General features: G+C 38.2%; 2 protein-coding genes across 2 annotated transcripts in view; both read left to right on the forward strand.

The window, feature by feature from the left end:
• The first annotated feature begins 557 nt into the window (after positions 1-557).
• Positions 558-47717, forward strand: SOAT1 (sterol O-acyltransferase 1). Its single transcript, XM_079761033.1, has 16 exons — positions 558-768; positions 12702-12824; positions 23099-23157; positions 31678-31826; positions 33178-33237; positions 35165-35272; positions 36286-36568; positions 37180-37258; positions 37756-37837; positions 38072-38117; positions 38801-38930; positions 40606-40703; positions 41767-41865; positions 43288-43423; positions 44021-44166; positions 45207-47717. Exons 2-16 carry the CDS (start codon positions 12710-12712, stop codon positions 45261-45263), a joined length of 1647 nt encoding a protein of 548 aa, XP_079617159.1. The 5' UTR covers positions 558-768; positions 12702-12709; the 3' UTR covers positions 45264-47717.
• A 4632-nt stretch (positions 47718-52349) lies between these two features.
• Positions 52350-72089, forward strand: part of AXDND1 (axonemal dynein light chain domain containing 1) — a gene marked incomplete at its 3' end in the record, with an annotated part of 50121 nt that continues 30381 nt past the window's right edge. The window contains exons 1-10 of the mRNA XM_079762054.1: positions 52350-52731; positions 54008-54180; positions 54599-54702; positions 57735-57855; positions 58742-58827; positions 60400-60456; positions 62183-62285; positions 64336-64457; positions 70901-71041; positions 71758-71862. Of these exons, the coding sequence (XP_079618180.1) occupies positions 52656-52731; positions 54008-54180; positions 54599-54702; positions 57735-57855; positions 58742-58827; positions 60400-60456; positions 62183-62285; positions 64336-64457; positions 70901-71041; positions 71758-71862 (1088 nt within the window). The 5' untranslated portion in view covers positions 52350-52655. The remainder of the gene's footprint in view (positions 52732-54007; positions 54181-54598; positions 54703-57734; positions 57856-58741; positions 58828-60399; positions 60457-62182; positions 62286-64335; positions 64458-70900; positions 71042-71757; positions 71863-72089) is intronic.

Below are 72089 nucleotides of genomic sequence, written 5' to 3' on the forward strand. Positions count from 1 at the left end.
CTGCATCATTTTTCTCCTTTGGTTCGGAAGCCCCCCCTTTTAATGACACAATTGCCCATTATCTCACGTATCTTACTGTCTCCTTATCTAGTTCGCACGTGCTGAGGGCCGCATACAGTCCCGTATGGTTGACAAAGAAGCATCCCACGACAAACGCTTCTGACTAGCGCTTCTGTTTTGTTCCTAGAGGGTCAGTGCGAACGGCAAGGATCCTCAGTTTTAGAAGCGGCTTCCGCGAGTCTCCAGAAGAGGCACCCGTCTCGCCAGTCCCGTGCAGCCGTGCGGGGCGCCTCTTCGGACTCGCAGGAAGTTGTCTCGGTCCCATACCTGCCGCACATCGGATCGCTAGGGCAGAAATGGAAAGCAAGCTGCCGCCGCCGCCGGCGTCACGGCCCGCTGGAACCCAGCTCCCCGCGCACCGCTCCAGGGCCAGCAGGGGGGGGGGGGGGGCTCTCGCCAGGCCGACACGCGCGCGGAAAGGGGCGGGGCTGCCGTGGGCGGTGGGCGGAGCCTGTGGCTGCCGGGCCACCAATGAAATCCTGAGCCGGCGCGGGGCGTGCGCGTGACCCTGCTGAGCGGGCCGCGAGGCTGGGGGCGGAGGGGCCGGCAATCGGGCGCTTTATCTTAGTCTGCGGCCGGGCTTGCGGCGCTGCCGGCCTCGGACACCCTGAGAGCTGCGCGGAGCTGACCTGCCTGCCGGCCGCGCTCTGACGGCCTCCCGGCCCTGCCTTCCTTGCCGAGGTCCCCGCTGCCGGGCTCCGGCCCCAGGTAATGCCCTTGCTCCGGATCCGATCCTCACTTCCCGCCCGGGTCCACCCACCCCGGCCGAGAGGAAGGGGATGGAGGCGGTGGCTGCAGCTCCGGCCCCGCGGGCCGGGCCTGGTCCTGGGATGGGGGGCGGAGGAGGCGGCGGCTCCGCCTGGGCAGTTTGGGTGATGGAGAGGGCGGGAAAGTTACCATCGGGCCCCCGGTGGCGGGCAGCATTGGCGATGGCTTTGGTGTCCCACACTGGCTGTGGCATCTCTCAAGTCGGTAGTAAAGAAAGTTATAACGTAGAAGACATTTTACTCCTTAAACCAAAAATGCACTCTAGAAGTCAGCTTCTAATTGATTGAGGGGGGGAAAAAAAACACCCCAAAACAAAAAACATGTGCGAAGGGATGAATGACATTTCAATACATCTAAATGTGCTTGCCTTGGCACCAAAGCCTTCAATTAAGCTCATCATTTAGTCTTAAATATTATAATGTAATTAAGTTTCTGTGTCTCTTAATACTAACAGCCACGCAACTTAGGTGACATGTCTGTTTAGAAGTTATTTGTAAGGAAGAAACAACTAGAAACTCTATAGTCTGTATGTATATGTAGATTAAGTTTATTGGCCACTTCTTAATAATTAAGTGGCTGCCATCTGTTTAAACTGCTTTTTTATTTTTCAGAGTACTTGCCTTCCTCTTGACATAGAATTAAACTTGAAACCTTCCCCCCCCCCCCCCCTTGCTATAATTTAGACGGTTTGGATGAGTGACTTGTTAGGGAAATTTGTGTGTTGTCTAGACATGAGAATGGATTTTGGAAGGAGCTTTGAGACATTCAAGAGTAATCACCTAATAAAAAAAAGTAATCATTTAAAAATACATGTGTCTCAATGCATCACACTCGTCGAACTCTCAAAGATTTCCCATTTCTCATTAGCGTAAAGACCAAATTACGGCTGCCACCCTTCCTATCTCCAGTTGATTTGGGGCCACTTTTCCTTTGGCTCTCTGGGCTCAAGCCACACGGGTTTTATTTTTGTTCTAAGAAAGCCTCTTTCTCTTTAAGATCTCCACCTCTTAGGCACTCTTCTCTCCCTTCCTCCAACTCCTCCTATGCATCCTTCATTATCAGCCCAAATACCACTTCAGAGAACCAGTCCTGTCCTGGTGAAGTTCTCCCAGCACTCTGTTTTCCTTAGCTGCAGTTAATTATCCATTGTAGTTCGCTGCATTAGTTCCTTAGATGCTTTGTTTCCTCTACTAGCATGTACATTTCATGAACGCTAACTAGTCCATCTTATTTATGTCTGCATTCTCTAGAGTCTGGCCTAGCACCTGGCACAAAGAAAGAATGAATGAATTGGAGGACAGAGGAAGGAACTTTTGAATAGGAAATAATTAAATAGGGAAGAGTGCCTGTTTCCTTTGGGAAGGAAGTGGAAAATGCTTTTAATAAATTTATTTTTGGAATTTATCACATAAGATTAGTAAATATGGTGACCATACAGATGTTTGAGAACCTGTCTGTGTTCTTTAGTTTTGCTAATTGACTGAATGACCTAATTCTTTGATATGTAAATATTGTGGGGTTGTATTGGGCAAATCTATGTTTTGAAGGAAGAGGGAGAAATTTTATGTTTTGGATTGTAAATTTATCTGCGGTTGTTTCTCCCCTCCGCCCCACACCCCTTCCCCCACTGAACCCGGGTGTGATATAGCAAAGTTCTTCACTGAGAGTAGGTGCTCAATGTTTATTTGTTTTATAGATGTATGTAGGTTCTTTTGCAAGCTTTATTAATAGGAACATTATAGGCAGGCTAAAGTTGACACTTCTTTTAACTTGGTTCATTTGTTTCTCAAATCAGTTCTTTTTGTTTTGCTTTTGTTAAACAGAAAACCCCGGGTCCAGTATGGCAACATTTTTGCTGAAATCCCATGATCCCAAATCTAGATTTAATACCTGATCTGATTGCTGTTTTGATCTCTCCCAGAAACAATCTTAATCTACCTGATAAGACCCCTGCCTTCCCCTACGGGAAGGTGTCCTTGCCTGAAATAGTCCACTCTTAACTTCTTAGTACCACTTATCAGAGTACCCTTCTAGTTGCTAATGAGATGCTGTCCAATTGAATCGCTTAATAAAAACAATTAGATCTTCAGATTTACTCAGCTGAATTTTAATACTTTTTTTTCATTTTTAAAAAAAGACAATCAGAAATGAATACAATAACTGAAATGAAAAATACATTAAGTGGAATCAACAGCAGATTATTAACACTTTACTAAGCCAAGTTAGATGCTATTAAACTGAATATTACAAAACCAATGCATAGATTAGATTCTTAAGAAATAATTGTTTAATCAGTGTGTTGTATTTTAAAATAGTTATCTAATCAGCTTTATGTCATCTTGGGTATAAATGTTTCCACTGCTACTTACTTAAGGCTATGTGACTTTGAACAAGTTTCATAGCATTTCCAAATCTTTTGTGTCTTTTAAAATGGAAATGTTAAATGAGATATGTGATGTACTGAACCCGGTGTCAAGCACAGTAAGTGTTATTGACTTAGTAAAAATTAATGCCTGGTGTCTTCATTGCTGGATCTCTTGCAAGACTAGTCTTATGATTAGTGTTTTCACTTCCTCAGCTCATTTTGCAACCCAGTCCAATACATTTCTTTGTCCTTCCTGAAACTAACTGTAGAAGTAAATCACAGCTATTAATGTCCCCAAATTGTGAAATATTACCATCCTTTTTTTTCTCCATTTAAAATACTTATTGATTTTTTAAAAATATATTTTATTGATTTTTTACAGAGAGGAAGGGAGAGGGAGAGGGAGAGGTAGAGGGATAGAGAGCTAGAAACATTGATGAGAGAGAAACATCCATCAGCTGCCTCCTGCACACTCCCCACTGGGGATGTGCCCGCAACCAAGGTACATGCTTTTGATCGGAATCGAACCTGGGACCCTTCAGTCCGCAGGCCAACGCTTTATCTACTGAGCCAAACCAGATAGGGCTAAAATATTTATTGATTTTAGAGAGAGGATAGAAGGGAAGGAGGGAAGGAGGGAGGGAGGGAGGGAGGGAGGGAGGGAGGGAGGGAGAGAGAGAGAGAGAGAGAGAGAGAGAGAGAGACTTGGATTTGTTGTTCCACATATTTATGCATTTATTAGTTGCTTCTTGTATGTGCTCTGAGAGAGAGAGAGAGAGAGAGAGAGAGAGAGAGAGAGAGAGAGAGAGAGAGACTTGGATTTGTTGTTCCACATATTTATGCATTTATTAGTTGCTTCTTGTATGTGCTCTGACCAGAGATTGAACCCGTAACCTTAGAGTATCGGGACGATGCTGTAACCAAATGAGTTACCCGGTTGGGGCCTCCATTTTTTGGTCCTTCTTAAATTTTCCTTGATACTGACCATAGAGTACATCTTGAATCGTCTAACTTCATTTCGAACATTCCTTGCTTCTAGTTCTCCTAAGCCTTGCTTTTTAAGGGTTCTTTAATTCCCTTATGATATTGGGGGAATTACTCAACCACCTGTAAAATGGGATATTAGTACCTGCCTACCTGCACAGGTGGTTGTGAGAACTAAATGAACCATAGTGTAAAATTAATATTAGTTTTATTATTTCCTAGGTGACTTCTTGACTTATGGTCTCCCTGGGAGACCTCCTTCCTGTGCCTTGGCCTCAGCTGCTGCCTGTATATACTGATGAATCCCAGATTTCCATCTTCATTCTGAACTTGTGTGTTCATCTGCCTGTTGGTCATCATCACTTGGCTGACCCACACCCACATCATGTTAAATTTGTCTATTCCTTTCTCCTCTAAAGTTGCTGAGTTAGAAAACTCACTTGGGATCTGTATTTACAACTGCCTTCTGGATATAGCCATCTGAATATCTCATAGATGCCTCAGATTAATGTTTGTAAATTTATCTCCCTTATCTCTTCTTTCTTCATTTGTTCACTTAGTAAACTCATGTCATTTGATCCTTACTTCAGACCTTTATCATTTTTTGTGTGAGCTCTGTTCTCCCTGTCAATATCTCCTTTCATAGCACAGCTGTCATATTGTCACCTGAGTTATCTTACTAAACGACAAATGTCAAGTCACCCTGTTATTTAAAAAACGATCAGCTCCTTGTTTGTGTGCTAAGTTCCAGACTCCTTGGAATGGCCTCGTAAAGGCCTCTGGCTTTTATTTTTGCCCTTCTGCTTGCTCTGTGCTCAGCTTTATTCCTTCTCTTCCTTTAAGATTTAAACTAAATTGTACTTTCTTCAGGAAACCTTTTCTAATTGCCCCTAAGATCAATTGGCCACCAGGCTGAACTGCCTTCATACTATATGATATCTCAACGACTGTTCTGTAATGCCATGAGGTGTTATAATTACATTTTAATGACTTTTGCCCACTGGATTTTCACTTCTGGAGGGTACAGACTATTGTGGTAATCTGTGTATCCTAGGGCTTGGCACACACCTCAATAAAATGTTTGAAATAATGTTTGAAAAACATTTTTAGGCAAATTGCCTTACCTTCTGTATTTAAACTATCACAGCCTTTTAAAGATTGTCAAGGTCATTAAAAACATGAACACAGTCTGTACTTGTTCATTTTTTTTCTATAGTGTGCTCTCTTTCCATCCTGTTTTGATGCCTGGCAAACTTCTATTTCTTCTTTTGAACTCTGGCTCTAATGCTACTTCCTCCATGAGGACTTGTTTGACTTCCCTAAGTAGTTATCCCTTCTCTTGACACATTGTGTTGTGTGTGTGTGTGTGTGTGTACAATGTAATGGGGTAGACCTCTGTTACTACAACATGTTCATCTAACATCATTGTAGAAAGAGGTGCTTAATATACATGAATTTTATTTTCAGATAATTGATTGGCACATATCTTTTAAGTGTCAGAACTTAAGAAAGATTTTTAGTCTAAATTGCCTTGCCTTCTATTTTTAAACTACCATAGCCTTTTAAAGATGGGCCAAGGTCACTAAAGCATGAACTTCAGCTAAGGTCTGCCTTGATACAATGATGTATGAGGGGACGCATAAGAAACAACTCCTTTGATCACACTAAAAACAAAACATAAAACTTCTACTTGTTCTCTCTTCTTTTAATGTTGAGTCATACTTTTAAAGTTTTCTTTCTTTACTGACATTTACAACTATGTTTCTGGCAGTCACTACTTTTTTTTTTTTTTTTTCTGTTTGAAAATGGGGACAGGATTTACCCCAACTATGGTTATTGTTAACAGTAAAGGAGATAATGTACACAAAGTTCTTATCAGAGAGTAGAAAATAGTAAGTACCCATTAAGAGAACTTACTAACAATTCTGATCATGTTTATTCTAATTATTTGAATTGTTTCAGGAGAACAGTCGCTCAAGTTTGAGAGATTTCCAATGGAGTAAAGGGTATGGCATTTGCCAGCAAATTGTTTTTCAGAGTCTCTTAGGTAACCTAAGGTTAGAATTGGGTCCTGAATGGCAAATGTTGATGAATAGTCTTAAGTTCTAGAACAGATCATTTTTATGTATATACTTACAACTTAAATCCCAAACTAGGTAAATATCCTTATTGACCTAGTTATATAACATCATTATATTTATCATTTAATATTAATGGGTAAAGTTAGAAAGAAAAGGGAACATCAATTCCAGCTGTTATACTAGCCTATTAATGATTGTTTCATGGACATGTGAAGCACAATTGTTTTATTTTTTTAATGTATGTGAGAATGCTTGGTACCCATTTATTAATTCATTCAACAAATGAGTAGATATATTCCAGTTATAGTTCTAGATACTTGGGTAAAATGGTGAACTAGACAAAATTCTACTTTTCATGGGGATTATAGTCTTGTGGGGTAGATAGATAATAAGTGCTATAATGTATTGGGTAGTAAGTGTTTTTAAGAAAAAGCAAGGTAACGAATAAGAGTAACAGGGCGTGAGATTGTTTATTTTAGTTGAGCAGAGAACTTGAATGAAGTGAAGGAGAAAGCCTCGAGGATAAGCTGTGGGAATGAGCTTGGCTTGCTCAAGAAATAGCAAAAGGCCAAAGTAACTAGAGTAGAGCAAGTGAGAGAATTGTAGTAGGAGGCTGAGGGTGCTGGAGGGAGAGGGTAGGTGGTGAGTGGCAGATCACGGAGGAGTTACTAGACAATGATGAGGACTTAAAACAACATCCAATGTTTGAAGGATTTGGAGCAGGGGAGTGACTTGCTCTGACATCTTTAAAAAGGATTACCCTGGGTGTTACGTTAAAAAATAGTGCAGAAGGGAGGAATTGAAGAGAGTCCAGTAGGAGGCTACTATAGTGAGAGGTGGCAGTGGCTTAGACTGTGGTGAAGGTGGTAGATATGCCGAGAAAAGATTAGAATTGGGTATATATTTTGAAGGCAGAGTAAATTGGACTTGCTGTTGGATTGGATAAGGGAGATGAAAGAATCAAGGATCACTTTCTAGTTTTGTTTTTTTTAATCCAGGCAATGATGGACTGTTAGTCCCATTGACTGAGATGGGGAAGGCAGTAAGAAGAATGGAATTGGAGGGAACCTCAATAATTCAGTTTTGATCATGTTGTGCGATGCCTATGAGACATCTACTTGAAGTAGGCCTTTGGATATGAGCCTGGAGCTCAGAGAAATGTGGGCTGGTGTGCGGAGAAGGGAATTAAAGAATTTGTGTGGTGGTATCAGAGTAAGTGAACTGGTGGTGTTCAGAGGGTTAGATGCTGGAAATCAGAATTATGGACATGGAGCAGTTATTGGTGACAGCAAGTTCTAGGGGAAGGTGTAATAGACATAGGAACAGCTTGCTAGAGACAAGAAGTCGAGATTGAAAGACAGGGTATTGGATGGATCTGTGTACATGGGTGATGAAGTGTGGAAGAATTAGTGAGGGGATGGGGCGTGAGTGAGGTGGTGTTCATCTCCTCCGTGAATGAGGGGAGTGATCAGGAAGATAGCACATACTTGCAACAGGAGAGGTATCAGTTGAGATAATCTGGCTGACCTGGGGAGGAGAGAGGTGACCTGGAGATAATAGGACACAAGGAGGAGAACTCCCCTTCCAGGTGCTGTGTTAATGGGAGGGCAAGAAAACACTATGGTACACCTCACATAGGATCAGTGTTCCATGTTAGCACTTAGAAACCATGTAGCATTAATTACAGTTTGAATTTTTGACTTTGCAACAGCTCAAGTTGTTTGCCTAGCTACTCTCTAGATTGGTTTACTCTGGGTGTTATGTTAAAAAATAGTACAGAAGGGAGAAATTGTCATTTCGTTCAGTTCTATTTTAGATGAGTGGTCAAAAGGTCTTCTCTCTTTCCTCCCTCACCTGGGTGAGTGCAGTGTCTGCTCACTGGCCCTTTGCTTGCACTCTTGACCTCATTGTGGTCTGCTCTCCATACAGAGGTCAAAATGATCCATCTGTCTAGAGAAGGAACAATTGAGCTGAGCATTACTATAATTTGCCTCTATTTTTGTTGCTGTAACAGCTATACACTGTTAGCTGACATGCATGGCAGGAGGAACTCAATTTAGACATCATCTCATAATTTTACCATCTACGTGATCTAAGGATTTGGTCAGAATTGAGGTGAGCCATTTTAAGTAATAGTTATCCTTCCTAACATTGTATGTATGACAATAATAAAATGTTAATATTACCTTGAAAACCACATGATGTTTGAGCTGCACTTGAGGAAGTATGTAACTATAGCACTTTATTTACCCTTATTTAGTACATCATAAAGCAAACAAGTAGAATTTGAGGAATGACATGGCTTAATGTTTGACTGTGTCATTTAGCATACAGGAGGTACGTGTGTAGATATCAGATCACTTAATTCTTTACAGCTGGTTGTTAATAAAATGTTGGCACTTTAGTGCATATTATCATACTTTTTTATGATGATAAACTGCAGTAGCATTTATATTAATTTTCTAGATGAAGAAACAGATTGAGAGAGTTTGGAAGGTTTACCCAAGTACATAATGATAAGATGGAGCAAAGATGTAAACCGTATTCTGATACCAAATCCTGTGCTTTTCCACGGTTACAGTTCTCACTTCCTGCTAATAGAGGAATTTGAGGCCAGCGGCATTCGTATAGACTCTGATAAAAAGGTTTTGTTATGAAGTTAGGATTTTCTTCTTTGGCTCACTTCTAAAATAAGTAGGTGGAATTATGGCAGTGTGATGGTGCAAACTTAGGACTGCTGTTTTAGCTTTTGATGTAAGGCTTCATTCTTTAGATGAGGCTGATGGTTCCTAATTTCATGACAAAGGTCTTTTTCTACAGGGTATCCAGGCTGAATTTTTTTTTTTTTTTGTCTATTAGACATCATTTATTTGTCAAACTTGGTTTAGTAAGTATTTTTTTTCACCTCTTAATCAGTGCTTTTAATCAGCATGAGAACTGATTTCCCACTGAGTTGATAGACTCATCCAAAAGCAAAGTGACATTGTTTTTGTTAGCCCATATTGTTTTATGTGACAAATGTATAATTTTTTTTTTCATTATCGAAATAGTTAAAGTAGTTTTTGCATACCTTTAAGAGTCCCAGGGACCCCCATCCCCCAATTAAGAGCAGTTGTAGATCTTATTTTGGAGTAGGATGTGTAAAGGTGTTAACAGTAAAGATGATGCTTACTGGCTTCCTCCTAGCATATATTTTCCTCTTGATTCTCTTAGAGCATTGTATCCTTTTACTTAAGATAATGGGTTGTGGTATTAACTGATACATCCACTTTCTGTATAATGCATGCCTGCCATGCTCCAGGGACTCCCCACTAGATTTGGGGATTCAAAGAGTAAATACCATGTAGTCCCTGTCTTTGAAGAGCTTATGCTAGTGTAAGGGAGACAGCATTGCTCTCTGAGTATAGTAGTACGGTGTTAGTCACAGTGGGAGCGCCGAGGAATGTGAGATGACTGGTGGTGGTCAAAGGAACCTTCGCAGAGGACACGGGTCTGGTGATTACAGGATAGGCTGTGGAATCCGGTAGTTCTGGTTTTGAATCCCAGTTGTGCTGTTAGAGAATCATATGATTTAGGGCAAGTTAAATCACTTCCCTAACAATATTTTTCTCATCTGTAAAATGAGGATAATACCTACTTTCTAACTTTGTAAAGATTTGATAAGAAAATGGAAAGGACTCAGCAGCACATGGTAGGTACATAATAGCTGCTCACTAGGTCAACGCTGCAGTTGTTATTACTATTGCTGTTCCTGCTGCTGTGGTTGTGACTCTTACTTTGAAGGGTGAGTAGGGTTAGCTAGATAAAGAAAGGCAGAGGAGAATGTGCTTTCTAGAGACAGGAAAGAGGGTAATAGAAGACATGGTGACCAAAGACATTTGAGGAATAAGGTAATCGTAACTACTTTAAAGATTATATTGAAATTAAAATACGTCATACATGTATAGTAAAGCACATAAGGACTCAGAAGTAGAGTCCGTTTTTAATCCACTTTATCCCCTGTGTAGTTCCTTTTTTAAACATCTGGGTTCTTTTTGCATCTCTCAATCTCTATGGTTTCCTTCCCTGATTTCTTTTCTACTTCTTGATGTGTTACCTCAAGATGTGTAGGACTTCTTTCAGAGTTTAGTTGTCTGTTCTCACTTCTCTGATCTTTTCTGTTGGAGAACTAGAAGCTCTTCTGGCTTCCTCTGTCACTGTCACACAAATGCCTTTCAGATTTGTCAGTTGCCCTTACCTCTTTCCTAGATTCCTCTCAATTAGATCTAATTGGTCTCCTAAAAGTTCTACTTGACATCTACCCTTCCATAATTGTTTCATTTGTTCAATTTCAGAAAATATTGGAAGGGGACTGATCTACATTTGTCAGATTTTTACTTTGTCAAGCAGTGATATTTAAGAAAACAATCAAACTCCCATGTACTACATTTCATACAGAAAAGAACAATTTAACCTAAAAGTTTAGAAAGATGGTAATCTTAGAATTTAAAAATATGTAGCTTTAAAACTAATGTAGTGAGTACTTCATTATTTTTCTTTTTGCTTCAGATTAATGAAAATGTAATATATAATAAACACTGCTTTGGAGTAAGCCTTATTCTGTCTTGACATTGATCTGTCCAAAATTTGACTTTGATCATATTTTTCAGTGCTTAAAATGGCTCACCACTGTTTAACAGAAAGAAAAAAAATTCCTCATTTCTTAGGCCTTTACAATTTGATTCCAGCTCTCTTTTCTAGTCTTTCCTCTTGTCATATTTCTCTTTTATCAACTTTAAAAAAATTGAAATAGTGTTGTTTGGCTTGGACCTGGATTCAAATATGACCCTGTCATTAGCTGTTTGGTCTCCACAGGTTACTGTAATGAGGAGGAGGAAAGCAGCCCTTGGCACTTGGGGGCCGCACGGGGGCTGTCAGCTAGGCCTCGGTGATGCTGCGAGATAGCCGGTGCTTAAAGCTAGCTCTTGGTGCTCCGTTGAAAACAATTTCATTGACCGTAAACATCAGAAAAGGCATTCTGTGACCACGATGGGTCAAGACAAAAACAAGTCCATGCCATCATCATGTCTGAACACAAACAAAACATGATCATTGTCCAAGTCACAAAATTTCCAGCATCTTCCTCCCTAGAGTAACATCAGTTAGGGTTTCTGCTTTATCAATTTCAGCTTTATCTTTCTTCTAGGGAGCCTTCCTATAGAGATTTCTTGAGAAACCCAGTCATAGCATTGTCTTGGCTTTCTGACAGCACCCAAGCAACAATGAACCTCTGCTTCTTTGTACTCTCACCCAAAATCACCTAGCCAAGTTCCAAATCCTAAATAAGGCAGTTCTAATACTCCCTTACTGAGTCACCCCACAGTTTCCCATGGTGTGCGTTCCTAATAAACCCACGTTGTGCAACTGGTGTGGGGGTGGAAGGTATTGACAGTAACTACTTTGAGCCTTATTTTTTTTTTTTTAATGATTTCAAGTAGCATTTTTTAAAATATATTTTATTGATATTTTTAGAGAGAGAAAGGGAGAGGGATAGAGAGTTAGAAACATCGATGAGAGAGAAACATTGATCAACTGCCTCCTGCACACTCCCTACTGGGTATGTGCCCGCAACCAAGGTACATGCCCTTGACTGGAATCGAACCTGGGACCCTTGAGTCCGCAGGCTGATGCTCTATCCACTGAGCTAAACCGGTTAGGGCGAGCCTTATTTTTTTCTCATATGGAAACCAGGAGTAACACCATCTGTTTTGCAGAGTTGTTATGAAGATTAGATGGGAAAACGGAAAGCACATAGCAGAGTCCTTGCACTTTGTAGATCAGGCGTCCTCAAACTACGGCCCGCGGGCCACATGCGGGTGTTTTTGCCGTTTTGTTTTTTTACTTCAAAATAAGATATGTGCAGTGTGCATAGGAATTTGTTCATAGTTTTTTTTAAACTATAGTCCGGCCCTCCAACGGTCTGAGGGACAGTGAACTGGCCCCCTGTTTAAAAAGTTTGAGGACCCCTATATGTAGATACTCAACAAAAGCTTGTTTCTTGTCCTCTTGTAATGCGTTCTGTTGTGATCTCTTGAACAGGGCTCCTTATTTTAACCCTTTCTTACCCATGAGTGCCCTATTCTCCTCCTTCAAGACTACGTCCAGATACCTTCTATTCTGTGAAACCTTTACATGATTTTTCACATACTTATGCCTTGTTCAATTAAAATGTTCTTTAAGAATGAGGGCTATGTTTAAATAAGAGCCTTTGAAACCAGTTACTTTATAGGGACTAATTTCTTCACATTTGTTATAGTATCTTGTACTCAGAAAATGCTTAAACATGATCAAAGTAAAACAGAAGGGAGAGAATATATCATTCTTTTACCTCTAAATATCGTGATATTGTGAAATTTTCCTAAACCAGATACTTGGTTCAAAACTTTTTGCATCTTCTTTCCTAGATAACACAATGGTGGGCGAGGAGATGTCTCTAAGAAAACGGCTGTCAAAGTCCAGTGACGATCCTGAAGAAAAGGAAGACCAGGGAAACCCTGCAAAGCAGGCCCCAGAGACACCTAGTAATGGTGAGGCTTTTAATTTTTTTTTTGAGGTGGATTAATGAAAGAGAGCAAATTCATGTTCTAGAACACTGAGCCATCTCTTTAGCTCTCTTTATTATACATGGATTTGCTGGCAGGCACTGCAAAGATGCAGAAGGGAAAACTATACTGAGAATGTAAAGGAACACCAATTTAATGGTTGGTCACAGCCACCTTAGATACTACTGGTGACACGGCACATCTCATAGAGGTGAGCTTTGATGTAAATGGAGTTTGCAATGTATACTTCAATGTAGGATTTATATTACATAGTGTTTCATGTAATGAATACATTAGAAAACAATCTCTTAATTAATTCAGTGAATATTTTTGGGGTATCTACTATGTTTTAGACACCATTCATCCATTTATTCATTTCTTCAACCACCTAACCTACCAATAATGATTGGTGCCCTGCTAGGTGCTTGAGGCTTACAGCAGTGATCAGTCCTCATGGAGCTCTGAGTTAAATGAATAACCCTCCATATGCAATGAACATAATTGGATTATTATGAATAAGTACTACTAATTACTCTCTTAACAGATGTAATGAGACTGAAAGTAATAACCAGGATAACTAACCTAGTTCACTACCGGCTATAAATCTTGGGAGAGGTAGAGAGATTAGGAAGTTTTATTCTTATATTCAAGTCTGTTTAGCACATGAATACAAAGATAAGTATGACATAGTACTTGTTAAGGTCAAGGTTTATACTTAAGATTGATAGCTCCAACTGATGTCATTTATTGCATCAGGCTATTTATTTTGCAATGACATTTGTATAGGTTTCATTTCAACAAGGATTTGAAAGTTTGAGGCTTGTTTGGTTAACAAATAGAAGTGAAACTTTGAGACAAGTTCTCTGGCATCATGAACTTCTTAAATAAAGAAACATTCTTTTGCTTTTCCGAGTTAAATTTAATTGTAAATATGAGCAGCTGGATCCCCAAAATGTTTTAGCTTACATTTGCATAATGAAGTTTATTGATTGCTGTACTCTTAATTAGCTACTTACGAAATATTTGTATTGCATATGGGCTAGTTTTAGTGTGATATAAAATGGGAAATTTGAGTCAATATTGGGTAGAAACATTCCCCTTTCATAATTTAGGGACTGGGTGATAATCCATTTTGTTTGTCTTAGATACAGAAAAATTAATTTTTATTGAAACTTTCTATCACCAGATACAATTTTCTCTTTATGTCCCAATTTAAATATGTGTTTAAATTACTCTAATTTCTACATATTTTCAGTACTCCCCATTGTTTAGTTAATATTAAGTTTTAATTATTCCAGGTTTTAGATATTAAAAATTGAATTTTTAAGCTTACTAGTAAATTAAGTATGACCTCCTTCTTGGTTTAATGTTAAGTAATGCTCATCTGAAAATAAGATTGTGTTTCTCTACTTATTTAAATATTTGGTCACTTTGGGAAATAAGCAGGTGGGTAAAATGTGGCCTTTGAGTTTTAAGGACTTATAAGACAACATGCTACGCCAGTCCATGTGGCCCACCAACCAGGACCCAGAACATCTGCACCACCCGGTAGCTTATTAGAAACATCCCACCTCACATTTACTGAATAACATTTCATTTTAATAACATTCTCAGACGATTCATATGCATAAAGTTAGAGACATGCATCTTACTGGCAGTTTTCAATTGGGGCATTTATTAAAGTCAGGGCCTTTCAGAGAAACAAAACCAATCGGGTATATGTAGCTACATAGAAAGATTTATCATGAGGGATTGCCTAAGTGGAGGCTGAGCAGTCCCACAATCTTCTGTCTACACCAGGGAGCCAGTGCTGTAGGTCTAGTCTATTTTTTTAAACCTTAAGTTCGAAGTACTGAGAATCAAAGAAACAGGAGCAGCATTGTCCCAGGGCAAGTCAAGCAAGAAGAGCCTACGTGTCCTTCCTTTGCCTTTCATTCTGCTCAGGCCCTCCAGCATTGGAGAGGGTATTCTTCACTCAGTCCACTGGTTCAACCGCTTCTCTTTTCTGCAAACACCCAGACATAATGTTTTACCAGCTGTCTGGGCTTCCCTTAGCCCAGTCAAATTGACATACAAAGTTAACCATCCAAGGGAATATATAATTACTGTAGAATGAAAAGAAACCACCCAAACAAACAAAAACGGCCTCTTGGACCCCATTATAGATCTACTGAATCAGAATCTCAGGGGAAGGGTCCAGGAATGTTACGTTTGGAAAAGCTTGCTGGATAGTGCTGATTCACATCGCTGGCTGTGCACCACTGGTATCAAGAACTCTGAGACGCAACTAGAACTACCTTGTGATATATCACTTTGAGACAACCCCATCACTTTTCCCCGGCCCCGCCTGCTCAACTTCCTTCTCCCCTGGCCCCGCCTCTGCTCCTCCCTTCTCCCCCCCCCCCCCCCCCCCCCCCGCTTGCTTGCTTCTCTGCAGCTTTGCTCCCTTCTGCAGCTCTTGGCTTCTTTCTACGCTGTCGTGATATGCAAATTAGCCGTCATCTTTGTTGGGATAATTTGCATACTCGTCCTGATTGGTTGGTGGGTGTGGCTTGGTTGTAGCGAAGGTGCGGTCAATTTGCATATTTGTCTATTTTATATATATAATATTTGAACATAAAGAACATATTTTATAACATACTAGAGGCCTGGTGCACAAAATTTGTGCTCGGGGGCGGGGGGTGTCCCTCAGCCCAGCCTGCACCCTCTCCAATCTGGGATCCCTCTCACAATCCAGGACTGCTGGCTCCCAACCACTCACCTGCCTGCCTGTCTGATTGCCCCTAAACGCTTCTGCCTGCCAGCCTGATTACCCCCTAACCACTCCCCTGCCAGCCTGATGGATGCCTAACTGCTCCTCTGCCAGCCCGATTGCCCCTAACTGCCCTCCCCTGCTGGCCTGGTCACCCCTAACTGCTCTTCCCTGCTGGCCTGGTCCCCCCCAACTGCCCTCCCCTACAGGCCTAGTCCTCCTCAACTGCCCTCCCCTGCAGGCCTGGTCCCCCCCCCAACTGCCCTCCCCTGCAGGCCTGGTCCCCCCCAACTGCCCTCACCTGCAGGCCTGGTCACCCCTAACTGCTCTCCCCTGCAGGCCTGGGTCCCCCCAACTGCCCTCCCCTGCTGGCCCAGTCACCCCTAACTGCTCTCCCCTGCAGGCCTGGGTCCCCCACAATTGCCCTCCCCTGTAGGCTTGCCCCCCCCAAATGTCCTCCCCTGCAGGCCTGATCTCCCCCAACTGCCCTCCCTTGCAGGCCTGGTCCCTCCCAACTGCCCTCCCCTGCTGCCTGATCGCCCACAACTGCCCTCCCCTGCTGGCCTGATCATCCACAACTGCCCTCCCCTGCCGGCCATCTTGTGGCAGCCATCTTGTGTCCACATGGGGGCGGCCATCTTATGTGTTGGAGTGATGGTCAATTTGCATATCACTCTTTTATTAGATATGATTTTGTATGTCTCTCAGCCTTTTGTAATATATTTTGAAAATCCCTTGGCAAAAAAATGAAAAAAAATCATTTATTTTGTAATCTTGCCCCTTCATCCAATATATGCATCTAATCATAAAACTGACCAGTCCACATAGAGCCTTTATCTACTGAATAGGTTGAGGGTACATTCCCTCCCACCTCCCTTAGGATAAAGGCAAAAGTGCTGTACTTTCCGGCATATAAGATGACTGGGCGTATAAGATTTTCCTGGGTTAAAAAGTCGTTTTATACGCCGGAAAATACGGTACATTGGACTATATTGATGGTGTTAGATATAATGGATTAGATATATTGGACTACCATATTTTCTGGTATATAAAACGACTTTTTAACCCAGGAAAATCTTATACGCCCAGTCATCTTATATGCCGGAAAATACGGTATATTTGTTTTAGAAAAAGCAGATAAGCAAAAGTCCAAATGGTTGTGATTTTTCCTTGGATACATTCCAAGAAAATTGTTTTTAGGTCAAAGGGAATGCATATTATATGATTATTTTGGTAGAGATTGCCAAATATGTCCTCTGGAAATATTGCACTCCCAGTGGCAATATGGGAGTACCTGTTACTTCAAACTCTTTTCAGTCATGGATGATGTAACCTTTTGAGTAAATAATATGGTATTCTGAGAGATGAAAAATTTCACTAACTGGAAAAATGCTTTGTGTAACGAGAGGTAACATAGTTACCAGCAGAAATAAAGTTACTGAATATTAATTAATACTTTTTATAGCTTTTAAGGTCAAAAGAAGGAGATTGAATGTATTAGCTTATTATAGGAAGATTAGTCAAAAGAAATGGAAGATATTAGCTGGTACTTTCTTTGACAGCTTTTTAAACTTTAAAAAAGAATTATGCTAAAAGATCAGCCCATAAAGGTTTCAAATTTTAAGAGGGCCTATAAAATATTGTCAGTGATTATTGTTTTCTGGGGTGAAATGTATTTGAGGCAAATTTGTCTTCTAAGAGAATTGCTAAAAAATCATTTGGGTACAATTTTGCCCAGGCATAACGGGTACATTCAGTTTTAAATAATGGGGCATGAGGTACAACCTGACTATTTTGAAAGGAAGTCTATGATATGTTTTGCTTCTAATGATATATTCTTCCTGATTTTATCTCCATGTGTTGCCAAGACCCGGGGCAGGAATATAATCATAAATTGTAACAATTTTCTAATGGGGAAAATATTAATATGGTCCACTTTATGACAGTTTTTAAAGGTGTAGCTGCAAGAAATATGTATGGATAAAATGTTTGAGGAAAGAGCTTATATTTTTTAACATTTTCATTGTTCTACCAAGAACATTGTTGCCCCTGGCTGGGTAGGTAACTCACTTGGTTAGAGTGTTGTCCTGATATGCCAAGGTTTGATCTCTGGTCAGGACACATAAAAGAAGCAACCATTGAATGCATTAATAAGCGGAACAACTAATCAATATTCTCTCTCTCTCCTTAAAATCCTATATAATAAAGATGTAATAATAGTCGTTACACCGTGAAGCGTAACGACCGACCGAGTAATGACCGGATCACGGATCAGCAGGAGGGTGGGGCAGTGAGCTACAAGTGGGCAGCAGAGAGCTACAGGAGGGGGCAGGGCAGCAAGCTATGATGGAGAGTGCGGGGTGGGGGGGCGGCAGAGGGAGCTACAGGAGGGCGGCAGCGAGCTACTGGCTACAAGCAGGCGGTGGAGAGCTATAGGAGGGGGCAGGGCAGAAGCTATGGGGAGGGCTACAGGAAGGCAGGGCAGTGGGCGGAGACCTACAAGAGGGAAGTGGCAAGCTACTGGCACACGGATTCATGCACAAGGCTACTAGTCAATAATAAAACAAAGAACATTCTGGAATCTAGTTTTAATAACTTTATCAAAAGTTAAATCTTGGAATTCTAGGCACTTAGAATAAGGATTGGTCTTAGCTGTCATTTACTTATGCCCTTACATGCAACACATGCATCTGAGATTAAAGTCTGGTTACTGTCTCCAGGTTAGTCTAGTGTTGTTAAACACCTTTGATCTATCTGTGTATAAGGCAGTGTACCAAGTTTGCTAATAGTTCAGATAAATAAGATACTAAAACAGAAAGCAGTCCTATGTCATAAATAGGAGCTAAGTAAATTATAGTAACTAAATGGAATAGGAGACCAACAGGGTGAGGGGTACCTTGCTTTGGAATGGAAGGAAGTCTCACAGAAGTAGAATTTGGCCTTTGAACAAGAGACTGGGAGAGAGCTTTCAGGCCAGAAGATAGAGGTTCGCAAAGGCATGGAGTTTAAGACAATATAGATTATGTGTATGGTGTTTTGTTTGGGGCAGAGGGAGTAGTACAGATGGATTTGTGTTTTGTTTTCATAGATAGGAAGACAAAATTGGACAGGCCAGGAGGAAATGAGAAGGTAGGGCTTGAAGTCTTATTGCGTACGTAGTCATGACTGACTGCCTACGTAGTGGATGACTTATAGCCTGTTAGTGCTTAGATTTCCTCTTGCAGAACAAAGGAGGGCAAATGTGAAGGCACTTTTTACAATATATAACACTAGATTCATTAAGGTATTATTTTATCTCCTCATTGATGGTGCTGAAGCTCTCTGTCCCAGATCCTTAGGTAGCTTTACAGTTCTCTGCTATATATATAATAAATCAACTAAGAATTAAAATCTACATGAGATCTTTTTGTTGTGTTTTGTTTTTACATGAAATCTTTTAATATTTCTACCAGACATTCTCTCTTTGGATTTAAAAATGGGATCATATGGTGTTATAAAAGTTTAATGGTAATAAGGCTAATTCTCTTATTGCATATACAGGGGTGGACAAAAGTAGGTTTATAGTTATTTGTATGGAAAGAGACACACAGGTTATGATTATTGCAATAGTTTTATTAACTCTGTTTTGCATATTCACAACTGTAAACCTAGTTTTGTTCAGCTCTGTGTGGGTAACCCACACAGTTGATACAGGTGTGTGATAAAAGAAAAATAAACCAAAGTTAACTCTGATTGAGTAATATAGTTTCTGGATTTATTTTGATTACAGAGTAGAAATCTGTTTTTAGCTTTGAAAAAGTTATAGACCAATTGTGATTGGTATTTCCATTTATTGCTTTTGTAGATTATTCATATTACCCCCTTAAAATCTCAATCTGTTGTCCTCATGCTAAATACTGGGGCTATTTTCTCTTCATAGTCCTAATTTAAAAAATGCAAGATATTTTGGTTTCATTAAAAAATTGCTGAAATATGCTTATAAATTTTTAAGTTTTAAAGTAATATATACTAATTTAAAAATGCAAGCATCATAGAAAGTCATTAAGTAATAATTCTCCTTAAGTAGTCATGTTTTGTTTCTTTTCCTATATGTGGCATTGTGTTTGGAATATTTTCTGCAATTTGCTTATTCTAAACTTAGTAATTCTTAGACATCTTTTTATTCAGGATATGTATATAAGTATAATTCTTTTAAAAGTATCTGTGTAGTATTTCTGTTGCACAAATGCTTGGTAATTTATTTAACTTATTTCTGTGGATGGGCATTTAAATTATTTCCAAGGTTTCAGTATTATAATAGTGCTGTATAGAAGATCCTTGAAACAGTAGCATTGCTTACTAGTGCTAGTGTACTAGTACTTGTAGGATACATTCTTAAAAGTGAAATTGCTGAGTCAAAGAGTTTTTGCATTTAAAATTAAGATGTTACTAAATTTACTTTTTAAAATGTTACACCAGTTAATATTCCCATCTATATTGTTGCCCCATACTCTATATCCTGTTTGCAGTCAGACATCTCTCACAATCCTGATATGCCAAGGTTTGATCTTTTTTTAAACTTGCAATTTGATGGGAACAAAACACATAGCATAAGTTTGTTCTCATAAATTATAAGTGAGGTAGAGAACTTTTAAAATATACTTATTGACTATGTATTTCTTTCTTTAAAAGCTCTGTTCATGTCCTTTGCCCATTTTTGTACCCTATCTGGTGGCTATTATTTTTCTTTTCTTTTTATTTAAAGTGCTCTTCTCTATTAAGGAAATTAATCCTCTGATTATTATGTACTTTGAATATTTTTTAACTTGCTCTATGTTTTTTGACTTTGCTTATGGTGTGCCTTGCCACATTTAGTTTTTATGTAATCATGTATTTTATTGCTTTTAGATTTCTTGTCATGTAAGGAAGACAAATTTTTTACTTAGTGCTTTTCGGATTCAAATATTTGATCCATTTGAAATTTATTTTTAATAATAAGTGTTAGAGATCTCTAATATAGTTTTTCAAAATGGCTAGCTAAATTGTTTCAATGTTATCTATTAACTCTTCTTTTCTGTATGAATATTTGTATACTGACCCTTGTTTCTAGTTCAGAATCCACTTATTTATGGTCATGCAGACATGTGATTAGTTGAGATTTTTAGAAGGTTTTTGAGGTCAGTGGAGCAATAAAAGTGATAGATAGACTATAATTATTTTATCTCCGTTTTTGTTTTAAAGATAGATAAATATCTTTCAAGGAATAGTTCTAAATCCAATAGTTCTTTATCTGGACATAAAAGTACCTTTCCACATGACTCTTAGATTACTGATATCTCTGGAAGGCAAGGCGAGGCCGGGATGACCTTCTTCTAAGGCAGCAAATTTCAACATTTTTCATACCACAGCACAAATTAAGTAATTACTAAAATTCTGCAGCACACTAAAAATATATTTTTTGCTGATCTGACACAAAAATAGATGTAATTTTTATTCATTCACACTGGATGATTACTGTTGTGTTGGCTGTCATTTTTTTTAATTTGACAATTTTAGGGAAAAGAGGTCAGTACCTCTGACTAAATAGTCAGGTATTGAATGTTTTAAAAATTCTTGCAGCACACTGGTTAAAAATCGCTGTTCTAAAGCATACTTATTGAGAGTTTTTAAGAAAATGATTAGGATTTTAAAATGAATTTGAACTTCTAGGCAATAAAAATCTGTTAGTGCCTACGCACTAGCTAATTCTGTACTTGCTACAAGGAGACAAAAGAATATGTTTGTTAAAATAACTGAAACGAAGAATGGTTATTAGTCACTGCTTAGTACTCTTTAGTCATCTTTAGGAATTCAGTCACTATAGGCCTTGATTGTTTTTATTTTTAACTTTTTTATGATGCACATTGCATGACTAGAGCACAGAAAACCCCTAGTTTTACTTATTTGTTCAGTTACTTACTGGCCATGTGACTTGTGGTCAAGTTGTTTAACTTCTTTGATTCTTAGTTTCTTCATTTTTTAAAATAGATATGAAACCAACTCTTTTGCTTATCTACTGGGTTGTTATAAAGAATAAATGAGATGATGCATGATAAATAGTTCATAAATGTTGGCATTTGTAGCAGGTTTAATGAGGATGAAGATTTAGAAATTTGGGCTCCATTAGTAACCCCTGAAAGAGAAGAGTTGCAGAAATAGGTTGGGAATGAGTAGCTAGTGAGAAAGTGAAGATGGGAAGTGTAAACCACTTTGCTAGTGTCATCAGAGAATTGCACGGGTGGAATTTCTTTGTTGCTAGTGGGAGTAGGGTTCTTGGGATGCTGCTGGAATAAGAATTTCCAGAGCCCCCACGGGAGGATGAGATGTGGTAGAAAGCTTTATTTGTGTGGAGTTATATCCCTCGGTTTCTTAAGTCCCAATTTCCTTGAACCAGTCCTGGAAAAGGTGCAGTGCAGCTGGGGATCCAGCAGAGCTGAAAGCAAAGCCATTCTATTATTTCTTCAGGAATTATTCAAAAAATGTTTAACGAGAGCTTATTTTATGTATGTATGTATATATATATATATATATATATATATATATATATATATATATATAATTAATTTCAGAGAGGAAGGGAGAGGGAGAGAGAGATAGAAACATCAATGTTGAGAAAGAGAATCATTGATCAGCTGCCTCCTGCATGCCCCACACTTGGGATCGAGCCTGCAACCCCGGCATGTGCCCTGACCGGGAATCAAACTGTGACGTACTGGTTCATAGGTCGATGCTCAATCACTGAGCCATGCTAACTGGGTAATACTTATGTGTTTTTTATTATGGCCATCCTAGTGCATAGGAAGTGAAATTTCATTGTGATTTTGAATTGCATTTCCCTGATGACCAGTAATGTTGAACATCTTTTCAAGTGGTATTGGCCATTTCTATATCTTTCTTGGAAAAATGTCTGATTAGATACATTGCCTATATTTAAATTGGATTATTTGTCTTTATATTTGAGTTGTAAGGATTCTTTATATATTGTGGCTGCAAGATCCTGATTATATTTGTAAATTCCTCCCCCCTCCCCCGCATTCTGTGGCTTGTCTTTTTATTTTCTTGATAGTGTCCTGTCTTTTGCAGCAAAAAAATGTTTTTGTTTTTTTAAATATTAAAGTCCAATTTATCTATTTTTTTTAATGTTGCTTGTGCATTTTTAGTCACAGTTGCAGGATCCACTCAGAGAATCTAATTTCCCATGCTGTCAGAATTGTATCTTATTGCATTATATGATTAATATATAGTTGTAATTACTGTGTATACATATAGTAGTTTTTTTTTCTTCTTAGCATTTTTATGTATAAATTTCCTTCTGTTTATATTACTCACGCTTCATTTTCAGGAGCTGTCATGTTTCGTGGTAGTACCGTAGTTTACATAGTCATCCTTTCTGTTTGTTTGGTTTTCAACTTCATGATTTAAATAGTGCTGGTGGGGAAAAAATTGTGCTGGTATCCATCAACTTAAAAAGTTACTTTTTTTTCCTTAGGCCGGGTTGACATAAAAGAGATAATTGCAAAGAAGAAACAGTTGACAGCAGAGGCAGAGGTAAGTAACTCCCTCTTCCAGAAACGAAAATGTAGAGTGTGCCCTGGCTGGTTTTGCTCGGTGGATAGAGCGTCAGCCTGCGGGCTGAAGGGTCCTAGGTTCAATTCCCATCAAGGGCATTTGCCCAGGTTAAGGCTTGATCCCCAGTAGGGGGCCTGCAGGAGGCAGCCAATCAATGATTCTCTCTCATCATTGATGTTTCTATCTCACTTTCACTCTTCCTTCCTCTCTGGAAAAAAAAAAAAAAGTAGAGTGTTGGGGTAAAGAGTTTTGTTTAGTAAATTTTTAATGATAAAGTCTTTAAAGAATTATTTACCTTCTTATCAGCTGACATTGTCCTTCTATGGAACAGGAACATAAGGCCTGCTGCCTTGTCATCCTACATAAGAACCAGGTTGCTCTTTTCCCTTCTATCCCATCCATCACTGTCATTTTTCTGACTTTGACCAACAAAACTTGGTTTTAGTGAAGCATATTAAAGTTGAATTTCTATATGAATGTCTGTGTAGGTACTTTGTGAAAGTAGCAAGGTTCATAGAAATCATAGGCTTCCAGTAAATGATCAATCTGAATCCAGAAGCAGATTCCCTGTTAGGGATGTAGGGAAAATATCAACTAAAAAACAACAACGTGGAGCCATTTCAAGCTGGGCAAACAGTCTGTGAATCAGAATTGAGCAATGCCCTCAGGAATTCTGGAGGACAAAGAACAATTTAAAAAAATACTGTGTGTGCTTGAATGTAAGTTGACTTCAAGGCAGCCTCCCTTTTTTCTGAGATTACTTTAAGAATTTATTGGCCAACATGAATATCTAAATATCCAATGCTATAGATGAAATAGCCCCATTCTTATCTATTAATTTAGTTACATGTGTATGCATGTACATATGCACTGATTTAGAATAACAAATTTAGAAATTTTTATTTTTTAGCATCATATTTATATGGGGTTCTTGGACCCAGTTCTAACATGGGGGTGTAGGTTCCCTCCACACTAACAAGCACTTCTTGGATGCCAGCAAGGGTGTCTCAAGAATTCAACTAAATTCTGATACTGTCTACCTGGAGATAAAAATCAAATCCTGCAGGTAAAGGACTCAGTCCCACAAGACTGCCCTCCCTTTCGGATGCTGGAAGCAAGCTCAGGTTACTTGTGCTTCTGACAGCTGGCTGTGGATTGGAAGTTCCAAACCTCCCCTGCAACTCAGAATGCCAGTTGCAAGTCCAGGTTGTCCCCTGTACTTCAGACCCACTGGCTATAACTCAGAGGTTCCCTGGGTCTGATAAATTTGCTAGAATGACGGACAGAACCGGTTTACTACTAGATTACCAATTCGTTACAAAAGATAAGAATCAACAGCCCGATGAAGAGATATGGGGCGAGGTCCTGAACAAAGGAATGTCTGTCCTTAGGGTGCTCGGGGCCTGGCAGGTGGAAGCATTCTGGTTCCGTAGCATGTAGGGCTCACAAGCTGGCTTCCTGAGTTTTTATGGAGGTAGTGATGGGACTGAAAGTTCCAAACCTCTAATCACAGGGTTGGTTCTCCTGGCAACCCAGTTGTCACTCATCTTTATTGGACAATTTTTTCCCTAATCTCTAAAGTGAGAATATTGGACTAGCTGTCTCTGAGGTCCCCTTTGGCAATAACATTCTGTGTCATAATTGTGTAGCTAACTTAAATTTCAGCTCCTGATTCACTATTTCCTGTTGCAAAGGGAATGGGTGGTCTGTAGATCTTATTGGGCAGCTCTTTCAGCTCCACAGAACTAGAGTTGTTAGATAAAATACGGTCTGCCTAATTAAATTTGAATTTCAGGTAAACAACAAATAGTTTTCTAGTCATCATGCAGTGTTCGAGACAGACTGGAAAGGTTATTTGCTGTTTATCAAATTGAACTGGGTGTTCCTTTATTTGTAGTTGCTAAAACTCGCAACCTACAAAGAATTCTGAAAATTTATATATGGACATAGAGGAGCTCATACTAAGGAAAGCAGTGAAGAAGGTTGTCAAGTACTGAGCTTTTTAGTCTGAAGGGAAGAGGAATGAAAGAGGTTATGACATTAATGGGTTGAAACTAGTGGGTTCAACTGATTGAATCTCTGAAGACCACTTCTAGGTCTAAATACTGTTATAAAAAAGTTTTAAGTACTTATTAAAAAGAATATGGTGCTTGGGGTTATGCAACATTGTGTAACCCTGAGCCATGACCTTGTGAAATTCTTAGAATTGTGTTGTAACAAAACTTGAAAGACCTTGGAACAGTTCAAGGAAGTTTAAATGATTAAGTCCCAACCAACTTATGTTAATAGCTGAATTAGCTTTGTTTTAACATTGTGTTATTTCAGTTTTTCCTTTTGGTTGCAAATAACAGAAAATTACTTTGGCTTAAATTTAAGCATATTTGATATTACTGTATCTTGTAGAATCCTGGGAGAAGTTGGACATCTAGGCTTTGGAAAGGGAAATGATTTTAATTGAGATATTCCTGAATTTTTCAGTTAATGAGATTTCCAGTCACTCTCTCCAATCTCAGAGTTTCAGATTTATGAGAGAGAGAATTGGATTTTGGCGAGAAGGGCAGGACCCATATAATTCAGCCCTGGCCTGGACCCTGGATGACTGTCTCACCTTGAGCACAGGTTCCAGAAAAAAGTGAATATGTTGAGGAGCGTAAAGGAAGTGTCTTTACTATCAGTATTTGTAGAACTTTTATTAATGTACACAATTTTATAGAGGAAATGTTAGTATAATATGAAAATTGAACAGATGAAAAATTACTTCCTCTTTCTACTTCTTAAAAATACATATTTGTTGCAAAATATTTCATTTGCTTCTTATATAGCATTTCAAGTACTATTATTTTTCACATCGTTACCTCATGCTATTGCCCAACCACTAAAAGAGCAAACTGTAATGAGTAAGACGCAGATGTCATGTCTGCAGATAAGGACTTCTCTTCATGGTTTGTCACTTGTTGAGGAACCTCTTCTAAAAATGTTTTTGGATAGTGCCAGTCTATTTCTTTTATGAAAAAATTGATTTTAGAGCGGTGGGAGTGGGGGAGAGAAAAACATCAATGTGAGCGAGAAATATCAATTGGTTGCCTCCTGTACATACCCCAACCAGGGATAGAACTCACAACTTAAGTATGTGCCCTGACCAGGAATTGAACCCACAACCTTTTTGGTGTACAGGATGATGCTCCAACGAACTGAGCCAACCAGCCAGGGCCAGAGTATACATTTTTACTGTGTGTTTCTTTCTCTCAACTTACTTAAAAAAATTTTTTTATGCCTCTGTGCCTTTGAAAGGGTTATTTTTATCTATCCATAAATGCCCCTGCTTTTTTCTCTTTTAAATATTCATTCCAAAATAACCTCTGTTTGGAACCCTTTTAGGAGAGTTATCTTTTTTTTTTTTTTTTTGAGAGTTATCTTTCTAAAATGCAAGTCTGAACATGTATATAACCCTATGCTTAAAACATCGGTTTCCAGTTGCCCTTAGGATACATTGAAAATTTTAAAATGGCTTAAGTGACGTAGTCCCTAGACCCTGTTTGTGTTCGTCTCTGGTCACTGGTGCGTGTGTGCCTTCACTGTGTGTTCCAACCAGAAGGCCTTTGCCTCAAAGTGGTTGTTCCCCATTTTTAGAATCCTAAGTTGTGCACTTCAGCTGCTTATTTTAAAAAATGATGTTTCTTTGAGCTCTAAAATACAATGATTCTATTTAATAGATTACCTATGCATCTGCTTTTCTAGTTTCTAGTTAACTGCCAGTCTTCCATTGTCCTTCTGTCCATCTGTTGTCATGATGAGACAGTCCATGGGTTGGGTGAAATTAATATTAATAGAGATGAGATTGGGGAGATAAGCAAAATAGAAAGCCTATTACTTCAGCCTCCTTTCCAGGTTACTGATATTAGACATTACTTAGATTTATTGTGATCACATTCTGAAGTTCTCATCGAAGCCAGTTCCATGCTACTGGAAGGCTCAGAAGAAGGCAGAGTGGAGCGTTTCTTGTACTGTGCTTTTCTGTATTCCCTCTTTATTTTCACCAGTACTATATTTGATAGATGGAAGGAGGAGGCTAAAGAAATTTAATGGTGTCACGGAAGCGTTCTTCCTTGTCTCCCACTAGCAGCAGCTTCTATCAACTGTAGTTCCTCAAAGAAGAAAGGCATTAAAATAGGGTGGATTTAAATAGCTACCTTTTAATAGTAATAGCACGAAATGACAGAATTGGCTTAACTGCAGTTTTTATTGTGCATTGTTTTGTTTCTGTCATCAGAGGCTAGCTCTGACTGAGTGGGAAGGGGTTGGAGCTACACGTACGTATAGAGTGATAACTATGTCAAGTACTGTGCTATGCGCTTTTGCATGGTTTTTTTGTTTGTTTGTTTTGAGCTTTTTAAAAAGTTCACGCAACAGTTTAGCAAGTTAGATGGTATTCATCTCAGTTTTGCTCAGAAAAGTGAAATAGCTTGCCTGAGGTCACAAAACAAGTGGTGGAGGTAGAATATGAACCCAGGTCTCATATTCATATATGAATATGAAAGTTCATACCTTTTTTTTACTATTTTATTATTAGCACTACAGACATCTTGCTTTACTAGCTCAAGTATAGATTTATGTGCTACTCACATATAAATTTTACTGCAGGAATAAGAGGCATGGATTAATATTAAAATAGGAACTGTTTTAGCTCAGCATACCCAAGCAGTGTTCTGGTAAGTCAGAGGTTGGAGTCAGAGTTGGCGGAGAGAGTTTCTGAAAGAAAGTTACTTGTTTCCACCTTCTACTAGCCCTCATGCTATTGAGATGCCTGTGGTTTTTATTTTTATTTCTTATTTGGTTCTGCTGTCCCTCTGAACTGTTCTTGGTGGCATTCACTACACCATTAACAATTTATGTCTTCATTGATACAGACAGTGAGCTGTGTAAGAGCAGGCTGTGTGTATCTTGTTCACCACCATAGTGCTGAATCATAGAAGTAGTCCTTGTTATCCAGATCTGTTTGGTCCCTGAGTTCAGATAGTGAGTTGTTGGGATAACCAGGGATACCCTTATTTATGGGATGACTGTAGAAGAAGAGAAGGTGGGAGTTCTAGAGTATGAGGGGAAAGGAGAGGAAGAGGAGGAAAGAGGAAAGGAAAGTGTACAATTGACAAGAAGGATGAGGATAAGGAGATTGCTGTAGGTTTTCTTACTACGTGACTTGGAATGTATGGTAAAGGCTCATTTGTGGGCAACTAGTAAATAAGGCACAAGACCTTGTGCCATAGGAGTTGGCTACTCTATTCAACTTGAGTTGGGTGGAATAGAACCCGATTTTAGCAGTTTGTACGGACACTTATAGAACATTCATTATGGTGTTTTTTTTCATGCTGTGGTCTACTTAACCCAATACTTAAATTGGGAAAAGAGACTAGTTCCAAAGTATGAGGAAGCCTGCTGAAAGAAATAGCTTGCCTTTCTCAAGATTCCAGGCTTCTTTTTTACTGTTGAGTAAAATATCAATGGGCTGATTGATGTGAATAAAGGGTAAAGTTGAATAAAATATCAATAGACAGGTTGATGTGAGTCGGACGTTAAGTGTTAAGACCTTACACGGTTTAGAACCCCTTATTACCCCTCCCCCTCGTCTTTCCTGACCTCACTTCTTATCACTCCTTTGCTTTAACTATGAAGTCCTGCTTCTTGCTATTTATGGAACATGCCAAGGGGATTCCTGCTTCAGGGCTTTTTACATTAAAAAAAAAAAAAAAAAAGCCCTAGCCGGTTTGGCTCAGTGGATAGAGTGTCGGCCTGTGGACTGAAGAGTCCCAGGTTCGATTCTGGTCAAGGGCACATGCCGGGGTTACAGGCTCGATCCCCAGTAGGGGGTGTGCAGGAGGCAGCCGATCAATGATTCTCTCTCATCATTGATATTTCTTTCTCTCCTCTTCCTTCCTCTCTGAAATCAGTAAAAAAACATATTTAAATAAAATGGATTGTTGCTTTTTAAAGAGAGAGGAAGGAAGGGAGGAGGGAGGAGAGGAGAGAGGGAGGGAGGGAGGAGAAAGGAAGGAAGGAGGTAGGGGGGAAGGAGGGAGGGAGAGGGAGAGAGAGAGCGAGAGAGAGAGAGAGAGAGCGAGAGAGAGAGAGAGAGAGAGAGAGAGAGAGAGAGAGATGAGAGATGAGATCATAGCATCCATCCCTTGCCTCCTCCTCCTGCGCATTCCCTACTGGGGACCGAGCTTGCAACCAGGGCATGTGCCCTGACTGGGAGTCCAACAAGCAACCTTTTAGTGCACAGGATGTCCAACCAACTGAGCCACACTGGCCAGGGCTCTTCCTAGTACTTTTCCACAGATATCCACTAACTTTTGCCCTCTTAACTTTCAAGTCTTCTCAAATGTCATCTAATCTTTAGGCTTTCCCTGATTTCTCTATGAAAAATAACACCCCACCACCATCCCTCTGCTTTATTTCTTTGCATAACACCATCTGGCATACTATGTCCTGTAATATCCATGAGCACAGGGACTAGATTTTGTTTATTGTTGTATCTCCAGTGCCCAGAACAGTACCAGTACCCAGAACTTAGTGGAAGGAATGAATTCTTTCCCTTCTCTTTTAATATATTTCTACATGGGACATTTTTGTAATTGGAAAAAATCCCCTCTATTTGTTAACCAGTCCAATTCTAGAAATTAAGTGAGAAAAGAAGTTTTTTTCTTCATGTCATTTTGGTGGGAGGGGGCATTGTTTTCTTTTTAGTCAAGGAAACAACCTATTGAAAAATTACAAAATGAAGATGGGCATATACTAGTAATTGAAATGGAGCAAGCAAAAGGATCAAATAAAGTACTATTAGATAATCTTATTATGGCAAAATAATTTTATAAAAGCTATTTTTTCTTCCAGGGAACATACTTCTATATTTTGTCCTTAAAACCAGCCTACATCTTTCATATTTTCTGTTTTGGCTTATACTTTCCTATTTCTCTGCTTTTTATCACATTGTCTTCTTCTGTCACTTTTCACTTAAAATTAAGTCCTATTGCTTCTTCAAGGTTCCAGCTTAAAAAGACATTTTAATCGTCTCATCCTTGTTTGTTTGCTGGACTATTATATATTCTTTAGTCTTCATTGATGGTTATGTTGCTCTGGCCACACACTTCTGTGTACTGTACTTCCCATCTCCATCAGCTGTCTCACTGCTTGGGCCCCAAGAGGCATTTGGGAATGGTGGGAGACAAAGCGGTTTAAAAAGCCTTCATATGTAGTTCCATTGGTACATTGATATCTTTACTTTTGTAAAAAAAAAAAATATATATTTTTTTATTGATTTCAGAGAGGAAGGGAGAGGGAGATAGAAACATCAATGATGAGAGAGAATCATTGATTGGCTGCCTCCTGGGGATCCTACTGGGGGTTGAGCCTGCAACCCAGGCATGTGCCCTGACCAGGAATCGAACCGTGACCTCCTGGTTCATAGGTTGATGCTCAACCACTGAGTGACACTGGCCGGGCATCTTTACTTTACTTTTAAAGGACATGGTCAAACTCTAGAACCTGGAAAATGCTACTTCAGATATTTTAGGTTTAGTCTAAATAATGTAATTAAAGGAAAGAGTGTTTTTTAAATTGAAGAATTAGAAAGTAACACTTCGTTTACTTTTATGTAGATGGGTCCTGCCAGTTTCAAAATACTCATATTTATAATTTGAGCATTTACAGTAGGTGGCCTATTATAATCTGAAGAAATACTTGTTTGCTTCATACTTTTCAAAAACTGGTTGTTAAAAACAGTCTGGGACCAAAATGTGTAACAATTTTACATTACAAAAATATGTGTTAGGGTTAGGTAAACATATAGCTATGGAGTTAGGAATAAATATTGTCATATAAATGTTGGTAATGTACAGAAGTGACATGATCTAAAATATAAATAGCGGGTACTTGGGTATAGGGGTTGCTTAAGAAGAAAGGGGACTTAAAATTTTATAATACTGATTTTTATTGTTGTTTTGAAGTCAAACCTCAGAGGGAAGGTAGGGCAGGGTGGGGGGAAGGGGGAGAGATCAACCAAAGGACTGGTATGCATGCATATAAGCCTAACCAATGGACATAGACACCAGGGGGGTGAGGGCATGAGTGGGGAGGTAGATGGGCAATGGGGGGATAAGGACACATATGTAATACCTTAATCAATAAAAAAAAAATAGACTCATTTTTATCATTTCTGTTATTTTGTTTTTATTATTTATAGTTCATTTAGTAGATTACTTTGATATCTTGATTTATGCTTAAAATAATATAAATTTTTTAAAGACATAAGTTATGTTTTTTTTTAGTAGCCATTTCTGAAACTACAGGTCAGCTATAGAAATCGTTTTTCTGCCTTTATTACTGTGAAACCACTTAAAATGGATTTCCTTGATCCAGCTCTGTTTAAGAGAACACTTTAGAAAAATGTTAGTATCCCATAAGCATGTGTTCTAATGCTTTCCTTTATTTGTTTTACAATTCTAGGAATTGAAGCCATATTTTATGAAGGAAGTTGGCACTCACTTTGATGATTTTGTGACCAATCTCATTGAAAAATCAGTATCATTAGACAGTGGTGGGTGTGCTCTCACATCCTTTTCTGTTCTTGGAGGAATGAACAACCATAGAGCTAAGTAAGTATGAGTATTAGATTCTTCTACTGCAGACATCTGCTCTAGTGTAGCTCAGCGGTTACAATGTGGACTGTGGTAAAAAAGCCTGGATGCACAACCTGGCACCACTTTTCGTTAGCTGTGTGTTGCTCTAAACCAGGCATCCTCAAACTATGGCCCGCGGGCCACATGCGGGTGTTTTTGCCGTTTTGTTTTTTTACTTCAAAAGAAGAAATGTGCAGTGTGCATAGGAATTTGTTCATAGTTTTTTTTTAAACTATAGTCCGGCCCTCCAGCGGCCTGAGGGACAGTGAACTGGCCCCCTGTTTAAAAAGTTTGAGGACCCCTGATCTAGACATATCATTGAACCACTAGAAGGGTGGGTTCTTTCATCTTAATAAGTGGCTTATAACAAATGTGCATACTTCATTTAACACTACACTGACACTGACACTTGAGTGCTTTTCATTTAAACCAAACAGTGACCCTATGGGTAGGTAGTATAATATCTGCCTAGCACAGATTAGGAAACTGAAGCACAGAGCAAGCAGTTAATTGTTGTCCAGGATTCTGCAGCGGGGATTTGAACCCAGTGTCCATGCTCTTCGCCACATCATTATACTGCCTCTCTGTTGTATTCTCTGCGATACTTGTTTTAAAGTACAGTGCATTAGTATCTATCTTTCTAATCAGTCAGTCATCCAGAGCATGGAGGGAAGGCTCTCAAAGGCCAGTGTGCGCTAATTTGCCAGTCTGTGCTTTCCTTGGTTTTGTGCCTCTGTGGTCTCTGTCAGTCCCTCCTTTTCTGAAGGACAGGTTGAACCAGGAATAGTCAACGGAAGTGCCGACGGTATTCCTGAAAGCCCTAAAGAAGATGATCATGCTAGATGTTAACAGAGTTTAATAACTGGAGGCAGGCTTTAACATCAGGAGGCTGTTGGGGATTGTCGGAAGTCCTTTGACATGACAGAGGACATCACAGATATCAGTGCATCTTCGAGAACAGACCAGTAACAATAGTGAACTGGAGTAAGGATGGCTGGGGGCCTGTCCGTGACCTTAGGGATGTTTAGGAGAAGGAAGAGTAGTGGTCTGTGTGGCGTCAGGAACTAGAGCTCCCTTAGTGAGGTGTGCCTAACCCCTCTTCCTCCCTAACCAGATAGGCGTGTATCTGCCTCATAGCAGTGCTCAGGAGTAAATGAGACAACACGCATAAAACCCTACTCACTGTACCTGCGTCCTAGTGAGAGGCAGTTAATTAATTTTATTTGCTGTCGTTGGTAATATTCTTCCTCTTATTCTTAGGCTTAAATTTCTTATAATACTTGAAGTACTAGTACTTACATTTTGTTTTACTTTTTGCTCTTCCCAGAGATCTGAGAGCACCTCCAGAACACGGAAAGATTTTTGTTGTAAGGCGATCTCTCTTAGAGTAAGTATTTTAAGTGCTTTTGTTAACTATAAGTTTAAATTAAAAAAAAACAACCACATACACACAACTATTCTGGTTGTTGGAATCACTGCTTAATCTATGAATGTTTAAAGAGTTTGTTCCATATTCATATACATCATTTGTGTTGATACTGCTCTTTGTACATTTGCTGTGCCCTGGCTCTGCATCTAGTTTCAAAGGAGGAGTTAGAAATCAGAATGGTTATCTGTCTTTGATAAATTCCTTCAATTTGTGCTGCAGAGAACTGGTTACTCAAAGAGCTAGGATAGGGTTTTCTATTTAGGTAATGCACTTCAAGAGAGTTTTGGTATTGCTGCCTTTTTGGTATATAATTTTTTAATCTCTTCTTTGGCTAGCCAGATTAAACACATGATAGTTTTCTCAGATTTACTTATTTTAAAACCCTGATTGTGTGGATCTTATGAAAAAGACACCAGGCACGGTAAATTAATTGTGGTGACATCATTTGTGAACTGAAAAGTAAAGGTGCACTTTGAGTATGTAATTAATATTTCTTTTGTAATGTTCTCTGAGATCATTCATTAATTCATTCACTCATTCATTAGAATACTTCTTTAATTTAACCTGCATTAGTACAGGTCACCTGAAATAGTTGGGCTGGTGAATCTTAGTTATGGATGTGCTTTTCTTTTAAAAATGCATCATATGCTTATCAAAATATATTTTCTATGGGCCAAATTGATCTGTATTACTTAGTTTTGATTAGAAGGCCAACATTTTCTAAATATCTAATGTAGACTACCACTTCAGTATTACATTGTTTGAAGAGATTTATCTTTTAACATCTATATCTGGGGGAAATGCAGGCTTTCCATGTAAAAGAGAAATTAAAACAAATATTTTCAACATTATAATTAAGATTTTAGTGATAGTATTCTATATATGAAAAATAAACAAAATTAAAATACACATTTTTAAATCAAGGAAACAAAACACGTATTTTATGGCTCAGGTGGGTTTTTATTAGAATTGAAGGTCCTTAACCCAGACATTTAATAGTATTTTAGATGTCTCAAAAAGTTAGGAGATTAGCATACATCTTTCCATAAATAAAGCTAAAACACTTGTTTTAATCAAATATAAAAAGTCCTTATTTAGAAAAAGTCATCTAGAAAGTAATTGGTGTGTTTTAAAAGAAAAGTAACCCAGTCTTAGTAAAATAAAAAGATCAAAGAGGCTAGAAAATAAAAGCATTTGTAAATGGTTGTTTATAGACTTATAGGGTAGATCAATATTATAGAAATGCTATCTTAATGTATATATATATATATACACATATATATGTGTGTGTGTGTATATATATATGTGTGTGTATGTGTATATATATATATATACATATATATACATACATATATATATATATATATATATATATATATAGAGAGAGAGAGAGAGAGAGAGAGAGAGAGAGAGAGAGAGAGAGGGGAATGTAAGACTAGGATGTTTAAAAAAAGTTTTTAGCCTTTGAAATAGCTTCTGTGTTCCCTGTTTTCAGTGAATGGCCTTTTGCCTACATTAGAAGACAGTCACCTCTGGTAGGTTTTCAAGAATGCACACCATTTTTTTTAAATGTTTGATATCCATGCTGTTTTCTAGGAAGCACTGTTATCTTATCAGAAAGAGCCTTGTCCTTGTGATACCTTAATCAATAAAGAAATTTAAACAAAAAAAAAAGAAAGAGCCTTGTCCTAAGCTCTTCCAATAAGTTTTACTTTGGTCATGTCACTTACTGTCTCTACTTCAGGTTTAATATTCTGTGATTACTGTTTGAGATATTTTTGGAGGGTAGATTAAATATTTCTGGACTGCTTTAAAGTCTTTAATATATGACATTTAAAAATCAAATATAGATTATTCATTTTATTTGTTTGAACTACATTTACAGTGAGCTGTTCGAGGTGGACCACATCAGAACAATATATCACATGTTTATTGCCCTCCTCATTCTCTTTATCCTCAGCACACTTGTGGTAGATTACATTGACGAAGGAAGGTAAGACAAGAAAAAGGATGGTTGGCTAGTTGGCTCATAGGATGTTGGTAGTTTTCATTGTATGTAAATTTTGGTAGAGGGTGATTTGGTTAAATTTGCTTCAGAAAATTCCAAAGTAGCTGATTTGAGGTTGAGATTTCTGTCTCTTAAAAAGTACAATACAACTAAAAAGAAGATTAGAAATTTCATTACTTTTATTTTTCTAAATGGTCTATTTGAATAGACCATAATTGGTAGTTTCTAGGTAATTTTCCTAAATGGGAGAATTTTGTATATATGATTTATCAATTTTTTTTTATTATGGTATGCATTTCAGGTCAGTACTAAAAATAAGTAGCTTATTGGAATTTCACATTTAAAAAATGTATTTTTAATATAAAAATCAAATTGTAACTTTAAAAATGACAATGTAGTAATCATACATTGAATTATATGCTTTATTAGAAAATTAAATTTTGAGATGATATAATATATTAATAGATTTTTTGTTTATTTTTTATTTTTTTAATTCTTTATTGTGTAAAGTATTACATATAGTATTACATATGTCTCCTTTTTCCCCCATTGACTTCTTCCCCGGCCACTCCCACCCCCATAGATTGTTTTATTTATACCTATTTCCTTCTGAAAAATCATCTTTTGTACATAACAATGATTGCTATTTGCATACTTTAAATATGGACTTTGCCATAGAATATTTTAGAGTTTAAAATGTATTAATGTAAGAATCTAACTTTTGAGGAGTTCAAAGTCTTACTATTTTAAGTTACATTAGGTATTTTATGTGCAAAGACTGTATTATCTTAGGGCTTTTAGAAACTTTGTTATGGAAATATATTGTAAAGCAGTCTCAGAAGCAGTTCTGTAGCACAACTTCAATGACGTCAGTGTGTTAATGTTGCTGTGTTTCCTAAAGCTGAGAGTTTGGGGCCTGAAAGTTTTGAATTCTGTGAATCAATGCATGTTTTTAAAAATGTGCTTCTGTGTCTTTCCTCTGTGCTTTTTCTCCGCAGGCTGGTGCTTGAGTTCAATCTCATATACTATGCTTTTGGCCAGCTTCCTGTTGTTATATGTACATGGTGGGCCATGTTCTTGAGTACACTTTCCGTGCCCTATTTCCTCTTTCAACATTGGGCCAGAGGCTACAGCAGGAGTTCTCATCCAGTGATCCATTCTCTCTTCCATGGCTTTCTCCTCATGGTCTTCCAGATTGGAATTCTAGGTTTTGGACCAACGTATATTGTATTAGCGTATACACTGCCACCAGCTTCCCGGTGCATTGTTATCTTTGAACAGGTAAGGTTTTGAGTGTTTCTCAGTGCAGTGCTGTGCTTAGTTAAAATAATGATTGGAACAATAATAATAATAATAATATTATCATTATTATAACAATATAATACTGATATTTTGTTATTTTTGGATAAATTTTTATAACTGATTCTTTATGCTATTGTCTAAAATTAAAGTGTTAAACTAGATCATCTCATCTCATAAAATTTGTTCTACCTTCAGTGTTCTCTGATGCTTAATAATTGAAATAAATCATACTGAACTGTTCTGGATGAATTCAGATTTTGTTCTTGAATACTTTTTGTAGTAGTCATCTATACCATAAAATGTTTTTGTAATCAAAATCCCCCACTTTTGAAATGTCAGATTCATTATTTTGTCATATAACTGTTTCCATCTAAAGAACGGATTTATTTTGTCCATATACCCTTCCAATTTATGTCCTTCTTTAGAGGTTGTTTTTAATTTGCTTTATTCCATAAAAGTGAATTTGAGTTGGTATATGCAAAATTAAAACATTCTTTATGTGACTATAGTATAGTGTTGTTCTGGGGTTGCTTATATGAGGCAAGACAATGATAGAAAATACATCTTTTTCTCCCTCTCTCCTTTTTTAGATTCGTTTGATAATGAAGGTCCATTCGTTTGTCAGAGAGAATGTACCTCGGGTACTAACTTCAGCTAAGGAGAAATCAAGTATGTAATTCTATTACCCCAAAGGACTATTCATAGGGTATTTCATCCTTTGGTGTTTAGGGGGATGGCACATTACATTCTGCAGACATTATGTTTGATTTTAATTATGTAGCCTCCACATTGATTTGGAAGACTATCTCACTATTTTCTGATTGTTTCTGTTTTGTCTTGGTACCTGCAATTTAAAACCATTGATCATTAGATTCTTGTAACTTTATGTAATTTTTATAGAATGTTAAACTCATCACACCCATGTGTGCTTATTACTCTTTGAGTTGCTGCTTAAAACTCTAGAAATTATCTCAGTCACAGGAATAACTCAGTCTAGAGGGATTTGTCTGTTAATATTAGAATAAGAAGTCATCATTTTGGGAGATCAGGAAGAAACAACATAAGCTAAGGAGAAGTCATTTTATTCTTCCCTACCCTATGCTTCCTTACTTTCCCTTTGTAGTTTTGCTGAGAGCTCCTGACCTAGCCAAGTTTTCCTTTTCCAGGAACTGTTCCGGTACCCACAGTCAACCAGTACTTGTATTTCTTGTTCGCTCCAACCCTCATCTACCGGGACAACTATCCCAGGTAATGGCACTATGAAGTACAAATGTGCTGAGCACCTGAAGTGTGGCATTAATGGGGTGCAGCAGATGGGCAAGGGCCAGTTCACATAGGGCTACAGAGAATGTAGAATGAGTTTTCATTTTCTCACTGGCCTGGAGAGCCCCAAATGGTGATTCTAGCAGTCTTATTTGATCACACTAATTCTTGACAGAATGCACTTTATTTAGAAAATTTATTTTGTTGCTTCTTTTTTAGGACTCCCACTGTAAGGTGGGGTTATGTGGCTATGCAGTTTGCACAGGTAAGTTTTTTTTCACTGCCTAAGGTTTGGTGATTGGTGGGAGATTGGGGATTTGAATTTATTATAACAACTTAATCTATTTAAAGTGTTAGTAAATTTATGTTTATTGGGAGCTGTAGAACTCTTTCTGAAGTTTTGAAATTATTCTCAATACAGTGAACAGTGTGTTTTGCCAACATCAAAAGTAATTTTCTTCAATAAAATAATTTGTTTTAATTAAAGTAATTCCATTTGGTTACTTCAGTCAGCACCTACATTAATTTCCCCCTCCCCTCCTGTTTTTGTATTTTTGGATATATATGTGGGCCTGACACTCCTCACTACCTCCTCCTCCTGAACCACTTATCAGAATCAAATCCCAGAAAATCCCATTTTAAATTCTTGTTTCAATCAAATACCCATTTATGAAACAAATTATTTTGTTATGGGTTCATGTAGCAGGAACATCAGGTTCCAAGAGTCTGATCTTTTACAAATGCCCTTTGATAAAGGGTTGGGAAAAGATATGGTAGAAACTAGGCCTGAGTAATATCTGGAGGGTACAATTTGCAATCTTATGTATTAGTGTTAAATGGAATATATATGTAAACATTAGAGGTCACATATGTATCTTCTTTTGAAGGAAAATCACCGTCTTTCCTTACCAAGCCATCATTCTTATGACTATCTTTGTTGTGTTCCAGGTGTTCGGCTGCTTGTTTTATATGTACTACGTCTTTGAAAGGCTGTGTGCCCCCTTGTTTCGGAATATCAAGCAGGAGCCCTTCAGTGCTCGTGTTCTGGTCCTGTGTGTATTTAACTCCATCTTGCCAGGTAACATGGGTATTGGTTAATTTGGCCACTTATAAAGTTGCAAGGAAAATAGAAAGCTATTGCACTTTTGATTTACCTGCTTTTCACTTATAAATTCACCTACATATCTATTCCTATCTTGGCTTCTTTCCATCTGTCTCATAAATGAAGTATATTTTAGTCTCAGTCCAATTTTTCCATTGGTCTTCTGGCTTTTACTCAAGTTTTGCTTTCTCTGACTGGATAATGCATATTTATGCTTTATTTCCCTATAATCTTGCTCCTAATCCAAGCAGGGCACTGAAATAGACTTTATTTTTAAAATCATTTGTTATTTCCTGATTCTAAATCCAGTGGATGCTTTAGCCCTTACTCTGATCTCCATGAAGCACTGGCTGTTGTTGACCACATTTTGAAATCTCCCTACCACTCTTTCTTATTCTCCTGTCTTTCCAGCCATACTTCAGACTTCTAACTTGCTTCATCCCACTTATTTTTTTCTGGAAATATATGAGTACCTACTGTATTTCAGATGCTGACAATATAGCAGTGAACAGACATACTCTTCACTCTGGAAGCTTGCAGTCTAATTATATATACAGTTTTCTTTACTTCTTTCTTTTCTCTACCCATTAAGTGTTGGTAACATTTTCCATGATCTCCTTGTCTCTTCCTTCTCTCTCTCCCAGATTTCTAATAACCCTCCTTGATTGCTCTTCAAGGGTTACTCCAGCAAACTCTCATCTGTTCCTCTAATTAGGATATGTGTTACGTACTTGTGTGTCTTCCTCACTAGGCTACAAATTCCTTGAGATCAAGGTTTGTGTCTTATAGCCACTCAGCCAGTCACAGTCTCTCCCATATTGTCTAATCCATAGCAGATGCTCTATAAATACTTTTGAATAAATGAGTGAAAGGGGTGAGCATGTATTTTACATTATAGTAATAATATATACTACGTAAGGAGAATAAACAAAGTGCTGATGAACTTTGTATCATGCTGGAGATGACATTTAACATTGGGTATTGGAAATAGGCATTTGCTTGGCAGAGAAGTGGTGGAAAGGTGCTTTCAGGTAGTGGGATGGGTGCAAAGGCATAGACTTACTTTAGAATGGCCGAAGTCCAGGTAGGGATGATGTGTGTGACACTGGGAGTGGAGTCGGAGATAAGTTAACCTTATCACTATTGACATTCAGGGCTGGATAATTATTTGTTTTGGGGGGCTGTCTTATGTGTTGTAGGATATTTAGCACCATTCTGGCCTCTAACAACCAGATACCAATAGCACATCCCCAGTCCTTGAGTTGTGACAATCAAAAATGTCTTCAGAATTGTCAAATGTTCCTGTCGGGTGGTGGTCGGGGGAGGACTTCTCCCCCAGTTTTAAACAACTGGTTTATGGGAATGCCCTTTAAGATCCGGAGGGCCGGATCTTAAAGGGCCTTGGGTATTGAGGCATTTCTAATAAAAACAGGCTCATTTGTCATCTGTAAAACCCATTTGGAAGGAAGTGACTGCTTTATAAGATGGAAATAATTAACTTTAAGAAGAACACTATCACCTCTGGAATGAGTAAAATGGAATAATCATTTTTATTTTACAAAATAATTCTAGCTAAGCAGGTGATGACAAAAATAACTGCTTGGTATATGAGCTATTTGGAAATACTCAATATTATTAATTTTATTTTCAGGTGTGCTGGGGCTGTTACTTACTTTTTTTGCCTTTTTGCACTGTTGGCTCAATGCCTTTGCCGAGATGTTACGCTTTGGTGACAGAATGTTTTATAAGGTAATATATACTCGGACTCATTTTTCTTTTCACAATTACTATGTCCTCATTGCCAGGTATTTGAGCATTGTAGGCTACTAGCTTTTTAACATGAACATTGTCAGATAATGTTTTCCCACAAGTTTTACCAATATCAAGTCTGAAATTCTGATATCAGTGTAATTAGTAAAGCCTTATCTTCTACCTCTGATATCCTCCCCTTCCCATAACATATGGTTTCTGCTGGATCCCGTGTTGGTGATTACAGAAGGAAAGCATGTGTCTAGAGGGTGGTATGAGACTTGGCTGACTGTTCATTCATTTGAAATTGGCTGTCTGGTGCTGTAGGAGTAATTTCAGTAAATTATCCCATTTTTAAAGTTGCTGAAGGGAGGAAATAAGTTTTTCCTTTTTTATTTATGAAAAGCATTAATTCTGCTTAAAAAAGCATTCTATACTTGCAAAGTTGGAATTAAGTTCTAAACTCAGGATCTGAAGTTTAGTTTGTGGTTTTGGTAACACTCCAAGCCTGCCACTTCTTTCTCAAAGAAATAGTGACTGTAGGCTGTGAATTTTAGGGGTCTGATTCCCTTAGTTTGAATTAAAGTAGGAAGCAAGATATATGTAAAGGAGCACCAGATTTTGGAAGTAGCCACCATCTTGCTCCTTATACTCTTCAGCTTTAGCATGCTACGTAACCCTGTGTGACCTTAGAATCCTCTCATTGTGTTTTAGCAAGGCAATGGGGATTCACTGATTGCTATTTAGAGGAACACTAGATTGAATGATTGTTTATGTTCTGTGTCTTCCACCATAACTTGTTTTATAATGAGCCAGAATGAACCTAGGGAATGAATCATATAGAACTAGAATTAATGTCTTATTAAACATCAGTCACCAAAATGCCTTTTAAGATTTTTCTGACATCAGTGTATGGACTGACAGTTTATCACAACACACTGGATATTATGTTTGTATGTTCTTTGGGAATATTCAGGGGTTTTTGCTTTGGCTCTGTGTGTATATACATGTATGTGTGTGTGTGGCATGTGTGTAGTTTTATAGCTTTGGTTTTTTTCCTCAGGATTGGTGGAATTCCACATCCTACTCCAACTATTACAGGACCTGGAATGTGGTGGTCCATGACTGGCTGTATTACTATGCTTACAAGGACTTTCTCTGGGTAAGCAGCAGGATTTAGTTGATGTTGTTCAAGAAATGGAGATTCTTTTCCAGAAAGTACAGGTCTTAATATAGTACAGCTGGAGGAAGTTATACTTAGTTGTCTTTAATTCTCTTATGAGCCATTTATGTCTAAGAAATCTTCTGCCTTGAATAATACTGCGGAGAGACCAGTATGGACAGTTACTGGGTCTAATACCATGTTTTCATTCTGGATTTTATTTTATATAATTACAAAGTAAGAATGCAGGCAAACATTCAGATAAGTTGAAATGATCCACCATTTATGGATCATTTCTTATGAATCTCACTGATAACAGATAATCTCCTCTAACTTTTTCTTCATTTACTTTTTTTTTAAATCTGTTCAAAGTGGAGAACCACCCTATGTTTGGACTTAATATCTCTCCAATTGGTCATATACTAGGTCTTTGAGACATTCTTCAGAGCAGAATGTATTTAGACTGATGAAATGAAATCTTGAATCTCAGGGTTGATTAATGCTGGTATCTCCTCCGGGTTATTGGCTAAGTGATTGCATGTTATGGTTCAGATAGCATTGTATTCGAGTGTTCTTTCCTTTATATTTGTAGTTTCTCTTATGGACAAGGCAAGTCTCTTCTTTCTAATTCTTAGTTTTGTTACCTGTAAAAATGGAGAGGATGCCTGCCTTGTCTACCATACTGTGCTACTCTAAAGGTTGAGACCTGATGTCTTCATTTATATATAAAAACTATGTTTTGTCCATCAGAGTGACTTACCAGTATAAGTTATTAATATTTTTTAAAATATGCCCCGATCTTTCTTTCAACATTATTGGTTTTGAAAATGCCTTATTTGAAAATAAGGATTTTTAGGCATAGGTGTTTTTTCTAATTATATTATAATACATTTGGGTTAATCCAAGGAGTAGATTGGAAAGTCCAATCTATACTAATAAAAGGGTAATATGCTAATTAGACCGGGTGGACTGGATATCTTCCGGTTGTCCTGCCTTCCTTCCGGACAAAGCCACGGTGGCGGGGACCGAGGCAGAGGCGGTTAGGGGCTATCATGCCGGCAGGTGAGGGTGATTAGGGGGCGATCAGGCCAGCAGGGGAGGGCAGTTAGGGGTGATCAGGCTGGCAGGCAGAGGGGTTAGGGGCAATCAGACAGTCATGCAGAGTGGTTAGGGGCAACCAGGCAGGCGAGCAGTTAGGAGCCAGCTGTCCTGGATTGCGAGAGGGATGTCCTGGATTGGAGAGGGTGCAGGCCAGGCTGAGGGACCCTCCTCCCCACCCCCGTGCACGAATTTCATGCACCGGGCCTCTAGTATAAATATAATTAAATTGATGCCTTTAACATGTGATAATTATAAGTCTTAGGTAGTTTGTGCTTAGTTACCTTTTAAAGACTGCTTTCTAATATTTTCTTTTTACCCTAGTTTTTCACTAAGAGATTCAAGTCTGCTGCCATGTTAGCTGTCTTTGCTGTGTCTGCTGTCGTGCACGAATACGCCTTAGCTGTTTGCTTGAGCTTTTTCTACCCAGTGCTCTTCGTGCTCTTCATGTTCTTTGGAAGTAAGTATCTTGGCATGCCATGAGGACTGAGGATGATGCCAAAAGAGAAATTTAGAAAATAAAGTATAAAATCAATGTAGAAAGCTAGATAGTAAGCAGTAATACTATCTCAAGGCAGTGTTTGCTTATCAGAGGGTAAAGAACATTGATTTTGAGTAATTATACACAACTCTGTTTCAAGATGTTTATACTTTGAAGTAGAGAAATGAGCCACATAATCTCTTGCAGACTATTGGTAACAGTGATTTGGTAGGTCACAAAAACAATAAAAAACAGCTTCCCATTCTTCAACTCTATCATTATTCACCCACTGAAAAAAACTGACCCTTTTTTGGGTGGGGGGAAAGGATAAGTTAGAATATGAATGATTCAATTAAATATATGTTCACCTGTTCTGAGTACTGTCTGATTTCCAATTAATCACTGATTAATAAACCTCAACACTGAAGCTTCATTTTTATTTATAGGAGCAGCAGCCAGAATAAACCATGTACGCACAGTTGATGCTCATTGTGATACTTTGATGATTATAGCAGCTATCTGAGGCTGCTTATAGATTGTCTTGATGTATATCTTTTGTTCTCTTCCTAATTTTAGTGGCTTTCAACTTCATTGTCAATGATAGCCGGAAAAGGCCAATTTGGAACGTCATGATGTGGACTTCCCTTTTTGCGGGCCAGGGAGTCCTCCTGTGCTTTTATTCTCAAGAGTGGTATGCACGTCAGCACTGTCCTCTGAAAAATGTGAGTCAGCAGTCAGGCCGCAGGAAAAGTGACATGTTTGTCCCCAATTGTGGGGGTTGGAGAGCAATTTTAAGGGGAAGGAGAGTAGTGGAGATTATGATGAAGTAATGTTAAGCAGAGAGAAACATTATCTGATCTTATTGCTACTGTTCTTAAAATTTTCCTTTTGCTTTTATTCATTTTGAACTCTCCTACTTGGTGCTCCCCCCTCCCCCCTTTTTTTAAAATTTCCTACTCTTTTACTGCTTTTTCTTTAGCTCCTTCTAATTTTCTTCCTGTGTCCTAAAAATGTAGGACATGTGTATCCTATCCTACACACACACCTAAATATATATGTATATTTTACCTCTTCCTTTCCAAAGTATTACGTCTTTGTAAAAATGTCCAGGTACGCTCATATGCCTAGGATCCCATTTCCCTTGATTTTCTTTTGTTGCTATTGTTGTTTAGTCTTTCATGGTTATTTAAGAGTCTCATCCTAGAGCTTTAGCTTTCAGCTGCATGTGGATAACTCCCAAATAATTAGGGGGTGCCTTCTTTATATATCCGGGTATTTCTCACAGGCACCTATAACTGAAGATGCCCACAATCAAATCAGTTTCTCTGCCAAAGCTTCTGCTGTCTACACTGTTTTTGTTATGCTGCCCTAATGCTCCCTTCTTATTTCCTATTAACCCTCTGTGTGCATTTGAAGTAACTGCTCTGGACTACTAAAAATAGGGGTGTACTAAAATAAAATGCAAGACACATAAAGAGGTAATACCTATTTGACATTTGGTCAGAAGTGCAATTGTGTAGGGTCTACTGGACTTTAAAAGCTTCATGTAGAGCCTCTAAACCAAGTAAATCTATGCTATAGATAAAAATAATGAACATCTTTTGAATTATTGAACTGTTTATCACTTAAAGTTTACTGAAATGCTGAGAGGCATTTTAGAGGTATTCAGTATATGACACTAACATCCCTATCTCTCCCCACACCTCATGCACATAGTGCACACAAATAAACTACATTTATTTTCCTTTTGTTTTCCTCAAAGCCCACATTTCTGGATTATATCCGGCCACGTTCCTGGACTTGCCGTTACGTGTTTTAGAAGATTGGACTTAGTTTCCCTCATTGACACTGAAGATTGGGTATTCTGCCTGACTTGGGGCCAGCATCTATTTCCAGCTATTACTGATGAAGTTATCCGTGTTATTTGGACCACTCCATGCTTGACAGATGACTCACTCCATCCCTAGGTCATCGAGAGCTGAGCTGTTGGAAGTTTACTGGAATTAATGTACACTTAAGCAGTGCTTTTTTGTTTTATTTTGCGGAGAAGGAAGACTTACAGCTAACGTAATGACAGATGTTTGCTGGGTCATATTGGCTTAAGCCTCAGAAATTATATGTTTTGTTTCTTGACTATCTAGAGACTAAACATCATGTTTTCTTGGCCATTGAATTAGCCAAAACACTTATGAAGAAATCATTTAAATACCTCTGGCTTAGAAATTGTTTTCATACACACTGGTGGAATGTATGCTAATTAACCATGCAATTGGGAAAGAAAAAAATTATGGAACGTTTTGCTATTTCTAATAGAGAGAAAATATCTACTTTCCAAAGATAATTTTACTATAAATCCTAATTTGTGGGTTGTTGTTGTTCTTCTCAGCCTGTATTTTTTTGAAAAAAGTTTGGTTCTACCCAAGTGTTACCTTGTTTTTACTATACAGTGTAGGTCATGGTTTCTATGAAGCAAAATAACATCTTTCACCTTGAATTCTTGCGTTTTCATTCATAATATTATCTATTGAGAAGAACAGAAATAGGATGGGAAAGAGAAAGAAGGCACAGGACAAAGAAAAATATTTCCTCTTGTAACTTTCAAAGTAATTTTTAAAAAAAACTTGCGGAGTCAATCATGTGTTTAAATTATTTTATCATGGAACTTGTATGGAAAATAATTTTTAAAAACTTTAAGGTCATAACTTCTTTTAAGTTATTTAGAAGTATCCTTTGGTACAGTTATTTTGTTGTCTAATAACTACTGACTTGAATTAATTTGCAGACTAGTAAGTCTGTAACAGAAGTATTAATCGCCTCCAATAATATTAAAATGATTCTTAAAGATCCAGAAGCTGGCTTCTGTATGTTCTCAATTATACTTTTAGTGGTATTATACTTTAGGTCAGTGGTCGGCAAACTGCGGCTCTGTTGACTAATGAGTTTGCCGACCGCTGCTTTAGGTGAAACAAATTATTATGTGCTCATTTTCAGGAAAATGTACTCTATTATGTGATGTTCCCATGTTATAAGGTGCCCATTGCTCATACAATGTGGTGTGAGGACTTATTTTGTTTGTATGTATGAGGTGTGACTATGTTTGTAAAGATTGAGCATTGGAGGGAGTATCTGAGGCCATGCATGTAGTTCAACTTTCCACCCAGAGAAGTAGGACTTACAAATTATTAAAAAAATTACTGTTATTTGGGGCAGACAACTTGACAGGCCCTCTTGGAATTCTAACAGGCCTACTGTTATCCAAAAGGTTTGGGGAAATCTTTTCCAAATTGTTTTAAAGACAATTTGAATCTAATAAGAAGGTAGAAGGAGTTTCTTAATAGTCACAACTTAATCTGTAGCACAAGTACTCAGTTTAATCACCTATTTTATTCCCCATACCTTTGATTCAGGTGAATTTAAGCAGTTTTTAAACATCACATCCAATTTCAACAGACAGATGTGCACCTCAAGGTTATCTTCTACATGTGCTTACACAGTAATGGAACCATAACCTCCAAACAGGATTGCTTTAATATACCTTCTAATTACTGGTGTTTTTATTAAAAATTAAAATTAGTCAACCACTTACATTTATAACTGCATTTTAAATATGAGGGAGCTGATAAAATGAGATTGATGTAAGATTTGGTTATGAATAAGCCAATCTGTTAAAGTGAGAGAATGGAATTCTTAGTTCTGCATTTCTGTTAAGTAATGTAAACATATACTCTCATTGAGAGGACTTTGTTGTTCTGTACTGATTCTAAATACTCTATTTGTTGGACTGATCAAGGAAGGCTATTTAAAAAAAAATACAACTGTAGCTGGTTTGGTTAAGTGGATAGAGAGAGCATTTGCCTGTGACTGAAGGGTCCCAGGTTTGAATCTGGTCAAGAGCACATGCCTGGGTTGTGAGCTTGATCCCCCAGTAGGGGCGTGCAGGAGGCAGCTGATCAGTGATTCTCATCATTGATGTTTCTATCTTTCCCTTCCTCTCTGAAAAAAATAAAAATATATTTAAAAAGTTGACTCTATCAGTTAAAAATACAAAAAACCTATCTTCCCTTTGTTTATTAGTAATTTTTTTTCTGCCCTAGATTTTTATGTGACAACAAATAATTTGTGACACTTTAGAGGCACTTTAGAATGATAAGACTTTCCTGAGAAATTTTCAGAAACACTCAAAGGAATAGCAACTTTCTGTGTAAGAAACTAGTTTGGTAGCCGTGGTCTTATCACTAGCTGCTTTTAGCAAAAGTCTTTAAACAAGTCAAACAAAAACTTCTTAGTAATATGTTTCAGGAAGATTGATTGATTCTTTTCCCCTCTTGCTAAAATTATTTTCAGTTACTGGATGATACTTTTTTCCTTTGAAAGTAAAGAATTTAAAATTTCTTTCCTGCAAGAGATATTAATGATAGTAACTATTATTTTGAGTTTGTTATCCAAGAGAACAACTAAGAGCTCTAACTTTGTCATAAATTTGTTAGGTGCTTTTATATTCTGAATCCTGGGTAATGAAGGAAAATGGAGTTATTTTGGTGGATTAATGTACTGCAGTTGCCTCGCATTAGAATTTAATTAGAAAATTGAGACTACAACATTTGGAAGCAAAAGGAGTGGGGAAATGTTTTTTTCCCCTTTTTAATCATTGCAAGGTAAAAGTGAATGACATTGACAGGTTAAAGTACAGAGTGTAAATGTTCTATATTTGCAAACAGATTATGCTGTAGAAGAAATTCATTTAGTATGGGCAATTTTCATCTATCAAAATTATACTTGCCTGGAAAATTGAATCCTGAAGTCTTAGAGAAAACATATCAGAACATTGTGTGCTTAAAAGCTGGTCATGTGGGCAGTGTAGCCTGAAAAGATATAATTTATGAATTGTTGAAGTCTTTTATGCAAAAAAAGATCATCTTTGTTTTGTGTGATCATAAGTAATTTGGTGTACAGTTAGTTCATTGTTTTGTATGGGGAAAAAGAATGAAGGTAAACTCATATAACTGTAAGGAACAGGTAGCCTAGACCAGTAAAAGAATAAATTGTTACACGTTAGCCCAGCATGTAAAACAGATAAAATATCGCTGCTTCTGGTTGAGATAGAGATGGGGGTGCTGGAGCCCTTCGTGTTTGAACCCCCCTTTGTCTCCTACCCCCAAGTTTGAAAACCAGTAGTGCGGGAGAAAAGAGCATTCTGTGGATATCCAAATCTGAGGATGCTCAGGTACCTTATGTGAAATGGCATATTTACATATAACCTACATATCCTCCTGTACAATTTAATCTCTAAATTACCTATAATCCATAATATAATATAAATGGCTTATGAATGGTTATACTTTATTGTTTAGAATGACAAGGGAGGAAGTCTATACATGTTAAGGAGATGCAAGCATCATAGGCTTAATTAACTACATGGTACACATCAGCAACAATCTAATTTTTTTTCAAGTATTTCCCACCCACTGTTGGTTGATTCTGCAGATGCAGGATGTGTGGATATGAAGGGCCCACTGTATGGTAGTTACAGCCAGAAAAATACTCTCTAGTTACCCTCCATGGTGTGGCTTTACTCACCTGTCTCTGTAGATGAGTGGGAAGGGGAAATCTCTTCAGAAATTAGACATGCCCCCTCCTTGATGAATTTATTAAAGTTTAGTATCCTGTCCTTTTAGGCTCAGCTTGCATTTGGACCCAAAGTAGCTAGGTTCATGTATCTGACTAATAAAGAAGAATACCAATTTGTAAATATACCATGAGAAATCGCACATGGAGTGATATATTCAGGTTGGTATCGTCACTGAATCTGTTCTCTGTAGAAACCCAACTTACTGTATGATGAGAAAGATGAATGTATTTTAAACTGAATCACCACCATGTGCCAGGTACTGTGCTATGCACTGAAGATACACTTATGAATAAGACAGAAAGCATATTACTGCCCTGGCTGGGTAGCTCAGTTCTAGCATTGTCCAATATGCCAAGGTTTTGGGTTTGATTCCTGATCAGGGCACATAAAAGAACTGACCCATTAGTGCATTAATAAGTGGAACAACAATAATCTATGTCTCTCTCCCCCTTTCTCTAAGGTCAGTACATTTTAAAAAGCATTTCCCATCCTGTAGGCACACTCATGTGGAATCAGAAGGAGGGTACTTAGATGAATTCTGACTTGAAACTAAGACAATTGGTGACATCGGTTCAATTTTAGTGGTGTCCTTGTGTGGAATCAATACTAGAAGCTCTTATGCCCCAGAGAAGAGTTTGGCTGAGCAGTGCCGAGATTTCTCAGTGTCTCTTCTTTAACATTTCCGGTTAATGCCTTCATTTTTTAGTTACATTAAACAATTCTGGCCTACTTCACATTCAGACTCCTTGCATGCTGTGCTTAAGTGCCCACGGATGTGTGTGTAAGCCCTGCCCACACCCTGGGGAAATGAGTTGGTAAAAAGGACATCGTTGCAAAAGCACACCTACTGTTCCTTGTGCTTTTCCCAGTTCAGGGCATGTTTGATGATCACACTGACTGGCTCTCTTCTGAGGAAATGGTCTGTTCACCTGAAGCCCCAGAGGACTCTGCTGCTGAGTTGATGTTAAGCTGCGAACAGAAGTCAGCCAACAAGCAATACTGGCCCCATTTACAACGATGACTGTCACTTCTATGTCGCAATGTTTCTGTTTAGGAAAATTATTACCTGCTCATTTTGCGTTTTTATCTTACTCCATCTTAGGGTTCTTGGTATGATTCAAAATTATGAGAGGATCTTTCACAAAAGTAGCAGTTGTATTCTGAATGGTCTTAGTATAATGCTCTTATCTTCTCATCTACTGTACTTACTATTTTACATACTTCTGCGACTTTGACCCAGACCTTTGCTCAGGAAACAGCATATATAATCACACCATTGCACAGGATAGAAAATGAGAACTTTTTTAAAAAAAAATTTAAGGAACCATATTCTTTTCCTTTTTAATATATTTTTTCATTGATTTCAGAGAGGAAGGCGGAGAGATAGAAACATCAATGATGAGAATCATTGATTAGCTGCCTCCTGCAAGCCCCCAACTGGGCGGAGCAATTGAGCCCGCAACCCAGCCATGTGCCCTTGGCTGAAATCGAACCTGGGGCCCTGTAGTCCGAAGGCCAGTGCTCTATGCACTGAGCCAAACCGGCTAGGGCGAGAAGTAACCTTTGATGTCTCCATCACAGTTTCAATCACTTCCCAAATCCTATAGACTTTACTGTGTATCTCTTGAATCTGTTCACTTATCTCTATCTCGTCTATCAATGTCCTACTTAGATTTTTTAAAAACTAGGTTAAGTTTATGCCAGGTGGTACTTTGTTCTTTCAGTACCTAAATGCTTGAAACCATGTATAAGCTGATGTTGGAGTTTTGGGACCTTTGAGTTCATTATCTTGGTATGGTTCCTAATTATAATGCAGTCACAACAGCAGTGAGGGGCGAGGAAAGCAAACACGGTACACTTTGGGAGAGAATCACCTTCCACCTGCTTGTGCATTGCATCACCGGTTTTGAAGGTTGCCACTCCTGAATGGTGAACTGTGTGTGCTATGTGAATGCTATATGTGTGTTTTAATTCTTGGAAAATCTAGAGAAAAATTAGAATGATGGAAGACAGGGCTAAATACTGTAAAGGCTAAAAGTGTTTGACTAGGAGAATGAAAAGGGGTCTTAGAGATTGTTTTTATTTTCAACATTTTGCTTATATCTCTCATTACTATTACCCTGGAAACCAGAAATTTGTCTATCAATACAAAAGCAATAGAACTGTCTAGTTGATTTTCAAGCATCACGTATTGAAGGGTGCTTGTGCCAAGCACTGTGCTTGGCACTAAGGAATATGACGATTGAACAAGGTAAGTTTTCTTTCCTTCTGAAAGTTATTTTCTAGACTAGAGGCATCTGGACGGTGGGATTTCAGCGGCATTAAAGGCTCCATCATGTACAAAGTGATCTCTGGTGGCTGCAAGGGGCATGGATTCAACTCCATGGTGCAAAGGTGTTTATCACACTCTTTCCTGAGAACAGGTTTTCGAGCAAGACCCAACGATTTTTGCCTCGGTTGGCTCAGGCTTAAGGGCAATTTCTTTTTGTTCCGTCTCCCCCTTCCCCCCACAAATGTTCCAACCAAGGAATGCCTTCCGCGTGCTCGGGAGGACGTAGCTTAAGTGTCCTAGGAAGACTTGATCCAGATTGCAAGGACGGGGCAACCCCCACAATAAAGCCTCAACCAATGGCAACTCAGGTTTTAATTACCCATTTCCCCCCAGAATTTGGCTTTTAGAAAAATATGCAAAACAGCGAAAAATTGGGCGTGGGGGTGGGGTGGAGGGTGAGATGGGGAGGGAACGCGAACAATGCTTAAGGGACGGAAGCTCAAATCCTGCGGCGCCTGGAGCGGTCAGCCGGAGGTGGCCCCCGGGGGAGGGCGCATGCGCACTATCGCCAGCCCGTGGGCGGGAGCCCTGCGGACACTCGGGCTCTGTGAGAACGGCCCGATTAAACATTTTTATTCTGTGGCTACTGATCTTGTGCTGCGATTTAAAACACATTGAGTCCCCGAGCGACTGTTGGGATTCTTAGCTGCCTCCCTCCTTCTCAGGCACCGCTGAAGGCAGCCCTCAATAAGAGCGGCTAAGGGTCGGGGTCCTAGGTTGCTATGACGACACGTAGGCGTTCCAAGAAAAGGCGGGGCGCAAGATGTCTGGCGGGAAATGTGATTACGAATACGGGTTTGCAAGTGTCCGTTTCCCTTCGGGTCTCAGACAGAAACGGTGCGAACGGTGCCCGACCCGAGCCCGTGGAGCTGGCGTGCGAGGCGCTGCCCGTGGGGTCGCCGGAGGCCGGGCCGACAGGGGTGCCGGCGGTCGGTGGGTGGCCAGCGTGTCCTTCCACTCGGACGCTGACCCTGACCCACCCGCAGGCTTCTTAGTCGCGTTGGGTGGGGAACGCTGAAGTCTCCTCAAGGAAGACAAACCCATGATGGACGAATTGTTAATTCTGATATTTAACATAAGCTCATAACGGGTCTCTCCCTCTTTTTTTTTTTTTTTTTTTTTTTTTTTTTTTTTTTGCCTGCAGGTCACTGTGGCAGCCCTGCCTAACATGCTGCTGATTTGTTTCTAGGTTAGCTTTCTGGAAGGATATTTCACATTACTAAGGAGAGTGATTTGAGGCATTGTTTATTATGGCTCACCCGAAAACGCCCTCCACATCTCTCGAGGGCAAAAAATTAAAAGTCTCTGTATCCAAGGAAGAGACAGGTAAAGTTCTTCAAGGGTCCTACAGACGTAAATAATCATGGCCATAGACAGAAATCATGATCCGTCCACCCTTTTCTTTCATCTGAGATTTCAGGACACCTTAAGTAGTTTCGTGGGTTTTTTTTCAATACACTTGTTGCAATAAAAGCCATTCCTTTTATAGTATTTTTGAGTCAGGCTGCTGTTTCACTACTCCACCTGTGTAATTTATTTTCAAAGGCTGATGTTTTTATATTGTTTTAAGTTCACCCTATTTTAAATACCAATAATTGTATGAAACAGTACTTTTTTTTTTTGGTACCTAGTATGGAACCAGTTTGTATCAGGTTTTTGTAATTATTCTAAATGAAAATAATACCTTATTTAAGATACTCATTCCTATACAGATAAATGCAGATCTGTATTAGAATAAGAATCAGCTGGACTCATTCTTTGTTTGTAGGAGAAATTGTGCTAAAGCCACATCTGAACTTGGGTTTTCTGTTTCCTCTAATAACTCTGATACCACCCCAAACTTTCAAGAAACAGAGACTTGATCATGTGAACTTCAGAGGTTTTGGTGGTGATCAAAGCATGATACCTCCTTATAGAAATTAACACACGCCATGCTAAGGGAGGGGCAGAAACTAGTGGAGAGTTCATTAAGAGTGACAACCTAATTTTCCTTGACTGACTTTATAGGAGACCTTTTCCTGTATTAGCCCTACCTATATAACTCCTCCGCCCTAGTCAAGCTGAGTGGGACACTCTGTACTGTTCTTCCTCTAACAATTTGCTCAGATTATTCCACTCTCTTCATTTCCAACAAGCCCAATTCTACTTTTACTTTTAAACCTAATCCAGATCCCATCCACTCTATAAATGCCCAGTTTAATGTAATCATTTCCACCTTTGAACTTATATAGAAAAAATATACTAAATAATTTGACAGTTTTGAGAACAGGAGGCTTCTTTTGTCATTTTCACATCAACGGAAAAATAGACATTCCCATCATCTTAATTGAGCAAGTGAAGTGAACTTATTTTTCAACTTTGAATTTGGAGTAATGGAATAATGAGCTTTTGAACCTGTGTCTGATGGAAGTGTAGGCAGGGCAGGCAATATGAGTTTCTTTTTCTTGATCAGGTGCTGCCGAGTATTTTAAATATTCTTGGCAACCAAATGCAGTGTTTCTTCTGTTAGAAACATATAAACGGGATTGATGAGACAGCCTGGGAACCGCCAACTAACTCCAAAAAACCCACAGTACGCTTTTTTCCCCCATTACTTTCTTAGGACTTCCTGAACTAAGAGAGAGAAAAAATATGGTGGATGGCTCAAAACCCCGTCCTACTTCCCTTCAGAATGAGTTCATCCCTCAGGAAGTTCTTCTTTCTCTGACCTCTGCAGCCAATGCTGGTTCTTGTCCTGAAAACTTACTGCCTCCTAAGAAAATTAAAGCCTCAAAGGTGTGTATATACATGTATAATGTACTTTGGAACACTTCGCTTTTTGGTATCCATTATTTATTTGAGCATATGTTATATATTCCAAGGTGTCTTAAAAAGTATGTTTGCATTAATTTCCTATATTGAAAACTAAAATCTTTTGCATGGATGTTTCTAAGGAAATACTTTGAATATTTCTATTAACTTGTTTTTGTGTGATTTACCTAACTGATCACTACTACTCTTAGTCTTAATATTTTTCTTTCATATTGAATTGTTCTAGTTTCAATCTTTCTCCATAATATTGAATAAGAATTTTGCTCTCTCTTTTTTTATGTAGAATAAACAAATGCCCTAATGTAAATATTCAAAATGATTAATAAGTTTTATTTGACTAGTGCGCCCTCTGCTGTGTATTCACATTTTTGTTCTTTACCAGGGTACCCTTCCACGCACTGTTGATCACGTCTGGCATCACCCTATTCGAAGGAATAAGTTCAAATATCTGATTGACCATCCTGTTTCCCTAACGGGAGCTGGAAGGTAAAAAAGGAAGATAGTAGGGGTAGATGCAGATGAATATTTGTGGGTTTTTTTTATTTCGTATGATTTCCTTGGGAAGGGCAGCATTGGAAAAGTCATAATCAAACATTTTGAAGCTCTCAGTATCTTTGATAAATCACAATACAATCTGAAGAGGGACCACCTTATCAGTAGGATGGCAATAGGTGCTAACTGTAATTTTAATTTGTTTAAAAGTTTTTTTGTATATATTTCTTTTAAAAAAAATCTTTATTGTTGAAAGTATTACATAGGTCCTCCTTTTTCCACCAGTAACCTTTTCTAGCCTGTAGCTGCCCCCCTCCCCAGGCTCTCACCATTCCATTGTCCATGTCCACGGGTTATGCATATATGCATACAAGTTCATTGCTTGATCTCTTCCCACCCACCCTCCCCTGCCTTCCCTCTGAAGTTCAACAGTCTGTAAATTTTCTTTTTGCATGCCTTTCTTTATTTGTCCCCTTATTTCCTATTCCTTGTGCCCTAGTAAAAGGGACAACATCATATAAGCAGAATGAATGCCTCTAGTGCCTCTTGTATTTGTATATCTGAGGAATGCTGGGTAACATAGCCTCAGATGTGGAAAACCTTGACAAATAAGTGCGTAAACCCTGGTTTTCCTCAAAGTGAACCCTTCCTTTACACTGTTTCAGATCAAATCCGTAAATACTCTTTGTTGTTTTCATTTCATTCCTAAAAATATTCTAAATGTCAACATTTTCCTGTGAAAGATTGTGACCTGCTCATTTTCTGTGCATGGCCCATTTGTCAACTTAACTCTCTGTTTGCTTCTTACTGAAATATCACTTCATCTGAAAAAAAAAAATGTTTACTGGTACTTGGGTAAGTTATTTAGTCTTTCTGAGTTCTGTTTTCTCATTTATGAAAAGAGAAAAATAGACATGCTCCATTTTGTGCACTTCCCAGGGATATAGAACAACAAATGAAATGATGAATGGAAGAGCACTTGTAAAACTACACAGTGCTATTTAAATATAAGGTGTTACAACGGACGAAAGACACTGGGGGCGGTGAGGGCATGTGCCCGAGGATGGGGGAGGCCGGGGGGAAGGTCAATGGGGGAAAAAAGGAGACATATGTACTACTATTTGTAATACTTTAAACAATAAAATAAATAAATAAATAAATATAAGGTGTTAGCTATATCAGTACTAGAAAAGGTGGCAGAAACTTGGGCCATTGACTTTTGTGTCCTGGGGTCTAAGTGTCATAAAGTATATTTTATGCACCAGATCATGGCTATAATTATTAATAGTAGTAATCAGTAGTTATGAGATGTTTGAAGTACTTTGAAAAAATAGCTATATCTGAATATGGCAATTAACTGGCATTAAAGCTTCAATGTCAAATGACTCCTGACTGTAATTTTTTAAATGTGAAGATCTGTTTTGTGATAGGCAGGATAATGGCTTCCCCCAAAACGTTCTCACTGTAACCCTCGGAAGCTTACATGGCAAAAGGGATTGTCAGATGTGATTAAGGTTAAGGACCTTGAGATGGAGAGATTATCCTGGATTATCAGGATGGGCCCAAATTAATTGCCCAAGTCTTTAAAAGTGGAAAAGGAAGGCAGTTGAATGAGTTGGAGAGATGCGACAGGAGAAGGATGACATTTGAAATCTAAGAGGGATTCAGCCTGCTATTGCTGGCTTCGAAGGTGGAGGAAGCGAGAAAACAAGCTGAGAATTGTCATTGGCCACTAGAAGCTGGGAATGGCCTTCAGCTGACAACCATCAAGGGGAACCAATAGACTGGATTCCATAATGACTATTGGTGGAAGGGACAGAGACTTCTGAAAATTATGTGCAGTGTAAGTGACATGATTATAACCTCTGTGGGGAGATAAATCAAGTAGAAGCATGTAGACTATACCAGAGAAACTTGAGAATGCACATAAATAACAACAACAACTTGGCAGAGTGATTTTGGCATTGGCAAAAGACAAGAGGACCAACCAGTGGAATGACACAAGGGTGGCTATAAAATTAATGTGTTAGTGATAGGTGGATATCGAGGGCTAAGGATGGGAAGCAATCAATTATGGATGCCGAGATTTTGATGAGTAGAGTGGTGGTGCCAACTGATAGAATTAGTGAATATTGGAGGATGAAAGTTAGAATGGAGGAAGATATCAGCTGTGCCTGGAGGTAACAAATGTCATAAGGTAAGATTTGATGGCATTAACAAGGGAGAAAGTGTAGGTAAAGAACAGAGGGATGAGGACAGAGTGTTGTGGAACATTTCCATTTAGTAGCCAGGAGGTCACAGAAGTCCAAGGAGGAGTAGTTAGAGAGGACGGAAGAACCAGGGGATTCCAGCAACACAGGATAGAGGAGAGTGTTTTTAAAGAGAGGTGACCAACCCTGGAGAAAATCCAGGGAAGTAGTGGAAGATAAGAACTGATCATTTTAGCAGTGGAAAGTCATTGTCGGCTTCCTGGAGAATAGTTTCAGAACAGAGATGAAGATGGAAATCAGATTTTTGGGAAATTTCAAGAAGTTTGATGTTTAACTGAAAATGAGAGATAGATGATAGATCCATTGATCGATAAACCAATCATCATGGTAAAATGACAGTGCATGGTCAAGGAAGATTTTTAGAAGGGGGAAAGACTTCAGGTATAGGCCAAGGAGAATGTTCCAGTGGCGGGGGAGATACACAGAGGTTATGACTGGTGAAATGAGATCCCCAAGGATGTGGGCAAAGATGAAATCAAGGACCATAAGTGGGGGAAATAATCCCAAGAAAGGGAATATATCTTAAACTGTGATTGAAGGAAAGGAATTTATTTGTGATGCGAGTGAGAAATTTGAGGTGGCGGAGAGAAGAATATGGGAGAACTCAGGTCTAATGCTTCAGCCCTGGTATGAGGCACGGAGACCAGTTTTGTGCCCCTTTCTACCCATGAGAAGGCTATGTGTGGACCTTACCAACTCTCATCCTGTTGCCAGACTGAAAACCGATTTTATAAATATTGTTTTCTTGCTTTTTAGGGATATTTCTTTTCTGTACGATGTTAAATATGTTAAAGGAGAGCCTCGGGAGGGTGTACTTTGTCCCCCACGTTCCCAACATTCATTACAGTCACATGATGGTGCCATTGTGCCTCATAAGGTAAAGAAAGAATTGGAGCCTTTGGGGACTAGATTTGGCTCTTAGTTCTTTGCTAGGCTCTTCGGGGTTAGGCTTCACCCTTTGGGACTGGCTTCAGCTGTTGGGGGCTAGGCTCTGCCTTTTGGGACTGGCTTTGGGAAAAAAAGAAATTTGATAATTTCATCTTCCTCTCTTTACTTAAAAAAAAATGTTTTCTCAAAATATAAAGTAATGCTGTACTATAACTAAATCTGCATTGCTTACCAGTTTTCATAGTGCTTTTAATTACTTCTAGAAAATGGTGTTTAGGAGATTTAAAAAAAATTTTTTTTAGAATCCACAGTTTAAAGTTGTAGAATTCTTATTTGGGGGATATTGCTAAGGTGAATTTTAAATTCCTATTTAATTTTAAAGTCAATGGATTTCTGAATAGTATATGGGACACCTGTAACTAATAGACCAAAGTTATTATGTAATTCAAGTTTTTTTTAAAAAAAAAAACACATATTTTATTGATTTTTTACAGAGAGAAAGGAAGAGGGAGAGAGAGTTAGAAACATCGATGAGAGAGAAACATCAATCAGCTGCCTCCTGCACACCCCCTACTGGGGATGTGCCCGCAACCAAGGTACATGCCCCTGACCGGAATTGAACCTAGGACCCTTGAGTCCACAGGCCGACGCTCTATCCACTGAGCCAAACCGGTTAGGGCTAATTCAAGTTTTTTTTAAAAGACATGCTCTGCCAAATGTTTTTTTTACTACTTGCCATGTACCATATTACTAATAATACTATTTTTCTAATCAAAATCCCTTAATAAATAGCATCCCTTTGGGACTGGAATTAGAATTTGGGGGATTCATTTTTTTAAAAAAAATCTAATGTTTTCATTCTTGTCCTTCTTAAGCCAAAGAAACTAACAGATACTTTGATTCCTGAAGAATTTCACATTGTGTCAAATACAGGAGTTTCAGGTTTAGAGTGCTTCGATGAGTGAGTACTATGTTATATACTGAATATCTCCATCTCCCTCTCCCTTTCCCACCCTCCCTTCTACAAAATTTTAAGTCAATGGAAAACATCCTTGGGTGAGGATTAACAACAACAACAAACTAGAACTGGATTCATGTTTTATAATGAAACTAGAGGCCCAATGCATGAATTTTGTGCAAGGGTAGGCCTTCCTTCCCTTGGCTGTTGGCACCGGCTTCCCTCTGGCACCCGGACCCAGGCTTCCCTTGCAGCCCCGGCTTCTTCCGGAAGGTCGTTCAGAAAGACATCCGGTCTAATTAGCATATTACGCTTTTATTATTATAGATATCCAGAATGTCTCACTCTTTTTATCTTATCCAGTACATATGTTATATGGCATTTCCTTGTGATGATGGGTTTCAGGACAATATTTTGCCAAGTAACTAAATAGAACTGATTTTTGGGGTAACTATTAATTTTTATATAATTAAAGTTTTTAAAAAGTTACAAAAATAGGAGAAGGAATTCCCTATACCTTCTATCCTGACTTACCTAGTACTTCATTTGCTTTACACACACACACACACTATTCAAGAGTAAGTTGGAGACATCATGACCCTTTACCAAAAATACTTACTTTATATTTCCTAGCAACCCACTAGTTATAGATCTTTTTGATGACTTTTTACCTCCATCATTTCTTCTATATTTATTAGTTCACATTTTACCATATGGACTCATGGATTTCTTTTTGTTTTCAATGGCTTATAATTCTTCACTATGATATTTATTTCAATGTTCAAAAGTTTTCAGATATGACATGATATTTAGGAAGCAAGATCTGGGTGCTAGGTGTGCTCATTGCCCCTGGGATGTCTCCTCACATACTCATTTTTTAAACTGAGTCTTTATATCCCCTGGAGATTTTTCACTGATCTAAATTCTGACAATGGACCTTATTAACCAACTGTGTTCCAGTAAGGGGAAGAACCAAAGGAAATGCTTATTAACTAGAGGGAGAAAAAAAGATGTATAAATAATAATGAATTTAAAGGATTACCAGATCATTCTCCTCACGATACTCATTTAGCTCTAAACAAGCACTTCCAGAGGACAGATAAGGCTGGGAGTCAGGAAAACTGGGTTCTGTTTAGTCACTTAACTTTGCTTACTTCAGTGTTCTTAGAAAATTCTTCCACCTTTGAAAAGGCTGTCTTTTATTTGTAATTCCAGTTTGTTCCTGGGAGCATGTCCATGCAGCATCTACTTATGTTGCCGCCATTTTTTTCCTTCCCTGATTCTTCCAAAAGGCTGTTTTTTAAATGAATATAGGAAAATTTCATATTGTGACATATTAAGGAATATGATTAAAGTCCTTTATTTAAAAAAGCTTCTAATATGATAAATGTCATTACACCTGTATCTGTAGATGTCTGAGACTATTTAGGCTTGATGTGTGCAAAATGGTGGACCTCTCTAATTACCGTCCAGCTTCTCAGTTCCATGAGGTCTTAAGTTGATCATGTTGTGATATGTGATAAACAGGCCAGGTAATTTTCTTATAGTAACATTTACCTGTCTTATTTATTGCAGCAAATACACGACTCTCCTCAAAGATAGTGAAAACAGGCTATTGCTCTTCCCATCTATGTAAGTACAATTTATTTTTGTGTTTCTTAGAAAGGGCAACTGTATATATTATATATAAAATATACAGTTTTCTTGGTACTTTATTACATAAAAATATGAAGATGATAGCAGAAACTCAAGATAATAATTGCCCACAATTCTGTTATCTAATCAGTGTTTTCATTTGTCCAATTGCATATTCAGTGTTTGCATATTTATTATATTTAAGTACTATAAAATGCTTTTTAGTAGTTTTGATTGTTTTTAAATTTTATTTTATTGTGGTAAGAACATAACATGAGATCTACTCTCTCTTTTTTTTAAAAAAAATATATTTTATTGATTTTTCACAGAGAGGAAGGGAGAGGGACAGAGAGTTAGAAACATCGATGAGAGAGAGACATCGACCAGCTGCCTCCTGCACACCTCCTACTGGGGATGTGCCCGCAACCAATGTACATGCCCTTGACCGGAATCGAACCTGGGACCTTCCAGTCTGCAGACCGACGCTCTATCCACTGAGCCAAACCGGTTTCGGCTCTTTTTTAAAAAAAATATATTTTATTGATTTTTTACAGAGAGAAAGGGAGAGAGAGAGTTAGAAACATCAATCAGCTGCCTCCTGCACACCCCCTACTGGGGATGTGCCCGCAACCAAGGTACATGCCCTTGACCGGAATCGAACCTGGGACCTTTCAGTCTGCAGGCTGACGCTCTATCCACTGAGCCAAACCGGTTTCGGGAAGATCTACTCTCTTAACAAATGTTTGTGCAATACAGTGTTAACTCTATAGTGTTGTACAGAAAATCTGCAGAATTTACCTTGCATAACAGAAACTTCATGCCTGTTAATTAGCAATTTCCTGTTTCTCTCTCCTGCCAGCCCCTGGAAACCACAATTCCAATCTATAATTCTATGAGTTTGACTATTTTAGATATTTCATATGAGTGGAATCATGCAGTATTATTCTTCTGTAACTGGTTTATTTCACTTTGTGTCATATCCTCCAGGTTCATACATGTTGTATGTAGAAGAATTTCCTTCTTTTTTAAGGCTGAATCATATTTCATTGTCTGTATATACCACATTTTCTCATCCATTCATTCATTCATGGACATCTATGTTGTTTCTACATGTTGTGACTAGTGTTACAGTGAATATGGGGGTGCTATTAATCTCTTTGAGATCCTGATTTTAATTCTTTTGGATGAATACTCAGAAGTGGGATTATGGGATCATATATAATAAAGTATATAAAATACACAGAATACTTTTATATGCTACATTTAACCATTAGTATTTCTTCATTTTACTAGTCTTTTTAAAAAAATATTTTTTATTGATTTTAGAGAGGAAGGGAGAGAGAGAGAGATGGAAACATCAGTGATGACAGAGAATCATTGATCAGCTGCCTCTTGCATGCTCCCTACTAGGGATCGAGCCCGCAACCCAGGCATGTGCCCCAACCTGGAACCGTACCATGACCTCTTGGTTCATGGATTGATGATCAATCACTGAGCCATGCCGGCTGGCCTGATACAGTCTTTTTTCCCCCTCTTCTTCTTTGTCCTTTTCCTGTCTTTACTGATATGCCCATTAGATCAATACTTACAGGTGTAATGCTTTAAGATACCATTAATATTCCATAGTATATGCATTTTATTTATACATATTATATATTTTTTTGTGATTTGAGGATGACCTATTGTAACACTAATTATTAAGTCTGCCACCTTAATCTTTTAGGAGACCCAATAAAAGAGTAGAAGTGGTCCAACTGAATGATGTGATGGATACTATGCTGGAGAGGGCTGGTGTGGACAGTAAGGAGTATACAGGGCCAACCCAGGTAATTGTAAAGATCTGTGTGACCTAGGTAGTGGTTACAAGCATACACTCCCAGATGGTAGAATGCCTGTATTGGATCCTGACTCTGCCATTTATTAGCTGGTGACCCTGGGCAAGTCATTTAATGTATTTGTGCCTCATTTTCCTCACCTGTAAATTAGAGATGATAATAATATTTACCTCATAGAGTTGTTGTGGAGATTAATGACATAATGAATGTAAAGGACTGAGAACAGTGTTTGGTATTTGGTAAACCTTGTATAATTAATTGTTAGTACACTTGACCCTTAAGCAACAGGGGTTTGAACTATGCTGTCCATTTATATGTGCATTTTTTCAGTAAATAACGTAAACATATTTTCTCTTCCTTATGATTTTCTTAATAACATTTTCTTTAGATTAATTTATTGTAAGAATATAGTATATAATACATATAACATACAAAATATGTGTTAATCGACTGTTATTGGCAAAGCTTCCAGTCAACAGTAGATTATTAGTAGTTATGTTTTGGGGGAGTCAAAAGTTGTACATGGACTTTTGACTGCATGGGGGTTGATGCTCCTAACCCCTGCATTGTTCCAAGGCCAACTGTATTATTATTACTGTATTTCATTGAATATTAAGCACTATAGATTATAACACCCTTATTATTTTGCATACCAATAAAAAGCACTGCCAATTAAGTTGTGCTTTCTTACCACTTGTAACTTTTATTTTGTGCTTAATGGAAGGGCTCTTTCAATCTTACATAGATATAGAGGTTTTATGAAGGCTATTTTTTGTTTTATAAATCTTTATTTTTTTAATTATTTTTTAAAAATATATTTTTATTGATTTCAGAGAGGAAGAGAGAGGGAGAGAGAGAGACAGAAACATCAATGATGAAAGAGAATCATTGATTGGCTGCCTCCTGCACGCCCCCCACTATGGACCAAGCCCGCAACCCAGGCTTGTGCCCTTGACTGGAATCGAACCCGGGACCCTTGAGTCCGCAGGTCGACGCTCTATCCACTGAGCCAAACCAGCTAGGGCATAAATCTTTATTTTTATAGAATTGGAAACATAGTTCAAAATAAGACACTCTTATGTAACCTTTACCCAGATTCACCAATTGTTTACATTGTGCCTTATACGCTTTATCATTCTCTCTCCTTTTCTGCGTATCTCTATAAGTATAGTTTTTTTCTGAACCATTTTAGAGTAAGCTGAAAACATCATGCCTTTTTATCACCAAACACATTTCAGGGTATATTTCTTATGGATGAGGACATTCTCTTACATCTTCATAGTACAGTTTTCAAAATCAGGGAATTTAACATTGATGTGATAATCCAAATTCAGATTTATCAATTGTCCCTATAATGGCTTTCATCACTATTTTTCCTGCTCTTTCAGGATCCCAGGATCACACAGTGCTTTTTCTTGTGACTTTTCTTTAAAAATTTTTTTATTTTTTATTGATTGCAGAGAGGAAGGGAGAGGGAGAGATGGAAACATCAATGATGATAGCAAATCATTGATTGGCTGCCTCTTGCACCCTCCCTACTGGGGATCAAGCTCACAACCTGGGAATGTGCCCTGACCAGGTATCTAATAGTAACTTCCTGGTTCATAGGTTAACACTCAACCACTGAACAACACCGGCCAGGCTGTCACTTTCCTTTAGACAACTATAATCTGAAAGAGTTCTTTGTGTGTCTTGATCTTGATATTTAGGAGAGCACAGGCCATTTATTCTGTGGAATGTCCCTCATTTTTGGTTTGTCTAATGTGTAGTCATAATTAGATTCAGGTTTTGTATTTTGGCAGAAATAACATAAAAGTGATATTGTGACCTCAGTGCATCATATAAAGAGGTTCAATGATTAGACACAGATTTTAAAAAATAAGTTATAATTTTTGTATATAAATATTTATAACAGAAAATGTAAGTGAAATAAATTAATCAAGGTGTTCCTAAAACTTAGTTCACATTCAGGGTGATTCAATCCTAAAACGTTTTTACTGACAAGACCATAATAATTGGTAATTAACTTATCTTCTGCCAGATGCACAAACTGCTACATACATTGAAGAAGGAACAGACCATTTATAATACAGTATTTCATGAACTTATTCGACAAGTCACTGTGGACTGTGCAGATAGAGGAGAACTACTGTCCAAAATCAGGTGAGAGCTGTTATTGGAGTATTCCAGAACTTTATATTAGAATTCTGTTTTTATCTCTGCATCTGAGAAAATCACAAAAGTATACTTCTCTGTCCTATTGATAAGAAGGAGCCTAATTACATTTTTTAAAATATATTTTATTGATTTTTTTACAGAGAGGAAGGGAGAGGGACAGAGAGCTAGAAACATCGATGAGAGAGAAACATCGATCAGCTGCCTCCTGCACACCCCCCCAAAGGGGGTGTGCCCGCAACCAGTGTACATGCCCTTGACCAGAATCGAACCTGGGACCCCTCAGTCCGCAGGCCGACGCTCTATCCACTGAGCCAAACCGGTTTCGGCCCTAATTACATTTTTATTGTATTTTCTATAATAAAAATATAATAGTTGAGAACTTCCTTAAGATGATTGCTGTTGAGATGTTTGACATCATGTTCTTTTATGATTGGGAGTGAACTGCTATGCGAAATGGTGGGAAAAGTATAGATTCTGAAGATAGACTGATCTGGTTTCAAAATATCACCTGTTTGTGTTCTAGGTAAAAGTCTGAGCCTTATATTTCTCATCTGTAAATGAAGATAATAGCTACTGTGAAAATTTTCATTTGTTTATTTGATCATTACTCAGTAATATTTATTGATTGTCTACTCTGTCAAGCATTAAGATGCTTCATAGGACTGTGGTGAGGTTTAAATGAAAGCACAGAATTAGGTACTCAATAAATATAATTATTATAGATGATGATAATAAATATTATTATTATTATTATTATTATAATCCTCCTCACGACACTGGTACTTTCCAAAAGCTGAAAGAAACAGGAGAATGAAAATACTGGATTCTGCAGCTTACTTGCTATAGAGTCATATCTGTTTCTCCTGAATGGGCATTAATAACATAAAATTGCCCTATTTGTCCACTGTGATTTATGGAAGCTGACAGTGCTGAGACACTAGGAGCAAAGCCATTAATAAGAGACGGTCAAGATTCGATACGAAGGAGTAAGTTGTTAGAACATCATCAAGAGCTGGAGAATGCCAAATTAGAATGAGGACAGGGACAACTAAAATCTGAGGTGTCAACCTAAGAACAAAGCCAGGAGGAATAGGTGAGGAATCCTGGCAAAGGAGCTAGATGACCTACAGTATATCCAAACTTTCCCCTTCTGAGGAGTTGGTGTAAGCAGGAATCTTCTAGCTGACTTTAGGCGTTAGCTTCTAGAGGCCAAAATAGGGTGGGGTTCTATCCCAGGAAGTCTAAACAGAAAGAGACAGGCAGGCAAAACAAAGCCCTTTAAGAAAAGTTGAGTCAGACACTGGGGAGACAAAAATACTAACTCCAGAGTTCCAGAGATAGGATCAGAATAGGTCTTCAAAGCCAAGGATTTAGAATAGGGTAAAGTTGGAGTTAAGAATACAAAGTAGGTGAGAATAGGCAATGAGGTCTCGGGGTGATTGCTGCAAACACTCATGATGTGTTGTGGAATGGTGAAACATTCCGTAGGTCCAGAATAATCTAGTGGCCAGCATTTCGTTGTGGTAGGAGCTCTTTTGAAGGTCTAGGGGCAACCTTCAATTAGAAAGTCTTTTGTTGTCCTGAACCCGGTATCTTAGAGCAGCGGTCACCAACCTTTTGGACCTCACGGACCACTGTCTTAGAGAGTTCTCCCTGCTTCACAGGTTTGTTGTGAGGATCCATTAGAAGTCCCCAGGAAATGGTAACACCCTGGGAATCATGCTTGGTATCAGCCTCGAACCTCCTCTCTCTGCATGTTACGGTAGCTTTGTGCTCTGTCTCATTGAGCGCTTTCTAGTCAGCTAGAGTGTGTCTCTGCTTTTCAGGAACCTGCTCTGAGGCCTGTTGCTTCAGAAGGAGGAATTCATATGAAACAGCATTTCATAATAACTGTTTTTTATAGGGGGAAGAATAACTGCCAGATGGGTGTGAGAGGGGTGTGAGCTGAACAGGACTCTGATTACACAGAAATAGGGCTGACGCTGTAATTCTTTTTGGTTGATACTATAAATATCTCTGGATGCAGGCACCTGACTTTTTTCAGTTGTTGTTATTTTCCCCCAACATTTTATTATGAAAATTTCCAAATACCTATAAAAATCAATTGGATTTTACTGTGTGTTCATATATACCTACCACCTAGATTCTGTCATTTTAGTCAACTTGCTTTATCATTTTTCTAGCCATCTAGTCATTCTTTTATTCATCCATCAATTTCATGCACTGCAGAGTAAATTGCAGACATCTGTGTATTTTCTCTTAAATATTTCCGTATGTATATTATTAACCAGAGTTTATTATTAGTCTGTAAAATTTATATGTAAAATTTACATATACTGAAATGCACAGATCTTGCACTTGTTGACTTTTGACAAATACATATACTTATAGAGCCCAAACCCTTATAAAGAATTGAGTATTACCATCACCCTACAAAGTTCCCTAATGCTCTCTCCCAGTAAATACCCACCCCCACTTCTCCAGAAGTTCCTATTTCTTTCCATCTTAGATTAGCTTTGCCTATTTAGGAACTTTCCATAAATGGGATCATGTACTATCTATTGTTATATGTAAGACATTTCAAGTATCATGTTTTTGAGATCCATCCATATCGTTGCATGTATTGGTGGTTTGTTCCTTTTTATTTTGAATACTAGAGGCCCAGTGCACGAATTCATGCATGGGTGGGGTCCCTCGGCCTGGCCAACAATCAGGATCCATTGGACCAGGCCGGCCAGGGGGAGGAGCCATGGGAGGTTGGCCTAGGGGCTACCAGGGGAGGGGCCACAGGAGGTTGGCCGGCCTGGGGGAAGGGCCACAGGAGGTGGGCTGGCCGGCCCCACCCCAATTGGGGCCAATCGGGGGCCAGCCGGCTGGGGCGAGGGGCTGCAGGAGGTTGGGCAGCTGCGGGAGGTTGACTGTGGAGCACACTGACAACCATGGGGCAGCTCCTGCATTGAGCGTCTGCCCTCTGGTGGTCAGAGTGCATCACAGCAACTGGTTGGCCGGTTGTCCTGGTCATTCCAGTCCTTCTGGTCATTCGGTCACTTAGGCTTTTATATGTATAGATGGTATGATGGAACAAAAACCAATTTGTTTATCTGTCCCCCTATTGATGAACACTGGGTTGTTTCCAGTTTGGGGGTATTTTGAAAAAAAATACTATGAACATAATTGTTTAAATCTTTAAAATGTACTTTAATTTCTTGGTTAAATATGTAGGAGTGAGAGTGCCAGTTCATAAGGTAGATTTACATTTATTTTTATAAGAAATTATCATATCTTTTCCCAAAGTGGCTGTACCATTGTATACTTCCACTGACAATGTAGGAGTGTTCTGGTTACTCCATATTTTTGCTCACATTTGGTTTTGCAAGTCTTTCTATTTTTAACAGTTCTGGTGGGTGTGTATGTTATTATGGTTTTAACTTGCATTTCCCTGCCAACTAATTATGTTGAGCACTTTTCATGAGCTTATTGAGGATGTGTTCTTTTTGTGAAATGTTTAAAATGTTTGCCTATTTTAAAATTGTGTTGTCTCTTTATTATTGAGTTGTAGTTCTTTATGTATCCTAGAAACTAGTCTTTTGTCATATGTATAAATTTTCATTTTATATTTACATATATTTTTATGTATTTAAATGTCTATTGAGTACTATATACGTATACATATTTTTATCTATATTTTTATTGATTTCAGAGGGGAAGGAAGAGGTAGAGAGAGATAGAAACATCAGTGATGAGAGAGAATTATTGATTGGCTGCCTCTTGCACACCCTCTACTGGGGATCGAGCCTGCAACCCGGGCATGTGCCCTTGACTGGAATCAAATCTGGGACCCTTCAGTCCGCAGGCTGACTCTCTATCCACTGAGCCAAACCAGCTAGGACGAGTGCTGTATATTTTTGTATTCCTAAAAATATTCTTGAGTTTTATCCAGGACATGATAAAATTACTTGAAAACAGTTTGATCCTTTTGCACCTTTAGGTGTGACCAAACAGTGCTCAATTTAAGGCTAATTATTTGTGAAAACTACTGAAGCAAGACTTTTCTTTGAATTGTATTCAATGCACCATAAATCATGAGTTTTTCCTATCCGGCCAGTCAGAATAGGCACCATGGTCTCAGGTAGTTTGTTCACATTTATACCTTGGTTATTACTTAGCTGCATGCTTAAGGGGAACCCTCTGCAGACTTCCAGAGGTCTCTTTCTCTGCAGCTCCTTTCTCTCTGGTACCTGTCCTTTGAACTCTAATCACTTTGATCTCTCTAGACTCTTAGCTCTGTCTCCTTAACTCAGAGAGTCCAGTGGGAGCAACCACAGGGCTTATTTTATTTCTGATCTCTCAGGTGTCACTTTCTTTCATTGTATGATATCCAGTGTTTTGATCATTGTTTCACATATTTTGTCTTTTTTTGTTGATGTCATTATTTTAGGCCAGAGAGTAAATTTAGTCCCACTGGATTTCTTTTTATAATTGTTGTATCTACACCATAATCCTATGTATAGAATAATGTTCTTCATAAATTTTAGAAAAAAATTATCAGTGATCACCTCTTTGATGAATGTCTGTTCTCCATTCTCTGTTTTCTCTTTCTGGAACTCTGATTAGACTTATATTAGACATTCTCATTCTATGCTCTTTGTCTCTTAATCTCCTTTTCATAATTTCTTTTTCCTTGTCTCTGTGCTGCATTCTGGGTAATTTTTCCCAGGACATTAATATCCTCTTGAACTAGCTATACTGCTATAACCCATCTGTTGAGTTTACCATTCAATAATTATATATTTCCCCTAAGAGTTCTGTTGGTTCTTTCCATATCTGTCTCATCATATTTAATAAGTATTTTTTATTACTTATTAATTTTTAGATTCCATATTTTGTTTCTCAAATATTTCATGCATAGTTTTATATTCTAAAGCTGATAATCCTAATATATGAAGACAGTTAGTATGTAAACCTCCTGTTTTTTGTTTCATCTGAGTCTCATTCATAATGATTTATTTATATAAGTATTTTGCAGTCTTTGCTTATGTGGCTCATGCTTCACTAATCTTAATCATTAAATCATTAGGACATAAATCATGGATGCTTCCTGAAGGGAGTATTTGCATTTTCTCCTTTCTGGAATCCTGGATTGATGCAGTAGTTCTACACTTTGGTCTCCTACTTTAAAGATGTCTGAAGACTTAGTTTCAGTGTTGGTATTTTTACTGGGGCAACCCTGACTTTGGGTTTGCCTAATAAATACTGCGTACCACTTCCTATTCCATTCTTAGCTTATTATATTTTGTTTGTTTTTTTTATTTCATTCCTAGAGACATTTTTTTTTCCTTCCTGAGAGCCCATTAATGCTTCAGAAAGTATGCTGTAGCATGGATATAGTTGTTTTGTAATGAGAAGGCCCTGCAGAGTATTTTGTCCTATATTAGTAGGAGGGGAAATCCTGAAGGTGTTCTTAAAATTGGTATTTCCTCATATATGACTTGTATATTAAGCTGATAAACTCTCTTTCACTTTAAGTGTTTAAATCTTTCTGCCCAAGGGTAAGAGATTAAACTAACTGACCATTCCAACTCAAATATATTATAATTTTGGGGTCTCAGGGTTAGGATAAAATACCTCAGTCACTTTTAATATAAATGAAGACTGCTCAGTTATGGTATTTGTAATTTATCATCTGTAATCATTTCCAAATATTTTGTTTGGTTTTATTCAGAAACAAAAGAAACAACTTTGTATTTAAGGTTTTTGGTGTTTGTTTGTTTGTTTTCATCTTTACACGAGGATATTTTTTCCATTGATTTTTTTTTTAGAGAGAGTGGAAGGGAGGAAGTGGGGGGGTGGAGAGAGAGAAACATCAAGGTGAGAGAGACACTTTGAGTCTCCCGCATGAGCCCCAACCAGGAGCTGGGGTTTGAACCTGTAAACAAGGTACCTGCCCTTGGTACATGCCCTTGACCAGGAATCAAACCAGAGACCCTTTGGTCTATGGGCTGACACTCTAACCACTGAGCAACTGGCAAGGGCAGGTCTTTTTTCTTTTTAAATAGTGGTTACGTTTTGGTCAGTTTGAGGAAAGTGGTTTTAATCACGAATTCACCTATTTATAAAAATCACACTATATTCAAGGCACTCTGTTAGATGTTATAAATATGTAAGACATGGTTCTTATCCTGATAGAGTTTGGGAAAGAAAGACGTTCTATTCTGTTTTGCATCTCCCATGTTCCAATTATGACTGGTTAAAATTCTTCAAAGTTCATTCATGTGTATGAGTATAGTAGGAATACACAGCCTGAATCCATTTCTTTTTTTGTATTTGTGTCTGTTCAGTGTTTCTCTAACATTGCTTTCTCTCTCATATTTTCGCTCCTTTTTCTTTTTCTTCTTCATGATGTCTTGGTTTCCTTCTTTATCATGCAGAGAACGGTATGTACAAATGCTTGACCAAATTGCCCGGCAGATGATTGACTTCTACAAGGACCTGGTAACTCAGCGATTGATGGATCAGCGCATTTTGCAAGAATTGTACAATTTTAAGAATGTTATTGAGGAACTGACCAGGTAAAAAATGATTATCTTAAACACAAAAGTCAAAGCCATGCCTCTAAAGTGAGTCAAGAATACTCAGGGAAAGTAAAATGGTTAAAGGTGAGGACTCTTGTTTTCTTTTCATCTTTAGCAAGAGAACAGAAAGAACTGGATATAGATGTAGATGTAGATACAGATATATAGGCATGGATTACACAGGTTAACACAAAACTAGGGCTCTGTGTATATTCAGTAGGGAAAAGTTCTGGTTCTTCCATCTAAGATAGAGATTTTTTTAAATCAGGTTTATAGAGCAGTGCCTTGATTATGGATGTTAAGGTTCAAATGCCAAAGAGAATAAGCATTATATAGCAATCAAGGTCAGTGATCACCTAAACTCATAGCAAGGTAATTAGTGGCAAGAATGAAGAGGGTAGGATAGGCAGGTCAGAGTGTAGGATAGAGCAGCCTGGAGGCCTTGCCTGTCCGCACCTACCTTCACTCCATTCTAGAGAATACCCCCACATTTTCTTTCTGCCTTTTCTAGCCAGCCTGATTCCATTGACAAACCTGGCAAGATTCCATCCAGATGTACACTAGGTTTATTGATTTGGTTTGTAAGGTGGAAAAACTAGGAAGAAATGTACAGTGATAACTGCGAAGATTCTTGAGTATAAACCTGATTTTCCTGGGTAGAAAGTTTTGGAAATCTTTAACTATGATTATAAAAGTTCTTTGCTTTATTTCAGGGAGCTGTGTTTGGTTCGGGCACATGATATGAAGTTAACAAAGGATGCAGAGAAGACCCACCAGGATTTGGCACAAGCTCTTTTAGATGCTGAAAAGAATGCCAAGTGAGTTACCAAATGTTTGTCATTATGTCATACTTGCTTCACACTTTATTTCAAAATTTTATAGAAACATTTGAAGGTTTTTTAAAATTACAACAGTGTAAAGTTCATTACGTATATTAACTCCTCCGGGCACTGTTGTAATGCACATCTTGTAGATGTCTAATGTCTTCTTGAGTGATAGTCTTCTAGGGATGTATACCTAGAAGTGGAGTTATTGCGTCATATAA

This window comes from Cnephaeus nilssonii (assembly GCF_951640355.1).
Source record: "Cnephaeus nilssonii genome assembly, chromosome: 21".
Classification (NCBI taxonomy): Eukaryota; Metazoa; Chordata; class Mammalia; order Chiroptera; family Vespertilionidae; genus Cnephaeus; species Cnephaeus nilssonii.

Coding starts and splice junctions, on each gene's coding strand:
- SOAT1 (XM_079761033.1), top strand. CDS start 12,710: ATGGTGGGCGAGGAGATGTCTCTAAGAAAACGGCTGTCAAAGTCCAGT. Junction 23,158..31,677: donor AGTTGACAGCAGAGGCAGAG/GTAAGTAACTCC, acceptor TTACAATTCTAG/GAATTGAAGCCATATTTTAT. Junction 36,569..37,179: donor GCATTGTTATCTTTGAACAG/GTAAGGTTTTGA, acceptor CTCCTTTTTTAG/ATTCGTTTGATAATGAAGGT.